The 72089-nt window shown below is 42.6% G+C and overlaps 1 protein-coding gene across 1 annotated transcript; it reads left to right on the top strand.

Moving 5' to 3' along the window:
• The first annotated feature begins 15900 nt into the window (after nucleotides 1-15900).
• LOC311128077 (hamartin-like) lies at nucleotides 15901-43919 on the top strand. Its single transcript, XM_084160036.1, has 22 exons — nucleotides 15901-15930; nucleotides 25133-25392; nucleotides 25584-25687; nucleotides 25878-26030; nucleotides 26228-26372; nucleotides 28506-28660; nucleotides 28815-28888; nucleotides 29038-29216; nucleotides 29556-29674; nucleotides 32198-32363; nucleotides 33888-34003; nucleotides 34131-34230; nucleotides 34382-34483; nucleotides 34668-35295; nucleotides 35971-36014; nucleotides 37002-37168; nucleotides 37529-37711; nucleotides 37837-37947; nucleotides 38150-38272; nucleotides 39437-39624; nucleotides 39828-40001; nucleotides 40163-43919. The coding sequence occupies exons 2-22, from the start codon at nucleotides 25284-25286 to the stop codon at nucleotides 40854-40856; spliced, it is 3834 nt and encodes a 1277-aa protein (XP_084016162.1). The 5' UTR covers nucleotides 15901-15930; nucleotides 25133-25283; the 3' UTR covers nucleotides 40857-43919.
• The last annotated feature ends 28170 nt before the right edge of the window (nucleotides 43920-72089 follow it).

Genomic DNA, 72089 nt, shown 5'->3' with positions numbered 1-72089 from the left:
TAATAGTAAAGACAATAGACAGCTCGTGAGTTTCAAGTTTGGGTATTTATCCTACGATTTTTACCATGCGTGCCAGTTATGATTATTTTTATATGCACATTTTCGTGGAACAGTTTCATTTCAATCATTGGGCCTAACAATTTTGTTTCTCAAAATCATTGTTACGTGGTTAATCATACAAATCTGAAGTAAAATCTAAAAGTAAAAATTTAACTATGGTAAGAGCACTAGCCTCTGCAATATGGACACATTGATACACTGTGATCCATTGGCGGCTAAAGAAATGAGAGCATAGAACTCAGAGATAGCCTATCGGCGAATGCAGCAGTAGGCCGATAACTTCCATCATCAACTAAGTAAAATACATAGGCCTAAAGCCGACAAAATAAAAACAGTAGAAAATATCCTGATGAAAATTCTGGTTCTTTCAATCAGATGCATCTCTCTTCTCCGCCTGTCTGCCTCCCTTTCTATCTGTCTTGACGTGAGCTATTGCTAGTGAAGTTTGTCAATGTCGCGTCAATTCAAATCTGGTATCAGGAACAAAAGAGGTCAACACGACTTCTAAGGTATACTAGTTATTTTAATTAATGCAAAAACCTTCAATGGTAAATATGATGTTTCGTATATACGGGCTCTCTGATATGCCTCGCAGGACATTCCAGAGAACTAACTCATTGCTCTAGAAACAATACCCAAATACTCTGACAGAGGAAGTTTCCCACTTCTCTGCTGGCCAATTAGAGTAAAGACTTGAGCAGTTTAAACTTTCTCAGCCAATACGTTGATGCAGGGGGTTGGTCTCATCTCTTTGGCGCCCTTTGTTACACACTCCAAGCAGGCACAAGATTATCATAACAACCTGTCATAGTGAGAAGAGCCAGCTCCCTTAGACATCATTCCCATGTCAAAGGAAGACTCATAGATCACAATGAACCATTATAGTCTTGTATTTGAAGACACAATCCTTATCTTCTCTTCACATCAATCACAGCCTTGCCAGGTGTCACAGCCTACATTAGCCCAGTCAAGAATGCATTCTTTCTAAGTTAGTCATCCTATCAGTTTAGAAGAATAATAAATCCCTAATAGTCCCCCTTTTCACACCACATAAGGTGTGATTCAAAAATAAGAAAACACAGATCTTCATTCATTATAATACAAAACAAACAAAAAATCACACTTTTATTAATAGGCCATAATGTTACTAAAAATGCAAACCCTCAGTTCATCTACACCCCACTTGCAAATTGTTACCAGTCACCAAGGAACTTCAAACCATCACATAAGAAAAGACAAACATTCACATGGTTAACTTGATTAATAAAGCATAAAACACAGGATTAATAGAACACAAAACATAAGACTATTAAAACATAAAACACAAACAGAGAAGTATATTTTGGCCCCCTTTAGACACCCTCTAGTGTCACTCCACCAAGCCTGGTAGGTCATATCCTCCATTCCTAGGTTGGAGTCCAGGATTGGGCCTTATCTCACCATCTGTGGGAAATCACCTTCTCCATCTCCTTTCTCACCAAACCTCAGACACAGGAAATAAGACAACATCCACAAAGAACAAGTATACCCATAGAAGCTATAACTTCACCCAGAATAGTTACAACAATAGTTTTCCATTTATCAAATATGTTATCAAACCAACCGTTTATGGAGCTATCAATATCAGATCTCTCAGCCAGTTTGTTCGTCAGTGTAGTTACTCCCCTGAAGCTCTTTTGTCACTGACCCGTCCGGTGCTATATTGTTTGAGGATGAAAATACAGCACATAGATCCAAACAGAACACAAACTCCGCCCCTCTCAGCCAAAAGCATATCCAACGCTATTCTATTCTGCTTTGTCATTAAGATAGTTGCCGCTGTCCGCTCATCTAATCCCTTTATTGCATCACAAGTGTGGTTTATAAATCTTTGCTGGTTATAGTAAATATAATTTATCCAATCTAAGTTTTTATTAATTGTTGACCAACAAAAATACTTGATTCAAACTCAACTGTGGTCTGATTCCTAGCTTTGAATTGTTCTGGAACCTCTCGAGGTACTCCTATCCCATCACAGGATCCTTTCATCAAAGGATCCCAGGAGGAGGTCCTACTTTCTATTTGACAACTCACCAGTCTCTGACACATTTGATTGTTTACATATGTAGTTGAGTTCACAATCAGTTATCACCACACAACCATCAGATGTCAGCACAGGCCTGGTTTTGGGTCCTACAATCCTCTGTCTGCAACAAATAGGAGAGATTAGTCATGTTCTCTTTCAGTTGTGATATTCTCTGTGTAGGAGCAGAGCTAAGATGCCCTACTCTGTATCCTATCTTACTAGTCCTAGAGTAACAATTAGAATCCCCTGAGACTTCAAACGTAGGCAACCTAGGTCGGAATGAGTTTGTTATCGGGGATACTGATAGTTCAAGTTACTACAAGACTCTTTCACCACATTCCCAGGTGGTTTGCATGGGGATAAACCTGTTTTTGCGTACTTCAGACATTCAGACAGTACCTACCCTTCTATGGGTCGCACTGCCATTTCTGGTAATTCCCTACCCTCACAACACTACACCTGTCCCCAAACTGTATATGGAGATTTAGATATCCCCCACGCTCTCGATATGAGCAACTACATAGTCCCAGGATGTACACGGCGACACACATATAGTGATGTCCTCCCCTAAAGTCCTTAATCTTCCCCTTTCCCTACGTCTAGCTGTCTCCTATGCCTTCATAGACTGTGCTCCGGTATTATTCTATCATCTTGTTTTAGGTTAACTACTACTTTTGGCTGATCAGAAGGGTTTGAGTGTGTTAGGAATATGGCCCCCACAATCAGACAGCTACCTACCGTCAGGAGACCTGTGAATCCCCACCCTTGCCCTGAGAACATGTCAGACGCCAACCCATTACTTTACCTTCTACCAAACTCACACAGGGATGATCAGACAGGGTAAGGGAATCTTCGTTAAGGAGGCAACCCCCGAACCATAGTGGATGATCGGATCTTTCTCCTAACTCTGTGTTTGTTCATCAGGTGTAACTGGGTTTACCTTTTTGCAGTGTGTGACATGCACCCAGATTGATCTAATAGGACTTGATAGGGCCCTTCCCAACAGGCCTGCTTCCAGTTTTTCTTATTTTTAGGGACTGGATCCACACCCAGTCTCCTGGTGTGATAGAGTGGGTCACCTTCTCCTTTAGTTCACCTGTGGGGCACAAAACCTCTGACATACGGGTGTGGTTAATAAACTATCTTCACACATACATGTTGAGCTCTCAATTTCTATTGTTGTTTTTTCTTTTTATTTAATCCTATCATTTTTATTTAATCCTATCATTATTATTTAATCCTATCATTATTATTTAATCCTATCACTATTATTTAATCCTATCACTATTATTTAATCCTATCACTATTATTTAATCCTATCATTCCCCCTTTTTGACACATGATTTGCCCATGTGTCAATATTACCACCTTTCTAAACCATTTCTTATGTAATTTATCATCCTATTGCCATGCCTTTCATTTTTTAGATTATCTTTTGCTCCTTTATTGCTCCTCCCACTTCCTTTGTCTTTTATGGAAGCTAAATTCAACTTTCATCCAGTTCAGAATCAATTAGTAATCCAATCAATCAATCTCTTATCTTATAAAAACACTTATGTTTAGTTCAAACTCTGTTCTACCCAGGCTCTCCCGGGCTTGACCTGAAGACTAATTGTTGGACATGACAAGTCTATTTCTTAAGTCACCTAAATCTTCTGTCTAGCAACAAAGAATAAAAATCTCTATGTTCATGATTAACCCAGTTATATCTAATAGCCCACCAAAAAACCTCATCATCTTTAAATCACTACCAATGTCATATCCCTCGTTACTCTCTACCATTTGGATAACATCCCTGATGTATGTATGCCTCCTTAGAGTTCCAAATTACTTTACCATGGGCTACCATTGCCTTCCCATAGATAAGATCACTTAATTTACCCGTATGCAGTACATAATGGAGTACGCAAACTTTACAGCACTTTATCATTACCAATAAGCTCATCATTTGTTTTTTGTTTTAACGGTTTTGGCGCTCCAAATATAGCAGTTTTTATGAATGAGTTTAACATTCTCCCCTCCTGTGTTATAGTGTGTCCTAGGTAAATGACCTCGATCTACCAAAGTTTAAGTTTCTTTCTGCTCACTTTGTGTCCCTGTTCTTCCAGGAAGGTTAACAATTTGATTGTATCCCTCTTAGATCCCTCCTGAGTGGGATTAGCCAATAGAATATAATCTACATAAACTAACATTTATTTCCTTCCCTAGGTTCAAACTTTCCCAAATGATTAGTTATAGCCTGGGCAAAGATTGTAAGACTTTCTGAGTAGCCTTGAGGCATCCTAGCCTAAGTCCATTTCCTTCCCTGAAAAGTAAAGCCAAACCACCCCTAACTATCCGGATGAACTTGGATGCTAAAGAAAGCATTAGCTAAATCTATCACTGTAAAATAGGAGTTCTCTGGTTTCAATTGGTTCATCAATGTATGTGGATTTTGTACACATGGAACTCTGGGAATGATATTTATATTAAACTAACTGTAAGTCCATGACCATCCTCCAGTCGGCGCTAGGTGCCTCCTTTCTAACAGGAAATATTGGAGAGTTTCATTGTACCTCATCTCCAGGAATTATCACCTCTCCCTTAAGTAAATGCTCAAATGTAGGTGTTATCCCTTGTATTGCTTCTGGTTTCATAGTATCATTTTTGGTATGGTCTATTATTGAATCGAGGAATCACTTTTACTGGAGCTACCCCCTTTATTAGTCCTACATCTGTTGTCCTTGTGACCATAATTTGAACAGAATTGCTGCTAACTCAGCCTCCTGTTCCTGAGTTAAGAAAATCTCTTCCTGTCATCCGTTAAAACTTATCTCCAGATGGACACTGAGCTGGGTTTTTGCTCTCCCATTCAACTTTATTCTATATCTCCCAGTGGAGTGGCCATACTGATCCCCATTTGGTGTATTCTGCCAGTCAGTAATGTTCTTCCCTTGTTTTATATATTTACCTAGTGATAAACATTCCTCTGAATGTTCTTTCACTAGGACAACATGGGGGCTCCACCTTTCTCTGTACAGCCTCTGGCTCTGTGAACCCATTTTAACCCAATTTGAAAAAACAACAATCACAAATAGCCAGGCCTCACTTAATTTGATAGCTCACTTTTATGACCTAAATTCTGCCTAACTGAGATGAGCTAATCTCTTTCTCCTAGTTATATTCTAAAGATGGTAGTACACACAAAACATGATAGATATTCCCAGTCTTAACCCATCAATAATTGTTTGTATCATTCTAATTCCTCCTAACTAATCCATTAAACCACTCAAAATTCCTCGAGTATACTATGATTATTTAATTGATTACCCTAACTCTGCTACATGTGATCTCATCTCAAATGATCCATTTATCAATTATTTATTCAACCCCCTAGGAAAACCTGTCTTCCCTTCTACTGTTCCTGTCCTCCCTGTAGATGTCATATTTGAGTTTTTAGCCAACACAATCACGGTTACATCAAATGTTCCCTCATTTAATGGTATTTTCTTTCTAATATAACTTCCCTAAATGAGATTAAATCCCCTGCCTTCCTCTACTATCCTTATATCATTACTGGATCAATGATAATAACTGTAATAACTATCAATAATACTTGTAATAACTATTTCACATTATATTGTGTATTCTTTCTGATAATGTTATAATTGTAGCCTATTCCATCACTTTAATTTAAAATATAAGTTTATGTAACAAATCCATAACCCACTACAGGCTGGTGCTATTCCCCAGCACAACAGCCAATGCATATTTGCATCCTAACCAAAATAAATTATCGTTCTAAAATCGTCCAATTATTCTGTACTTTTCCGCTAACCCATTTCAGTTCGCTATTCAATTTATTTAACTGTTCTCTCTGATTATGCCCAAATTAAGAAAACAAATACTTGCTATCGTTGGTCAGCATACGCTTAATGACATCTGAACTATACTGTCTTTCACCCTCCCCTTGCTCCTTCGGGGAGAGCGCATGGTAACCTTATAACATATTTTTCATAGACTTTTCTAGAATACTTCTATTTAAGCTATCTAATTCAACCTTTCACAATCCACATAGTAATCTATGTGTATAAAGCCCCACTGCGAAAGCTTTGTCTACTGTCCCTACCTGTGTTCGAACCAGGGACATCGCCAGTCACTCCACACCATCTGCGATGCTCTCAAAGTAACTACTTCCAGTTCATAGAGCAAGTGACGTCACCAAATGAAAATCGCAGTAGCTTTCACCTCAGCAAAAAACTCTCTCTCTCTTTGATTCCCTATTGAATAAGTTAGTTTTTCTATTTAACCCCTAAACACGCTCGCTACAAATAGTCCATTCAACATTACCAAACCAAATACTCATCGTACCCATTCAATCAACACATCAGCCGTGGAATTTACACTCATAAATGCAGATTGTTACTCCATGCCTTGAAATGATAAATATATTTCCACTAATAGTACCATTAATGATCTCATCTTACCCTCTGACACAAAATGAAGTTCCCTCACTGTACTATGTTAGCTCTACCATGATAATTAGTTCGATTTAACCCTCTATTTGCTTTGTACTATATTATACATTACGTCTAAAACAACATTACTTATGGTCAGTTTATTCCGCCATCATATTATCCAACAACGCCACAATCTTAAACTCATATGGGGCGTCTGGCAGTTTAGTGATCAATAGCGCCGCGCCAACAACCGAGAGGTCGCCGGTTCCAATCCCCGAGCCGACCAGGCGAAAAATCTGCCGATGTGCCCTCGAGCAAGGCACTCAACCCCAATCGCTCCTGTAAGTCGCTCTGGATAAGAGCGTCTGCTAAATGACTCAAATGTAATGTAAAAGAACAACACCTCATAAGGAGTGCCCAGCAGGAGTCCAATTCCTATCAGAAAACATACATACAAACATTCAGACACTCCCAATCTCTCCCAGGGGGAAAAAGTTCTTCTTCACCCTGAGTGAGATTGTTGTTCCCATAAGGGTTTCTTCATTGTGTTGTCAGGATTGGTTCTCGCTGCTCAAATCAGCCCTGACTTCTGTCAGTGATCTAGAAGGAGTGGGGGCTGGTGTGCAATGAGTTAGATGGTGTCAGTGTGCGCCTAATTTACCTCTGACCTGGACTGAGTGTGAAGTAACCTCCTTCACTTCGTACGATCCAGTCCACCTGGGTTCCAGCCACTTTCTCTTGTGGACTTTAACCCTCACCCAGCCTCCCACGTTTACCTTCAGTGTCAGCGTACTTCCCGACAGCTCCCCCTCTTGGGCCTTCTGCGCCTGAGAAGAGAGTGCTGCAGAAAATTCCGTCAATTTCTTCACATAATCAGTCATTTCTATCTGTTGTACATCAAGGGCGGGCATATGACCTCCCTCCCTTGGTGGACCTGGCATTACTCTCCCTGTCATTCGTTGTTCTATGTATTCATTGAATTTGGGTATGTTTATGTTTGGTCCTGCCATCTTGCTTTCTCTATCTTGGATGTATTATCGGTAGTAAATACAGACTTATCTCATGTATGACACCCTCGCATATAAAGAGGCTAATTTATATAATTTGTAATGCAATTATTATCATAAGAATCAGAATTCCAGTCACATATACCAATGCAGTAATCTCTACACACAGCACACACCACGCTTTAGTTATCTCACGCTTGTTCTAGAATCATGCACAACTTCAATATCAGTCTCCCCAGTCCCCGGTTCCTGAAACCCTAGGTCAAATTCACTCAATTCCACAGATTGGTGTTCGGTCTCATAAGTCTCACTATAACTTCCCATCATCCATTACACGTTATAATACATAAAAACACAGACACGTTAAAATATAAACACAGCAAAACAAAACTGCCAATTAGAATACAATACCTTAAAAAATTTAGGTTACCAGAGCGTCCTAAAACATAGTCTCAGTTCAACTGCCACCCTTCACACAACCTTATACTTATGTGAAGTCACAGAAGCAACTGGATCCCTATCAAAGGATTTTCTTTAGACAACTCAATCACTAGGAAAGACTTAATCTCAGCTTAATTGTACCTTTCACACAACCATTTATATGGAACGTTTTAAGTGTGAAATCACAGAGATAACTGGCATCCCCGGGAATTTAATACCTCTGGTCAATTTTCGGTGATTCTCCCCCACCTAATTAGTTAAAGTTGGTGCATGTTTATATTTAAACGATAAACCGAATTATTTCGCTCTAATTGTTTAACCAGTATTTTGCACGGTCAAACATCAAACGTTAGATCAAATAATAAACCAAATAGCCCAAACCAAGCACCTAAAACCAATATTATTCTACGTCAAACATCAAACCTCAAATCAAATACTAAACCGAATTGTTTCGACACAACTATTCAAAAGCAGTATTATGCTTTTTCAAACACCAAACGTTATATTTCAAATATATCAGTTCAAACGTTTTAATTCAGTCACACAATTAATCACTTTAGCTTTATGTTCCCAATTGTTTTTAACGGGTTATATGGTTTAAGCAACCACAAATCCAACAGTTATTCCCAAATTATACCGTTTGGACAGCCACAGACGTCTTAATATACAGGTTTATTATTTTTTAATAACCCCTATTCACTATTTTATTTCGTCTGTGATCATTCGCGCACTCATGCATACAACAACACCCAGTGTCCCCCTGACTCTATCCGTATCTAGCCTTTTGATACGTGTCAGTATCGTAACACTATCTAAAATTTAAGTGGCCATTGTGATCCTAGCCATATCTTCAGTGGATATGTGCCACAACGTTACACTTTAATCAATTAATCCCTGTATCTCACGGTTCCACCATTTGTGGTCCAGAGACTTCAGTATTTTCCTCAGAACCTAGCCATATCTCTTCTGGATATGTGTCTCAGAAACAATACTCAACTAAAATTTTGGCGCTCCTCTGCCCTTAGCCAATAATTCCCTGTATCTCCAGTTCTCACCCCTGGTGATCCTAGCCTGGGGACTTCAGTATTTTCTCAGAACCTAGCCATATCTCTTCTGGATATGTGTCAGAGAAACAATACTCAACTAAAATTTTAGACGCTCCTCTGATCCTAGCCATATCTCTTCTGGATATGTGTCAGTAGCCAACGCCCTTAGCCAATAATTCCCTGTATCTCCAGTTCTCACCCCTGGTGATCCTAGCCTGGAGACTTCAGTATTTTCTCAGAACCTAGCCATATCTCTTCTGGATATGTGTCAGAGAAACAATACTCAACTAAAATTTTTGGCGCTCCTCTGATCCTAGCCATATCTCTTCTGGATATGTGTCAGTAGCCAACGCCCTTAGCCAATAATTCCCTGTGTCATCCAGTTCTCACCCCTGGTGATCCTAGCCTGGAGACTTCAGTACTATTTCCCGATCCTATCCGTACCTAGGCTTCTGGTACGTGCCGGTGAAACAATACTCTACGGTACCAAGGTTTAAACATCACATCTACCAAAGGCTTGCATGTCACAATATTGTGCTTATCTACTCATAATAGTTTCATAATTTAGTTCACTTACATCAGACAGGTGTTTCACAAAATTAATTTGGATAAAGCCAATTTGCAGATCTTTGGTTATTTAACAACAGGTATCTGCTTACCTTTTTAGAAGCCCGGGCAGTTTGTGAAACACACGGTTCGATTAAAGAGTTGACCAAATGGGCCGGACATTTACCCAGCGAAGTCCCTTCTACCAGACCGCGTCGGGGTCACCAATTGTCAATGTCGCGTCAATTCAAATCTGGTATCAGGAACAAAAGAGGTCAACACGACTTCTAAGGTATACTAGTTATTTTAATTAATGCAAAAACCTTCAATGGTAAATATGATGTTTCGTATATACGGGCTCTCTGATATGCCTCGCAGGACATTCCAGAGAACTAACTCATTGCTCTAGAAACAATACCCAAATACTCTGACAGAGGAAGTTTCCCACTTCTCTGCTGGCCAATTAGAGTAAAGACTTGAGCAGTTTAAACTTTCTCAGCCAATACGTTGATGCAGGGGGTTGGTCTCATCTCTTTGGCGCCCTTTGTTACACACTCCAAGCAGGCACAAGATTATCATAACAACCTGTCATAGTGAGAAGAGCCAGCTCCCTTAGACATCATTCCCATGTCAAAGGAAGACTCATAGATCACAATGAACCATTATAGTCTTGTATTTGAAGACACAATCCTTATCTTCTCTTCACATCAATCACAGCCTTGCCAGGTGTCACAGCCTACATTAGCCCAGTCAAGAATGCATTCTTTCTAAGTTAGTCATCCTATCAGTTTAGAAGAATAATAAATCCCTAATAAGTTCAACATTGTATCAAATCATCACCGGGTCCGGCCAGAAGCTGTTGCTAACGAACTAGCAACATTGTATCAACTAGTCTATTCCGGGCTCTCAACGTTTCTGCGCCAGTGAGCTCGGGACAGAAAGCTGTTTTTATGACGTTTCCCATGAGTGGTGTGCGTGGTGAGTTAAGACAATCAGAAATAACACATTGCCAAATGGACACTTTCCTACATATGCATTAAGTAGAGCGATGCACCATATCTTATACTCAAGACACATAATCTTCACACATATTTTAGACGTTTTTCACTGATAGCGGCAACTCAATAAACTAGACCTATTGCCACTACCCAAATTGCGGGCTTCCCAAACACACTTGGGATTTAAAACAATCCACTGCTATTTTTTTTCAATAACCTAATGATCCTCTGTGGCTAAGTCATGCACCCTGGTGAAGTATTTTGAATGCTTTTATTTAGACAGGAGTCATTATATAATTTTGGCGAAACAATTTACTTTAGGGCAATCCAGCATCATAACAGGGTACTGTGCATCCACCAACTTTCCTTTCCAATTCGCAAGAGGCTGAAACGAGAGAGCTGTATATAATGATGACATTTTTTATTTATTTTTTCACCTTTATTTAACCAGGTAAACCAGTTGAGAACAAGTTCTCATTTACAACTGCGACCTGGTGCTCATGTCTCCGCCTTGTCCCAAAGGACAAGCTTAGGTCTGCATATTATTCCAATAGAAATGCATTGGGTTTATACTGGACAGATTTTTGCGAGAGTGAGCCCTCTCGCTTCGCCTCTTCCTCTCTGCTGAAACTATATCACCGGAGAAATCGCCTCTTCCTCTCTGCTGAAACTATATCACCGGATAAAGCATCCGAGGGAGCGAAACAGCGCCCCTCTATATGTAGCCCTTGTATCTGATGCTGTCTGGCCAGAAATAGTATGACATGCCATACTATTTTGGTCCAGACCGCATCAGATACAAGGCCTACACACACTGAGACAGCGGGGTGCTGTTTCGCTCGCTCGGATGATTTAACTGAGATTGATGCGTCTTTCTGTCTGCGCGCGTCTCGATCAAATAAATGATCAATATTTCAATATTTTATTTGGACGGCAAGGAGGTACGGTAGGGCGGGCCAGGCCCCCTAAAGGCCGCCCATAAATCCTGTACTGGAGGCATGTGTTTCCATGTATGATGCATTTTACTACCAAACTGAAACAAAAATAGTGTGAATAAAGTCAATACAATTTGCCTCACTTTTTGAATGAAATTACTGGGTATAAACATATCACATCATCATCATTACACAATCCACTCCTGTCAATCATAAATTACTCCTGTCAAGCGTATTCCGCGTGATACCATAATGTGCAGTGCATGCGCGCACGCAACTTCTACAGGGCGGATGGCTTGACCGATCATATTTTCGCTTGCAGGAAAGGTTGACCGCTGTTGGCTATTGTTGAGGGTAAAACAGATATTTGCAAGGAAACATTTTAGTCTGCTTTATTGCTCTGTGTATAGACTATTGAATTGGTTACAGAGCAGTAGACCTGTAAATCAATCCATAACAGTGAACTCATATTTTGGTCAAATGAAGAGGCTTGATGACTAGTAGCCTACACTTTTGAGTTTAGTTGCAGGATGACTGACACACAATGTCTGAAGAATGTTGGGGAAGGAAGGATTGTGAGATTAGTTCTTCACCAAGATAAATAGGCCTAGATGGCGTCTTACATGCCTTATATTCTGACCTGCTTTATTTAATAACCAGACATACAAACGGATGATGGTTTATGAATAGCACATTTAATGTATGCATGTGTGTTTATGACCTATAGGCTACTGCCGATGTTCACCTGTAAATGAGAGTTTGTGGCCTAGTCGGACACCGACATTCATTGGTTGGCGCGCAAACAATTTGTTTGTTGCGCCGCTAATATTATCTAGCGTTGTAGCAAAAAGTTCATGTTTTGGTAATTAGATCGCTATTTAAAGACTATATCAAGTAATGTTTGTGACCTTATTGTGCCTTTTCTATGCCATGCTCAGGTAGGACGTGTCATGGGAGCGCAAATTATCCTGGGTGGTTGATAGTAAAAGTGGCCAAGTCCCAAGGGGAAGTGTAGGCTACCTCAGTATATTTCTGCTTAATGCAGGGTTCTACTTAATTTAATTATATGGTAATTGTGGATGTGTAACCTTAACGCTTAAACCTGATAATTATTGATTGGTTAATAATGATTGAGTGTTCCAGCTATGCTATTAACCCCGGTCATGCCCTTTCTGATGAGACAGGGGCAACGTTGCCATACTGGGGGTATGTTTCTGGTGAGACGGGTAATGTTGCCATACTGGGGGTATGTTTCAGGTGAGACAGGGGTAACGTTGCCATACTGGGGGTATGTTTCTGATGAGACAGGGATAACGTTGCCATACTGGGGGTATGTTTCAGGTGAGACAGGGATAACGTTGCCATACTGGGGGTATGTTTCAGGTGAGACAGGGGTAACGTTGCCATACTGGGGGTATGTTTCAGGTGAGACAGGGGTAACGTTGCCATACTGGGGGTATGTTTCAGGTGAGACAGGGGTAACGTTGCCATACTGGGGGTATGTTTCAGGTGAGACAGGGGTAACGTTGCCATACTGGGGGTATGTTTCAGGTGAGACAGGGGTAACATTTTACATTTTAGTCATTTAGCAGACGCTCTTATCCAGAGCGACTTACATTATCTTTTTATTTTTCATACTGGCCCCCCGTGGGAATCGAACCCACAACCCTGGCGTTGCAAACGCCATGCTCTACATCCCTGCCAGCCATTCCCTCCCCTACCCTGGACGACGCTGGGCCAATTGTGCGCCGCCCCATGGGTCTCCCGGTCGTGGCCGGCTACGACAGAGCCTGGATTCGAACCAGGATCTCTAGTGGCACAGCTAGCACTGCGATGCAGTGCCTTAGACCACTGCGCCACTCGGGAGACCGTTGCCATACTGGGGGTATGTTTCAGGTGAGACAGGGGTAACGTTGCCATACTGGGGGTATGTTTCAGGTGAGACAGGGGTAACGTTGCCATACTGGGGGTATGTTTCAGGTGAGACGGGTAACGTTGCCATACTGGGGGTATGTTTCTGATGAGACAGGGATAACGTTGCCATACTGGGGGTATGTTTCAGGTGAGACAGGGGTAACGTTGCCATACTGGGGGTATGTTTCAGGTGAGACAGGGGTAACGTTGCCATACTGGGGGTATGTTTCAGGTGAGACGGGTAACGTTGCCATACTGGGGGTATGTTTCAGGTGAGACGGGGGTAACGTTGCCATACTGGGGGTATGTTTCTGATGAGACAGGGGTAACGTTGCCATACTGGGGTTATGTTTCAGGGGAGACAGGGGTAACGTTGCAATACTGGGGGTATGTTTCAGGCATGATTGAAGCCTGTTTGATTTATTGACTGGTCAACTTATTTTTTTAGTGAGTGTACTGTATGTCCTGTCATAGTCCAATTGTTACGTTTGTCGCCTTTAGTTCTTTACTAATAAAAGCCTTCATCTTGGGCATTTCACTGGATCCATTTGTGTGCCTCCACTGAAACCTCCCCGCCAAGTGCACCTCTGTCACAGATCAATGTTTTTATTGACAATATCTTGATCATCTTGGGATATTTTCTGTTCCCAGAAGATGGCAGTGCAAGCATATTGAAAGGTTTGATTATTGGTTTATCATGGGGCATTTTGGGGTAGTAGTAGCCCTATGTGCAAGCCAATAATGTACTATTGGGTTTTGGTATCTCCTGTATTCTTTTTAGCTTGTCTTTTTAAATATACAAATTAATAAACAACATTATGCTGCCATTGTTGGTTCACTAATACATGTATACCCTGCCTACTGTGCACTTTTCATGACAATATTTAGTTAATCAAATGTAATGTCCATAGAAAGCTACTAGAAATAGGCTAGAAAGAAGGGAGGCATGGTTTTATAGGGAGGCAACATCTGATGGAACAGTTAAATAATGCCTCCCCATAAAACCATGTCTCCCCTCTTTCCAGCAAAACATTTTTAGGGGTGAAATAGGGGTCCCTGCGTGAAAAGGGTTGGGATCTCCTGCATTAGATTTATGTTAACAAATCTTTCTTTATCTAAACTGATCTAATTGCTATGGTCAAGGAAATCATATTGATAGTTAAACTGCTTTGAGTGTAAAATAAGTTGAGATGCTTGTATAATGTAATAACACCATCAGCTAACATTTAGAAAAGATTTCTGTGTTGCACATTTCAATTTGTGAACACAAGAATCGGCTATGATTGATTGATTGGATAATATTCCACAAATCTTGAAAAAAAAGAAAGTTTGCCCTGCCTACTATTATGATTATGGTCAGTGCTTTTTCCGGGATCCTTGGCATAGCACCATACCCTAAACCCTAACCTTAAGCATTTAAAATGTCTACTTTTTTATTTATATTATTTTTATTTCACCTTTATTTAACCAGGTAAGCCAGTTGAGAACAAGTTCTCATTTACAACTGCGACCTGGCCAAGATAAAGCATAGTAGTGCGATAAAAACAACAACACAGAGTTACATATGGGGTAAAAAACATAAAGTCAAAACTTCAATGGAAGTCAGAACTAGGAAACTCGTACATTTCCGACTTGCTAACTTGTTGTAATTATACACGTGCGGCGTTCAATCAGATAGCAAGTCTGAAATATCCGAGTTTCCTAGTTCCGATTAGCACGTGAACCCGGCATTACTGAGGGGATTCTTTTAATCTAGCCCGGGCGTGAACCAGGTGCCCCGTTCAAATCCCATGGCGAAATTGACTCAAAACAAAAGTGACGTAATTAAGCAAGTGGAGTAGCCTAATGAGTAGGATTCTGTGTTTTCACATGCAAGTGATTGCTTTTGATAAAAACGCTTTATCTGCCTTCCTAATGAAAACTAGTTTGAAAATTCAAACATATATTTGATGGAAAATAGATGTTTCAGGACGATGCATTAGGCTAATGTTCGATTTGACGGCGCTCCTCCTTCACCGCTTTTGTCCGTTCACGTCACGGGCCATTGAACTGTGCCAAGAAGGATCGGGAACTATTTCAAACTTGGAAGATACAGACAGACACTGCGTCTCAGCATAATCGAATCAGCCCATTCTAACAAAGTTGCCATTCTATTGAGCGCATGCGCTCACTAACTGAGTCACGCGAAAACCGCATTACGCATAAATTCAACCCTCCACCTACGAGAAAAACAATGCCAAGTTTCTCGTGGAGTGAGGACATGGGGAGTGTGGTGCACTGAAATATGATTGATGCAGAATGGAAGTATTTGAATGAGCCTAGCTGTAGCGTTATTTAGGCAAATAGACTAGTCAGTGTCAGATTATGAAGGGCTCGCTAAGGGATTACTTTGCGTGCGAGTCAGCGGAGGCTGATTCAAGAGGGATGGGCTGTGATGTGTTCAAGATGGCGGCGCCCTGTGGAGTGTAGCGACTAACAGGTAAACAGGTCCATTTATTGATGTATTGAAATATAAAATTGTGAATTTCAACCGTAAACATTTCGTTAATGTAAAGCGTGTGCATTGTGCATTTCTGATGCTCTTTCATGACTGTCAAATTTATATTTTTATCCTCGTAGTCGGTAATGACTTTTTTTTTTTTTGGGATGACAGCTACCGTTAGTTAGCTATACAACGTTTATTATATTTCTATGGACACTGACAATAATGGTTTGAGTCATCGCTACTTTCATGACCATGCATCTGTTGAAATAGTTTTCAGCTTGCCAAGAATAATTCCTGTAAAATAATCGGAAAAAACAACCCGAACCCTGCCCATTGTTCCCCTGAGTTGTTTACGACAGTCAGTGGTCATTCCAGATAGCTAGCCTGCTTGCTGGCGACACAGCCAGTTAGCATTTGACTGTCATAATGAGCTTAGTTACATTACATTTACATTAACGTTATTTAGCAGACGCTCTTATCCAGAGCGACTTACAGTTAGTGAATACATATATATATATTTTTTATATATACTGGCCCCCCGTGGGAATCGAACCCACAACCCTGGCGTTGCAAACGCCATGCTCTATCAACTGAGCTACATCCCTGCCGGCCATTCCCTCCCCTACCCTGGACGACGCTGGGCCAATTGTGCGCCGCCCATGAGTCTCCCGGTCGCGGCCGGCTGCGACAGAGCCTGGATTCGAACCAGGATCTCTAGTGGCACAGTTTGCACTGCGATGCAGTGCCTTAGACCACTGCGCCACTCAGGAGACATTGTTAGTTACAGGTGAATGGTGCAACTTGCCATTTTGTATTCAGCTGGAACTTCTGGCAATGTTGCATCTGCTTTCTGCATCACATTTTGAGTAAATATTGAGGCGTAACGTTAGGCGTCATAGCTACTACGCTAGCTAGGTAGTTAGCTACATCTCACTACTTTAGATCTCACAGCAAGATGGCTAGGCTAAAACTAACCCATTCATAGACGCTAGATAACTACCTTTAGCGCCTATTGACGATAGTATCTTCTGGCCGGAGTTTTGTTAAGAGCCCGACGCTCGTTCTGAACGTTAAAACGCATTGAATGCGGTACGGTTTTGGAAACATAAGGAACGTATCTTTCATATCAGCAATACTTTTTTTCCCCGTAACTGTGCTAATTGGCTATCTGCGTCTCCGAACACCTGTGCGTAAACGAGGATGGATGCCACAAACGTGTCACTGAAAAATACTGTGTTAAAACGGTGCACAGCACAGTAGGCTGCTGAGGGGAGGATTGCTCATAATAATGGCTGGAATGGAGTTAATGGAATGGTATCAACCAAATGGAAACCATGTTAATGTATTTGATATCATTCCATTTTTCCAGCCATTACTATGAGTCCGTCCTCCCCAATTAAGGTGTCACCAACCTCCTCTGGCTGTACAGTAAGTGTATATTTTGTATTTGTGAAATTATTTTTGTGATATGAAAGTAGAGGGCTTTATGTTTCTAGAACAGTACCGCAATTGACAATAGATTCACGTTTAGATGGAGTATTTGGCTGTTTTGGCTGCCAAAGCCAATTCACCTCTAAACATAACATGTAGCTAAGGTCCTTGGACAATAAGGAGTAACGTTAGGCTCCTATAGTCCATTATTAGGCTAAAGCAACTGCAATCCTAATGTTACTAAGCATCTTCTATTGTATAACTAGCTAGTAGTGTTGTCACCATGCCAGCATTTTGACTTCGATAGGTTTCGCATCACGATACTTGATACCGTCACAATACTCAATACCAAAACGATACCACAGCAAAAAAAGAAGTCATATTAGCCGAAGTCACAGAATGGCACATGATCCAGACAAACTCAGCTACCTCTCTTTTGAGTTAAATATCATTATATTATAAAAATGTTTACGTCAACATTTTTCAGAGACCACCATGTATGCATTAATGAATCAATGAAACAACCAATTTGACTTTGTTTTTACCAATCTAACTACATAACACCATAATGGTAATCATTAATTTGAATGGTAAATCTCTGTTGATAAACTGGGTAAATCAATATGTAGCCTAGGCCTATTGTCAGTACAGGTGAATGAATATTTAATAGTAGTGTGTGCATGCATTGAGGTATTGAGCTTGTTTTGGCTGATTTCTTGGGGCAGCAGATGACAATCTGTTTCCATTTGGGACTTTTATTGTACTGATCGCAAACATTTGCATAGAAGTAGCTTATTTGATAAAAGTGTCTTCTTTTCATCTCTTTTAACCAGTAATGACGTCATTCACTAGGCAAGAGGGGGGTGGCCCATCTGAGCCCTATTCTCTCTCTCTCTCTCTCACTCACTCACTCACTCACTCACTCACTCACTCACTCACTCACTCACTCACTCACTCACTCACTCACTCACTCACTCACTCACTCACTCACTCACTCACACACACACACACAGTCTTGTACAGCTAACCTTGTGGGGACACACAAACAGTCCCATTCAAAATCCTATTTTCCCTAACCTGTACTCTAACCCTAAAACTAACCCTAGCCCCTAAACCTAATTCTAACGCTAACACTAAACCCCCTAAAAATAGCATTTGACCTTGTGAGGACCAACAAAATGTCCCCAGTAGGTCAAATTTTAATTTGTTTACTATTCTTGTGGGACTTCTGGTCCCCACAATAATAGTTAAACACGTCCACACACACACACACAGGGATAATCTGATTGCATACTCATCGTGTCCTCTCGCCTCCTTCTCAAAACCCATTGGAGGAGAAGGTCAGAGGGGAGGGACCTGAGTAGAATGCAATTGAGATTCTCTCACACAGTTCGCTAAGGCAATATATAATCTTTGGAAGAGACGCGAGAGAGGGACTGCAAATTAATACGGTTTTGGTGGCGTCAGCTTTAAAATCAGCAAATTTTGCATTGTGGTATCACAAACAAAGTACTAGGATAGTGAATTGATTTTAGCTTCAGCTGTAAGCTAGCAAGGAAATGTAGCCTACAAAGCTGGAAGCTACCGGTATCTTCTTGCATTGTAAAGTGACAAATTCTAGTACCAAACTGTTTTTTGTGTTCTAGTATTGAACAAGTACCGACATTTTGGTATACCATGCAACACTACTAGCTAGATGACAATACTATTGCTAATTCATTAATTGCAGTCAACTGTAAATAAAAATGCTTAGCTAGCTACCATAACGTAATCATTATTTATTTTCTTTATATGTGTATTTGGGATCTACAGTGCCTTCAGAAAGTATTCATACCCCTTGCCTTATTCCACATTTTGTTGTTACAGCCTCAATTCAAAATTGAGATATATATTTTACCCATCTGCACACAAAATACCCCATAATGACAAAGTGAAAACTTGTTTGTAGAAATTCTTGCACATTTATTGAAAGGAATACAGAAATATCTATTTTCCATAAGTATTAACACACCTGAGTCAATACTTTGTAGAAGCACCTTTGACAGCGATTACAGCTGTGAGACTTTCCACACCTGGATTGTGCAACATTTGTCCATGTATTATTTTCAAAATACTTCAAGCTCTGTCAAATTGGTGGTTGATCATTGCTAGACAACCATTTTCAGGTCTTGCCATAGAATTTCAAGTAGATTTAGGTCAACTGTAACTCGGCCACTCAGGAACATTAACTGTCTTTTTGGTAAGCAACTCCAGTGTAGGTTTGGCCTTGTGTTTTAGGTTATTGTTCTGCTGAAAGGTGAATTCATCTCCCACTGTCTGGTGGAAAGCAGACGACCAGTTTTTTTTTTTTTTTTTTTGCTTGTGCTTAGCTCCATTACGTTTATTTTTAATCCTGAAAAACTCCCCAGTCCTTAATGATTACAAGCATACCCATAACATGATTCGGCCCCCACTATGCTTGAAAATACGGAAAGTGGTACTCAGTAATGTGTTGTATTGGATTTGCCCCAAACATAACACTTTGTATTCAGGACAAAAAGTGAATTGCTTTGCCACGTTTTTTGCAGTATTACTTTATTGCCTTGTTGCAAACAGGATGCATGTTTTGGAATATTTGTATTCTGTATAGGCTTCCTTCTTTTCACTCTGTCAATTAGGTTAGTATTGTGGAGTAACTACAATGTTGTTGATTCATCCTCAGTTTTCTCCTATCACAGCCATTATTAAACTGTAACTGTTTTAAAGTCACCATTGGCCTCATGGTGAAATTCTTGAGTGGTTTCCTTCCTCTCCGGCAACTGAGTTAGGAAGGACGCCTGTATCTTTGTAGTGACTAGGTGTAGTTATACACCATCCAAAGTGTAATTAGGGATATACCTCAAAGGGATATACAATGCCTGTATTTTTTTATTTTTCTTACCCATCTACCAATCGGTGCCCTTTTTTGCAAGGCATTGGAAAACCTCCCTGGTCTTTGTGGTTGAATCTGTGTTTGAAATTCACTGCCCGACAGAGGGACCTTACAGATAATTGTATGTGTGGGGTACAGAGATGAGGTAGTCATTAAAAAAATAATGTTAAACACTATTATTGCACAGAGTGTGTCCATGCAACTTATTGTGACTTGTTAAGCAAATGTTTACTCCTGAACTTATTTAGGCTTGCCATAACAAAGGGATTGAATACTTATTGACTCAAAACATTTCAGCTTTTCATTTTTAATTAAAAAACATAATTCCACTTTGACATTATGGGGTATTGTGTGTAGGCCAGTGACAACATAATCTCAGTTTAAACCATTTTAAATTCAGGCTGTAACACAACAAAATGTGGAAAAAGTCAAGGGGTGTGAATACTTTTGGAAGGCACGGTAGCTAGCTACTACTCTAAATTAAGTTGATACAAATTTTAGTAGGCTAGATAGGGTCTACCTTTGCGCAAGTAGTCTATTGCACTAGCTAACTCATCATCCTCCTTCTGAGCATCAGGTCCATTGTCTCAGATTGTGGAGAGCACAGAGCACAACTAGGAAATGATGACAGAATTATTATAAAATCCTAGTCCAGTTGAGTCCATAGAACTAGCCTAATGGCTGCTTCAAATGAATTTAGCTAACTATAATGCTTCAAATGGATTTTGTTTCTGAAGTTATTTATGAGTGAGGGTGGCGCTTAAAGGGTAGGAAGCATGAGTTTTTACCCCACCAATTTAAAGACAGTGTGGTCAAAGACTTAGTAACTTAGTTGTGGTCACGATCTGGTTACTTATAAGTACAAACATAGTTATGTTTTTGGGTTATTACATATTTATGAAAGTATTTACGGATATCTTCTAAACTACCCACAATGTACTATTTGTCAACCTCAAATGGAGGATCTACTCTACTCAAAGCTGGGCTCTTTTAATGTTGACTACTATACTGACTCGGTTTTACAAATCTTTCAGTGAGAGTATTTGACCTTTTTGTATTGTTTGTTGGTTTGGCAATGGCACTGTCAGCCAGGAAAATATGCTAAGAATGATTATCACCACAAGGTACTTTTAGTCAAACATACAGGCTTGGATTAGCTTTTTAAGGTCAGGGCCCTCAACAAGGCTCAAAAAATCATTTAAAACCCGAGCCACCCCCTGTACCTGGACTTTGAACTACTCCCCTCTGGGTGCAGGTATAGGGCACCCCCTGACAGGAAAAACAGACAATAATTTGTGCCAGGTGTGATATCCCTCCTAAACAGCTCTGGTTAATGTTCCTATCCACCCAGTAAGGCCAGCAGGCTGGTCTTCTTTCATCGGTATATACTGTATGTAACGATTTTGTATTGTCAATTTATTGTGTATTCTATTTAAACACCACTTTAAATGTGTACATGATACTGCAACAAAATTACCCCACGGTGACAATAAAGTCAGTAAAGTACTCTGTGCTACCGAGTTCAGACGCTTGCTCGGTAGCTAGCTAAAGTTAGCCACGCTAGCATGTAATTGCATTCCAGACCAAGTGTTGATGGTGAGTTACAATCCACCAATCAAGAGGAAGTGTGATGTAAACAAGGAGCAGATGGGGCACGTGCGGCCCTGCAGCATACTCTTCACGAACCTTGTGGTTCTGTTATCTAGTGGGAACCCGTTAGAACGGCAGTCTATGATTGCTTCTTGCTGTGGGCTCAAAACGAAGGAGAAAATCATACCCGCTTGCTTTAATTGTGTAGTACCTAGTCTGTTCTCCTTTTTGTTTTCTCAACTTTTTGTCATGTTCTCTGTGAAGTAGGCTACGGGAGTTTGTAACTATATCCACCTTGGCTTAGTGCTAGCGTGGACATCTGGAATGTATCTATTTTGGATTTCCCTGACTCCCTCAGCCCTGTAGCTAACTCAACCTGCACTCTTTTAAAAGTTTTACCATCGGATAGGCCCCAGCCATCAATCTGTAAGTCTCTGCTCTCTCTTTTCTTTTAATCTGCGGTTATGTTTTGGTTGTGTTCTAGCTGGTCTCCAGTAGTTGGGCTCTAGCTTGCTGACCATAACCGTGGTGGTTGGCTAGGCTTCCTAGATTAATAGCTAGTTGGCTAAATAGTTAACGTTAGCTGGCTGGCCAGCTTGCTGGCTAAGATAACTGCATATACCTAACATTCTTTGATAACTGTTTAGATGGCGTTATGCATTTCCAAAACGTTGGTTTACTTTAATGTAGCTGTAAGCTAGGGGTTGATAGCAACCGTCTGACTCATGCACTGCTAACATAACGTTAGCAGGCTGGGAGGGCTAACGTTAGCAGGCTAGTAGGGCTAATGTTAGCAGGCTAGTTGGCTAGCAACCTTGCAAGTTGATTTGTAACAATAAATTCATAAAATATTTGCTTGTAAGTTGGCAGAAAATTTAATTGAAACCAGTAGTCATGAGTGCAAACAATTTGGTTTAATTAAGTTATATATTTGAAGTTATTTCTGTTGGAGTTTATAGGGAATAGGCTTCTGACATTTTCCAACATGACTTTGGCATTCTTTGGAATTCAGATCAGTTGTAATAACTTGAAAAGTGAGGTGTAACTTTGCATTGGGACTTTTGATGCGTATAATAAATCAAATCCATATTTTACATGTGGTTACATTTGTGCTACCTACCCTTTTTAACGGCTTGTACACATCCAAATGTAATTTCCAGTGTTTACATGAAAGTGCATGGGGCTGCATAAAGGCTAATGGTGTCCTCCTGAGTGTTCCAGAGCTGCCAGGAGCTGCTGCTGCTTGAGGTCACTCTGAGTGTTGTTCCTGTTTGTGCCACTGACTGTGGCCCTGGCCCTGCAAGACGTCAAAACATTGAAAACACTCAAATTCAACTCAACACACCCAGCCCAATACTAAGACAAAGGAGCTAATTGATACCTTGGAGACTAGTGGGGGAGAGCCTCAGAACAGTGATGTCTATAGACTAACAGTTGTGCCTGCCTGTCAACTTTTCTTCTCAGCAGATGCACACACTGAAACACAGTAAAGAATCAAACAGGAGAGGAGCCTAGTTACAGGATGGAGGGTAAGAAATAGGCTTAATGTAATCATGTCATTGGAGTGGGAATATGAGATTATAATAATTCTTGCTGTTTTGTCCAACATATAGAGACCAGGGGTGTGGCCCGATTTGAGAATAAAGCTTCAATGAACGTAGTATGCTCTATTGCACTAACATGCTCTTAGATTTTTAGTTGTTTTCAGCTCCTGTTGGTTGTGTTGTGGCTTACCTTCATTAGACTGTGTAGGCTAGGCTAGATGTTGATGGAAGAGTGGTGGTAAGACCTCTATGGCTGATTCATTACTCCTGAGAAAGCATTAGCAGGGCTGTTGGACGTCCTGGTGATAATGACCTGTCTATTACGATTATTTATGTCCTCTTTTCCTTTGAAAGGTTGAGTCACTGAGAGGAAGAGGTTCTGTGAAAACACTCACAGAATGTTATGACAAACCACTCTGGTAGATGGTGGACGCAGATATCATACAGAGATTATTAAGATTGTGTTTTTGTCTGCTCCAGTGGGCCAAATGTGGTCAGAGCAAATTTCTTCGGATTTGTCACTGTTTCACTGCATTAGAACTATTGTGGTAGATTTCACATGGCTATATCAAAACTACCATTGGTACCTACCGGCTTCCTTATTTATACCCTTGGCATGTAGGAACTGCATTGTAACAAGCCTAATGATGCCAATATGTATGAAGCTAGTCTAAATGCCATTTAGAACATTGCTCATGTTTTGTCTGTACACTGTGACTTTTTAGATTAGGCTATGTGAGGGTCATAATCATGTGGTATTAGGCTACAATTGATGCTTTTCTAGAATCCCAGTGGAGTGACGCTGTTGTTTGTAATAGCCTACATACACTACATGGCCAAGAGGATGTGGAAACCCCTTCAAATGAGTGGATTCGGCTATTTCAGCCACACCTGTTGCTGACAGGTGTAAAAATCGAGTACACAGCCATGCAATCTCCATAGACATACATTGGCAGTAGAATGGCCTTAATGAAGAGCTCAGTGACTTTCAACGTGGCACCGTCATAGGATGCCACCTTTCTAACAAGTCAGTTTGTCAAATTTCTGCCACGCTAGAGCTGCCCCAGTCAACAGTAAATGCTGTTATTGTGAAGTGGAAACATCTAGGAGCAACAGCGGCTCAGCCTCGAAGTGGTAGGCCACACAAGCTCACAGAACGGGACCGCTGAAGCGTGTAGCACGTTATAAATCGTCTGTTCTCGGTTGCAACACTCACTACCGAGTTCTAAACTGCCTCTGGAAGCAACGTCAGCACAAGAACTGTTCATTGGAAGCTTCATAAAATGGGATTCCATGGCTGAGCAGCCGCACACAAGCCTAAGATCACCATGTTTAATGCCAAGTGTCGGCTGGAGTGGTGGTAAGCTCGCCGCCATTGGACACTGGATCAGTAGAAATGCGTTCTCTGGAGTGATAAATCACACTTCACCATCTGGCACCCAACCAGTGCCCGACCTCACTAATGCTCTTTTAGGCTCAATGGAAGCAAGTCCCCGCAGCAATGTCCCAACATCTAATGAAAGCCTTCCCAGAGGAGTGGAGGCTGTTATAGCAGCAAAGGGGGGACCAACTCCATATTAATGCCCATGATTTTGGAATGAGATGTTTGACGAGCAGGTGTCCACATACTTTTGGCTATGTAGTGTATCAATGAAGTTCTCTAACTTGTGCTGAGTAAGGTTTGACCCTGTACTGTCCTTTTGCTTGCCCTGTCCTGTAGTGGTGCCTGGAGACTGTATTGGCCGGAGGCCCAGGGAGCCCTCCAGCCAGGGCAGCAGGACGCTGTGAGAGAGACGACTGGGACACCCCCTGCTCTCCTCAGGCCTTGACAGAGACAGTCTGCCACCACCACCCCCTCCACCGCTGTCACCATGGCCAGAGAGCAGCCCAACGTAGGGGACCTCCTCCCTCTCCTGGAGTCATCTGACATCCGCCAACTGGATGAGATCAAAGGCCTTATCAATGAGCACCTCAGCACTGGTGAGAACTCTGCTTTTTAATAGGGTGTTTTTGGACTCAGTCACTCAGTCTTTTGGACTTGGTCAGTCGTCCTTTAACCTGTACTCTGATGATTGTAATAGAGGGCTCTGGCAAATTCTATTATGCAGCCATATTGTGGGCCATAATGTGGATGTTGGAACTACGTTCATTCTCCCCTCCTCTCTGTGCAGAGCGAGGGTCCATGCTGCTGAATGGACTGGTGGACTACTTCCTGGAGACTAACTCGGCCCAGGCCATGCATATCCTCTCATCAGTCAGAGAGCCACATGATAAGGTGAGAGCTGCCTTACCCCACCATCACCTTTATCTGAAGAGAGTAATGTACCCCCATTTTTCTTCCATTGTTAATTAAATAACTTTAACTCTCTTAATTGATCAAAACAAATCATAAAACATGTATTAAGTAACAATGAATAGTATGAGTGTCTTAAAGCCCAATGTTGTTTCTAATTTGCCCACCACAGCACCTGTTGGACAAGATGAACGAGTGTATGACCAAACAGGCCTGCCGGCTGTCCACCCTCACTCTGCTTGGCCACGTGGTTCGCAAGCAGCCGTCCTGGATCCACAAGATCGCCCGCTACCCGCTGCTGCTCTCGCTGCTCAAATGCCTCAAGGTATTAAAAATAAAAATACTGAAAATATGTTTTATTGTAGGTAGGAGGGAAAGATGGGCCAATAGCCACAGAGGTCTCCTTTAATATATGTTTTTGGTTCTAGGAATACATGGAAGCACAGGCTTATTATATCAAGTGTCCTGGACCTCTTTAATTTGTATCCTCAGGTTAACTGTTTCTCTTTCCTTGGTGTACAGACGGATTCAGACGTTGTGGTCCTCATAACTGGAGTCCTGGTGTTGATCACTCTGCTACCTATGATCCCCCAGGCTGGCAAACAACACCTGTATGAGTTCTTTGACATCTTTGGCCGCCTGGCTTCCTGGAACCTGAAGAACCCAGGTAATCATTGAGAAAAAAGACTGGCTACCACAGCATGAGTTTAAATGTATTTGGCTAAGGTGTATGTAAACTTCCGACTTCAACTGTAGCTTAATACTGCCCCTGGCAGTATTAAGCTACAGTTGAAGTCGGAAGTTTACATACACCTTAGCCAAATACATTTAAACTCAATAGTGAAGACATCAAAACTATGAAATAACACATATGGAATCATGTAGTAACCAAAAACGTGTTAAACAAATCCAAATATATTTTAGATTCTTCAAAGTAGCCACCCTTTGCCTTTATGACAGCTTTGCACACTCTTGGCATTCTCTCAACCAGCTTTGCCAACAGTCTTGATGGAGTTCCCACATATGCTGAGCACTTGTTGGCTGCTATTTCTTCACTCTGCGGTCCAACTTATCCCAAACCATCTCAATTGGGTTGAGTTCGGGTGATTGTGGAGGCCAAGTCATCTGATGCAGCACTCCATCACTCTCCTTCTTGGTCAAATAGCCCTTACACAGCATGGAGGTGTGTTGGGTCATTGTCCTGTTGAAAAATAAATGATAGTCCCACTAAGCGCAAACCAGATGGGATGGCGTATCGCTGCAGAATGCTGTGGTAGCCATGCTGGTTAAGTGTGCCTTGAATTCTAAATAAATCACAGACGGTGTCACCAGCAAAGCACCCCCACACAATCACACCTCCTCCTCCATGCTTCATGGTGGGAACCACACGTGCAGAGATCATCAGCGTCTCACAAAGACACAGCGTTTGGAACCAAACATCTCAAATTTGGACTCATCAGACCAAAGGACAGATTTCCACGGTCTAATGTCCATTGCTCGTGTTTCTTGGCCCAAGCAAGTCTCTTCTTCTTATTGGTGTCCTTTAGTAGTGTTTTCTTTGCAGCAATTCGACCATGAAGGCCTGATTTCACTCAGTCTCCCCTGAACAGTTGATGTTGAGATGTGTCTGTTACTTGAACTCTGTGAAGCATTTATTTGGGCTGCATTTTCTGAGGCTGGTAACTCTAATGAAATTATCCTCTGCAGCAGAGGTAACTCTGGGTCTTGCTTTCCTGTGGCGGTCCTCATGAGAGCCAGTTTCATCATAGCGCTTGATGTTTTTTGCGACTGCACTTGAAGAAACCTTCAAAGTTCTTGAAATGTTCCGTATTGACTGACCTTCATGTCTTCAAGTAATGATGGACTGTCGTTTCTCTTTGCTTATTTGAGCTGTTCTTGCAATAATATGGACTTGGTATTTTACCAAATAGGGCTATCTTCTGTATACCAACCCTACCTTGTCACAACGCAACTGATTTGCTCAAACGCATTAAGAAGGAAAGAAATTCCACAAATTAACTTTTAACAAGGCACACCTGTTAATTGAAATGCATTCAAGGTGACTACCTCATGAAGCTGGTTGAGAGAATGCCAAGAGTGTGCAAAGCTGTCATGAAGGCAAAGGGTGGCTATTTGAGGAATCTCAAATATAAAATATATTTTGATTTGTTTAACACTTTTCTGGTTACTACATGATTCCATATGTGTTATTTCATAGTTTTGATGTCTTCACTGTTATTCTACAATGTAGAAAATAGTAAAAATAAAGAAAACCCCTGAAATTAGTAGTTGTGTCCAGACTTTTGACTGGTACTGTACATGTTTGTGAGAGTCACCTTTACTCAGAGGGGTCATATTAGTCTGCCCAAACTGTTCGGAAGGTACAGACAGAAGTTGGCGGATCGACTGTACCGACTTCAGACGAGTCCCAAGACGTGAGAGTCTCATATTTCCATAAAGGGGTATAATAGTTTGTAGGGCAAACCGTTCGGAGGCTACAGACGATTTTGTGAGAAGACCGATTTTCGGGATGTCTCATGGTCTGACAAACACTGTTCTAGCTCTGTCACCTTTCCCCGCAGATGCGGACGTGTAACTTTGGCGGATGCTTAAACCGAGGGCTTTTTATGTGGATTTTTGTACTATACTAATTAGATTTCCGCGGGGGTGCGGACATTGACCTAAGGGGAATATTTGAAATGGTAGAGAGCTAGGCGTGGTTTTAGATGGACTATTTTTGTTCATGTTGCTGCCCCTGACCTGACATGTTCTCTCCTTCTGTTCCTCTTGCCTACCCCAGGCCACGTCTCCGAGGTGTACCTCATCCACCTGCACGCCAGCGTCTACTCGCTCTTCCACCGCCTCTACGGCATGTACCCCTGCAACTTTGTGTCCTACCTACGCTCCCACTACAGCATGAAGGAGAACGTGGACACCTTTGAGGAAGTGGTGAAGGTGAGAGACCATCGCTGTTTCATGTGATCAATCTTCAATTTATTCTGTTGAGTTATCTTCATGAAGACATTCTACCCATAGAAATATAATAAGAATATGTGTATCTAAATGGTTCCATAATTTTATTTTTTGTTCTTTCCCATTTTTTTTGCAGCCAATGCTAGAACACGTCCGTATACACCCGGAACTAGTTACTGGAACTAAGGACCATGAGCTTGATCCCACCAGGTCAGTCAATCACAGATCTCAAGCTTCACTCTCTTGTTTATATACCATTTTCTGTCAACCAAGTCAAGAGCTTATCTGCTGTATGAACAAATGAGAAATTATTATTACATCGTTTTCTCAGTGGGATTGACCATTCTGTTCCCCTGCAGGTGGAAGAGGTTTGAGATCCATGACATCGTCATAGAATGTGCAAAAGTGTCTCTGGACCCCAAGGAAGCATCATGTGAGGAGGGCTATGCCACCATGCCCGAAAACCTCTACCCCCAGATGCAGCTTTGCCCAAAAGACTCAGCCTCTAGCCCCTTCACAGACTTCCACAGCAGCTTCGGTGAGAGCACCCCCCCCCACACACACACACACACACACACACACACACCTCTCACCTCCCATTGGTGGATAGGAATAACATAACAGTTTGATTGGTGTTCTCACTGAGTATTGTTCATGTTCAAAATTTGTTTACATTTTTTTCACTCAGTCGTTTGAATTCTAACTATCAATCATCTGAAATAATTTGTTTCTAACGTTGTTTGGCTGCCAGAAGCCTTGGTTGGTTTGTGATGAGGTCATAATGGTGTTGTTGATAAGTGGAGAATGAATGGAGATTTATTTAACACATCGATATGAGTGAGTCAGACTGTTCCTCCTTCTCCTCTTCTCCCCACAGGAAGCTCCTCTTTGACCCCCTTCTCTACCCCCCGCCAGCCCCTGCCACCACCCCTGTCCCTGCCCCCTCTGTCAGGGACCCAGTCCTCCTATCGAAGCCCCCAGACCTCCAGACGTCAGGTAACACCCCAACACAGACACACAGCATTTCTGTTGCACAACATTTCGGTGCACTGACCCATAGTAAATGTGTCCAGATTAGTTCCTAGATAGAAAGTGTTTGTTGGAGGCCAGTGTCAGCCGGAGTTGGCAGCCGCTGATATCTGCTGCTGCTTCTTCTCTATGCATTTCTTGTTGTTTTGCAGAGGGTGTTTACACTTGATATATTGGCTGTGTCAGATGTTCTTAGTCAATCGCTTGTCCCTGAACCCACTGGCCCCCCCTTTCTCCCCTGCGGGCCTATGAATCGCCCCCTTGTTTTTGGAGAGGAGGGAGGGAGTGCTTTAGAGAGGGAGAGCTGAGGGAGGAGAGGCTTTGAGTCATCAGAGTGGGCAAGACTGGCGGGCGGTGGTGTCAGGCTTTAGAAAGTAGAAAACATGCCCTCACGCCCCCGTCCTGCCATCCCACTATGGTCTGTCACATGGGCTGGTTGCCCTGGCGATGCTGTCTGTCCCTCTCTATTTGTGAGCGGCCTACGCAGGGGGTCCTGGTGTTGTTCAGCCCTCTGGGTCTGTCTGTCTGGCTGAGGATTTGTCTGTAGGAAACTTAAATCCTGAAAAGAAACACTGTAGCCTAATTTTCAGATACAATTTATAGTATACCAAATCATTATCAACCATTTTAGTATAATTATGTGTGGAATTAATACTTAAGGCCCTGTGCAGTCAAAAACACGATTTTCCTGTGTTTCATATATTTCCACACTATGGTTGGAATAATACTGCGAAATTGTAAAAATGATGATAATGCCCTTTTAGTGTATAAACTGTTTGAAAAGACATCACCAGGCGGTAAGTTAGTTAATAAACCAATAAAAGAGTTTCAAACCGCTCTGCCAATAACAACTAGTTTTCAGTTTACCCCTCCCCACTCAGACCACTCTGACAATCTTGCTTGAGAAAATGCTCTTTGCTAAGAAGCCATTTTTGCTTATTTTTGACAATTTTAATTGAAAACAATCACAGTAAGGTACTTACAGTGCCTTCGGAAAGTATTCAGACCCCTTGATTTTTTTCCACATTTTGTTACGGTACAGCTTTATTCTAAAATTGATTAAATTGTTTTCTCCCCTCATCAATCTACACACAATTACCCAATAATGACAAATAAAAAACAGGTTTTTAGAAATTGTTGCTAATTTTATTAAAAAGAGAGAACTGAAATTACATGTACATAAGTATTCAGACCCTTTACTCAGTACTTTGTTGAAGCACCTTTGGCAGCGATTACAGCATCGAGTCTTCTTAGGTATGACACTACAAGCTTGGCACACCTGTATTTGGTGGTTTCTCCCATTATTTTCTGCAGATCCTCTCAAGCTCTGTCAGGTTGGATGGGGAGCGTTGCTGCACAGCTATTTTCAGGTTTCTCCAGAGATGTTCGATCGGGTTCAAGAGAGTTGTCCCAAAGCCACTCCTGCGTTGTCTTGGCTGTGTGCTTAGGGTCGTTGTCCTGTTGGAAGGTGAACCTTCTCTGCAGTCTGAGGTCCTAAGCGCTCTGGAGCAGGTTTTCATCAAGGATCTCGCTGTTCTTTGCTCCGTTCATCTTTGCCTCGATCCTGATCAGTCTCCCAGTCCCTTGCTCCGTTCATCTTTGCCTCGATCCTGATCAGTCTCCCAGTCCCTGCCGCTGAAAAACATCCCCACAGCATGATGCTGCTACCACCATGCTTCACCGTAGGGATGGTGCCAGGTTTCCTCCAGAAGTGATGCTTGGCATTCAGGCCAAAGAGTTCAATGTTGGTTTCATTAGACCAGAGAATCTTGTTTCTCATGGGCTGAGTGTCTTTAGGTGCCTTTTGGCAAACTCCAAAGGGCTGTTATGTGCCTTTTACTGAGGAGTGGCTTCCATCTGGCCACTCTACCATAAAGGCCTGATTGGTGGAGTGCTGCAGAGATGGTTGTCCTTCTGGAAGGTCCTCCCATCTTCATAGAGGAACTCTGGAGCTCTGTCAGAGTGACCATCGGGTTCTTGGTCACCTCCCTGACAAAGGCCCTTCTTCCCCTATTGATTTTGCTCTGACATGCACTGTCAACTGTGGGACCTAATATAGACAGGTGTGTGCCTTTCCAAATAATGTCCAATCAATTGAATTTACCACAGGTGGACTCCAATCAAGTTGTAGAAACATCTCAAGGATGATCAATGGAAACAGGATGCACCTGAGCTCAATTTCGAGTCTCATAGGAAAGGGTCTGAATACTTATGTAAATAAGGCATTTCTTCTCATTATTATTTTTATTTTTTTGCAATCATTTCTGAAAACCTGTTTTCGCTTTGTCATTATTGGGTATTGCTGAGCATTGTAAAAAAAATAAATCAATTTTAGAATAAGGCTGTAACGTAACAATGTGGCAAAATGTCAAGGGGTCTGAATACTTTCCGAAGGCACTGTAATTGTTACCCAGAAATGATTTGATATTGGGATAAAAATGGCTGCATTGGACCTTTTTAACTGGTAACATTGTGAATGTCTTCCTTCAGAACTATAGCTGTGAACTCAACTCCAGCTGTGGGGGAAAAGAACTGTGGAGCCCTACCTCCTTGTGTGGTATGGCCACACCCCCTTCCTCCAGGGGCATGTCACCCAACCCAGAGCTCTCCCATAGTGCCTCTTACCTCTCAGGCCACCGCGTCCACAGCACATCAGGTGAAAATTGATAATTCATCTATACAACATATGTGTTTGTGTGATTTGATCTATACTGAACAAAAATATAAGCGCAACATGCAATAATTTAAACGATTTTACTGAGTTACAGTACATATAAGGAAACCAGTCAATTGAAAAATGAATTAGGCCCTAATCTATGGATTTTTGACTGGGCAGGGGCACAGCCATGGGTGGGCCTGGGAGGGAATAGGCCCACCCACTGGGGAGCCAGGCCCAGCCAATCAAAATAAGTTTCCCCCCACAAAATGACTTTATTACGGTCAGAAATACTCCTCAGTTTCATCAGCTGTCCGGGTGACTGGTCTCAGACAATCCCGCAGCTGAAGAAGCCAGATGTGGAGGTCCTGGGCTGGCATGGTTACACGTGGTCTGAGGTTGTGAGGCCGGTTGGACGTACTGCCAAATTCTCTAAAACGACGTTGGAGACAGCTTATGGTAGAGAAATGGACATTCAATTCTCTGGCAACAGCTCTGGTGGACATTCCTGCAGTCAGGATGCCAATTGCACGCTCCCTCAAAACTTGAGACATCTGTGGCATTGTGTAGTGTGACAAAACTGCACATTTTAGAGTAGCCTTTTGTCCCCAGCACAACGTGCACCTGTGTAATGATCATGCTGTTTAATCAGCTTCTTGATATGCCACACCTGTCAGGTGGATGGATTATCTTGGCAAAGGAGAAATGCTAACTAACAAGGATGTAAACAAATTTGTGCACAACATTTGAGAGAAATAAGCTTTTTGTGCATATGGAACATTTCTGGGATCTTTTATTTCAGCTCATGAAACATGGGACCAACACTTTACATATTGCGTTTATATTTTTGTTCAATATAGATTTGATAAACAATATTGACTTGTATTATATAACCAACATGCTTTTAGAAACCTTTAAAATATGTGAAGAAGGATTTGTCTTTCTTCAACATCAGATTGTCAATTTATCTGTTTACAGTATCCTTACATAGCTTCATGTGTGTCTGCATCATAGAAATAGAATGGTGTTGGAAAGCCATTGTCTTTACACTATACCACTCATTGGGGGTTTTGTGGTGTAGAAGTGTGTGTCCCGCACTACCTGCGGATGTGGCTTCGGAAAGTCAGATTTGAAACCAGATCTTTACACTGTAAAACTATGGCTGCGTTTACACAGGCAGCCCAATTTTGATCTTTTTTTAACTTATTGGTCTTTTGACAAATCAGATAAGCTCTTTTGCCAATAATTGGGCATAAAAGTCAGAATTGGACTGCCTGTGTAGCATATGTGTCGTGGAACCAGTTTCTCTATGAAACCGGTTTCAAACTGACGTAGTGCAAAAAGGCCTATTACAATATATTATTTGTTTTAATATGGAATTGATAAACGATATTGATTCATATGATATAACAATCATGCTTTAGCAACTGATCCCAACATTTATTGGTCAGGTTTTGTCATGTGATTAATCCTACATGACATTTCCGTTGGTATTTGTTCCTAATTACTGTCTTCTGTAAGCAGGCGGGAAAGGAACACCTGCCTCAAGTACTCCTGCCACCACCTCCCCGCCCCCCACCCTCTCTGATGAGTTCCCCACCATCCCTCTGACCTCCAACACCACCAGTCCATCCCGGAAGGTAGAGTATGACATCCATGCCCACGATGGGCTTTACTGGCCTTTGTAGTGTAGTAAGTAGAGACCTTGGGACTTCCTGGTTAAATAAAGGTTTAATAAAAATTACAATAAAAACTGTTCACTTTCAGCATGGCCGCCCTGTAGAAGCATCCAAACCCAGCCTGGTGAGGCAAGAACCAATCAGAGATCCTGAGAAAGGTGGAGAGTTCATCATCAACAACAACAGAGGTCAGTCATCATAAAAAATGTGGAGTTGGATATTACATTTGTATGCTTTTTACCAAGTCCTTGGTTCTTAACCCTTGTCGATCCATGTTCTCTGGTGGAAGATTGTTTTTATGTAAAACTGTATGTTTATTGGCTGTCTTCTGTTTACTAGATGCAAGTGGTGGTGAGACCGTTTCCATGACACTGACAGAACTTTCAGTCTTTATGAAGGAGCAGGAGCTGGATCTTCAGCTGAGGACAGAGAGGGAAGAGGGTGAGTACACTGACTGAGAATAGGAGTGTGCTGGTCTAAATGAGGCTGACATAACATTTTCATTTGAATGAGAGTGAACCATATACATTTCATAGCAATAGTCTTAATGCACCAATGACTGAAACGCCTGTTCCACTACAAGCCTCCTCATGTCCCCTGTTTTACCTCCCCAAAAACTCACCAGCTGCTATCACAGAGGAGCTCCTGGAGATCACGGAGGACAAGCGGGACTTGGCCGCCCTGAGGGGCTTTGACTCCCCGTTCTACCGCACCACCGAGACCCTGACAGGTACCCAGGAGAAGCCCCTGCCCAACCCCCCAATGGGCGGCCCCACGCTGCCCCGGGACCCCCACCATGCTGTGTCCACCCTAGACAAGGCACTGGAGAATGCCCAGGGGGCTAATGGTGGTGGGGACAATAGTAGGGGCTTGGCCCTGGAGCAGTCCTGGTCTTTCCAACCCATGTGTCCCTTCAGCCCCATCGAACACCCCCTCCACCAGAGTCCCTCTGCCCCAGAGGACGAGGTGGCCAAGTTCGGTGGCCTGTTCTCCCCCAGCCCCTCCATGAAGAACCCCTCCCTGCCCTACGAGGCCCTGTTTGACCTGGCTCTGCCCCGGGCCGCATCCCTCTTCGTGGGGAGGAGGACGTCGGAGGCCCTGGGCAGGGCTGCCCTGGAGAGGCTGTGCCAGCGGCAGGAGGGGCTGGAGGACAGGGAGGAGGAGGGCGAGGGGATGGTGTCGGCTTCCCCCCTGGAGGTGCTGGATCGTCTCGTTCAGCAGGGAAGCGACGCCCACGACAAGGTGCTCAACAGGTGAGGGGCCCAGCTTTTAATATTTGTGTCAGATCACAGCTGTCTGACCAGCTTTATGCTTATCAGTCTCCATCAAAACCATCTGAATATGGGTCGTCTTAGTACCTAGTCCAATAACATGGGTGTCTGTGTGCTGTATGTGTTGAAAGCAAGGGAAAGCCAGAGTGTATGTGATGTGACGCTCACTGTGTATAACTGGGCTTGGTCCTTTCCAGTCCACTGGCCTGGCCCACGGGTAAAGCTCAGTGAGAACAACTACAGGCATTGTCTGACACCCCCCAAACACACACACACACACACACACACACACACACACACACACTGTCCTCGCTCCTAAGCCAATAATACAACAGCAGAAGAGACCGTGTCAGCAGAGTTGGAGCTCTGCACAGAACAATCTGGCTCTGCTCATTTCATCCCCCACCGCCCCCACCTCTTTAGTATCTTCCCCAAAGCTGAATAGCAGGCCATGCCCTGCTTGAGGGATGTAATTGACAGGGACAGAGGCCCCGTACACAGAAAGGTGTGTCTCCAAGCCCAGATGGGTCGAGAAGACTGGGATCTACCGTTCAGATCTTTCTATGGGGGTGACGGAGTCTGATGTACTGTCCCAATGCTGACTCTGTTGAACTGACACTGTTTTTAAACAGTCATGACTCTCTCTCTCTCTTACAGATTACCTTTGCCAAGCAAGTCAGCTGACTGGACACATTTTGGAGGTATACAACCACCACCAGAGCACAGCAGCAACACTGTACTTTCAGCTAGTGCAACACAGCTTTCAGGACATGTAGGCCTCATGATGTGTTTACCCTACAATGACTACAATGTAGTTTTCCTACATCAGGCAGAAACGGAGGCTATTTGACAATGTTCTCCCACTCATAAGTGCCTTTTGGAGGTAGAATAGTAATAAAAGTTACAGATCAGTTGAGCTGATCCTAGCTGCTATGTGAGATCCTCCCTGGGTGCGAACAAGGGGCTCTGTCTTAACCATCTCCAGCTGCTGATCACTGTATAACAGCCTTTTGTCTGGGCCAAACCTCCCTCTCAGCCTGCCAAGTTAGAGCATTGGAATTGAATAAGCTTATATAAGTCATGTATTTTTGATTGTGTGTGAAACCAACTCCACAAAGAGCTTGTGGTTAACTTATGTAAGCTCCCTCATGACTCTGAGAGGCCTCGGTGTAAAGTTCTCATAGATTTTATCTGCCAGTTTTATTTTATCTACACCTACTCAGTTCCCTTTTTTCTGTGTTAGTGTGACTACATGCAGTGAACTAGTCATACCACCTTCATGCATAACTAAAGGATTATGAATAATCAATTTTCAAGATATTACTTAAAGTAGGTGTTATGTACTGTGTATGTGGGCCTGATGAAATTAGAGCTAATGAACCATAGAAACAAAGCTATATCTATGTAATGAACAGTACAATTGTTTGAGCACAGAATAGCATTAGGAGAGGGGCAGAAATAAAATCAATCCATCATAAAACTTCACATCTACCCAGTGAAATAAACCACAACTTCTACAGTGTGGAGTTAACAGTTAATTCCCACAAACAATGTGCTGGAAGTTCCTTGTTGTCATCGCATGAGAGGAACCAAATTAATTCAGTCTTATCCTGATAATTATAATTCTACGACGGGCATCATTTTCCTGGTTGTTGTTAACCTGCTGTGTGCCTGTCCTCCCTCCCCAGGCTCGGCTCCGGTGGACGAGCTGCACGCGTTGCGTAGCCAGCTGCTCCTGCTGCACAGCCAGCTGCTGTACGAACGCTACAAGAGAGAGCAGCATGCCGTCCGCAACCGACGCCTACTGCGACGCATCATCAATGCCACCGCGCTGGAGGAGCAGAACAACGCCATGGTAATAAATGCACCAGCTCCTCCCCTCCCGGATTTGTCCAGTAGCTTCTCAGAACTAGTGCGAATTGTTTGGGAGGTAGTGGTGTTGGAATCGTGACTGTCTTAAGACGGTTATCTTTAAAAGTATCACGAAGAAGTAGATGTTTTGTGGATAAGTATCACAAAACAGGAGCCTGCTCTTGATCCATTTCACTCACCGACTTTGTTGCGTGTAGTGGCTCAGTAGAGTAGGTTTTCCTTTGTTGCATATGGTGAAAAACAAGTTTCACAAATGATATGTTTCATTAAATCATATGCCATTGTAGATTTCTTCAGAAACAGTGAGCGGTCTGTCATCCTCTCTCCCTGTGTCCGCCTGCAGAAGGACCAGTTGAACCTGCAGAGTGTGGACATCGTGTCTCTGAAGGAGAGTCTGCAGGTGGAGCAGCAGCGGTGCAGACAGCTGTGGGACGACAGAGAGACTGTGGTCACAAGACTACACAGCCAGGTCCGCCAGCTACAACAGGGCCGGGACGACTACTACACCAAGAACCAGGAACTGCAGGTAGACACATGACCACATTTACACAGATTGCGCACATATGCGCTCACACACACACACACACACAGAATAATGTATATCAAATCTTCCATACTCTGTATTGTACCCTCTCTGATGTTCCTCTCCAGAGTCAGTTGAATGAGTATCAGAAGAAGATGAATGAGCTGGAGGCAGATCTGCAGAGGTCCAACAACAAGGTGTGCCACACGGGGCACCTACTCAACCAGATGACCACCAAGGTGAGGCACCTCATCTAGATCTACTTGCTCTCCTGCTGTAAAATCAATCAACATGGATGCTCTGCTTGCCACTTGTAGTAAATCAGACGCTGTATGTGGAAAGATAAAAGGACTAAGAACATAGTGTATCCATAAATAAACCAAACAGAGGGCTTTGTGGGGTTGGTCTCCATTCTGATTGGTTGTCCCGTGTGTCCTTCAGCTGAGCACCAGTGAGCGCACCCAGCAGCAGATGAGCTTCCTGAACAAGCAGCTGCTGCTCCTGGGGGAGGCCCACAAGCTGGCTGTACAGCGGCAGAAGCACACAGGCTCAGACAACGCCATGGTAAGGGACCAAGGGCCATTGAGAACAAAATAAGAGGAACTGAGGGGGAAAAGAGGAACAGAATCAGTACTACTGTATGGGTAAAAGCTGAATCAATTAAAAGACCTGTCTTCCATATTGTGTTCCATTGCATTGTGGTAAAAGTTGTCAGGGGCGTATGTATTTGGAGAGGAACAACAACCTATAGATCCCCACAATTGATGTGTCATAATACCCATAAAACCTAGCAGTCAAACAGGGAAATAGTTCCAATCGTTTTTCCACCATTCATTTTTCCCATAGGGGATTTTTGATAACCGTGTAAATCTCTCTCGGACAAGGTGACTTTTATATATATTCGGCTCTATTTACTCTCAGGTTCGAAAATGCTAATTAGCAGCAAGGTAGACCTCATGCAAGACTACAAATCCCTGCAAGCTCCTGCTCGTCATCTCTAGCTGACACCTTTGCTAACAGGTATTGTGTCATTTTAAAACTTGCCCAAGAGAGTTCACAGAATTGTCAATTTTATAGAAATGTTGCCAATTTATTCATTACTACGTTTAGGTAACATTAGATAGTTAATCGAGAGATTCTTACCGATTTGGCAGTCTCGTCCAGATCATCATGGCATTTGTAGTTCTGTGTGATAGCCACATTAGCAGATAATTAGCATTTAATTTTGGGGGGGTAAATGCAGACAAATATATTGACAAAAGTCACCTTGTCCGAGAGCAATTTGCACGGTTATCAAAACGTCACACCAGGGTAAGCCTACATGAAACACAGCCCTGAATTTAAGTGTTTCTAAAATCCCCTATGGGAAAATGTTTATGGTGGAATTTCTTTTTAGTCATTTAGCAGACGCTCTTATCCAGAGCGACTTACAGGAGCAATTAGGGTTAAGTGCCTTGCTCAAGGGCACATCGACAGATTTTTCACCTAGTCGGCTCAGGGATTAGAACCAGCGACCTTTCGGTTACTGGCACAATGCTCTTAACCACTAAGCTACCTGCCGCTCCAACAACGATTGGAACCATTTCCCTGTTTGACCGCTAGGTTTTATGATTCATACTGTGGTACTCTATACATACCAGACGATACCTCTCATGGAGGCCACTGGCCAAATCCTGGCCAGACTAGTTTAACAGTCCCCATGCCACCACCCTCTCTTTCTCCCTGTAGGAGGCCCAGATGGTGCAGGCATCCTGGGGGAAGGAGGTGGAGAGGCTGAGGCAGAGCCTGCTGCAGCAGGGCCAGAAGCTGGAGGCAGCGCAGCAGAGGGTGGGCGAGCTGGAGACACAGCTCACCAAGAAGGAACACCTCATCGTGGAGCAGAAGAAGTTCCTGGAGGACGTCAAGGGCCGGGCTAAGTATGAGCACTCCAGTTTTAGAGGTGTAAAAGGCCTCAAGGCTTATTTACAAGCTCCCTTTGAGGTTCATTGTATTGTTGTTTTGGATCAACGCAGTTGGTTTGTGGGTTTTTATGCACAACTGTATGTGTTAGCACATCAGCTAGCTCTGTTTTTGTCTCTGTAAGTGTGCGATATGAACATGTCCATCTGTCTCTGTGCAGGGGCGAGCTGCAGGCGTCAGACAGCAGGTACCAGGCCCAGAGGAGAGTGACCCAGCTCCTGCAGACGGAGCTGCTGCAGCTCTACAGTAGACTGGAGATGGAGGGTCATGTCTGCTCTACCACAGCCTCAGCAGGGGGCAGCAGTACCGATCCTGGCCCTCCTATAGACTCTAGGTGAGATGGCAGTCAAACTGTTAAAGTTCCATTTGCTTAACTTTATGGAATGCACATGCGGAAAGGTGTGTGTGTGTGTGTATGTGCCATTAGAAGCCAAATGTATATTTGAAAGTAATCCCCTTCCATGTTTTCCTCCCCTGTCTCTATGGTAATGGCAGTATCATGGAGCCAGATGGACCAGTCACATCAGGGACCAATGAGTGCTCAGATGACGGCAGACCACCTCAGTCCCCACGACGCAACGGCATCACTTTATCTCCAGGGCAACCAAAGGCGAACAACCCCCCCAAGTCGCCCCCTGTCAACTCGGTCAACGGCACCCAGGAAGTCCCCAAGCCTCTCCTTGTGGAGCCTTCCCTCTCCTGTCCCCATGCCCCCCCACTGCCCCCCGACGCCACCCCCCTCACTGTTGGCTCCTACCCCAGCGCCAAGAGCTTCCTGGGCATGCGGGCGCGGGAGCTGTTCCGGAACAAGAGCGAGAGCCAGTGTGACGAGGAGCCTCCGCCCCCCCGCCTGGCCGGCCTTTCACAGTGCCTGAAGACTGAGCTGTGTGTGGAGCCCTCATTTCCCCCACTGGGGAATGCTCTGACATGTCCTGTCTCTAACCCTGTCCTTAACCTTACCCTTGTCCCTACCCTTTCCCCTGCCCTTGCGTCTATACTGGGTGCCCCTCTCACTGTGCCCGCCAAGGAGCACCCGCCTGAAACCAAGCAGAGAGCTACCAAGCAGGAGACTACCAGACGGAAGATGGGAGGAGCAAGGGGAGGGGCGGCGGCCAGTTCAGCACGACCCAGACAGCAACCGCAACTAAGGATCATGGACTACAACGAAACGCATCACAAGCACAGTTAAAAGACAATAACTGAGACCGGAGAGGAGAGAGGATGGAGAGTAGGAGAGTAGGACTGAGTGGTCGGCCGGAGCAAGAGCTACAAACAGTAAAAGATAAAGCTCTTTTTAAATTGTGTTATTTATCCCATTCCCTCAAGTGGACAACAGGATTTGAACCACTGATTTGATTTACTCCCCTATCAAATGTAAAGATTGGAAGGAAGGTTTAAATAAGGAGGTAATGTTGCAATATACCAGCAGAGACCACATTATCTTTATCTGCTTTCAGTTATACTTAGACATTTGGGAGTTTTTCGAACAATTTCATATAAATAGACACCCTATTTCCAAATCCGTTATTTGAAGTTATAAAAATACTCTATATAAAAAATGACACAAATTAGACCAATATAAGACACTAAGGTGTAAGAGTCTTGTAGGATGTGTCAGAAAAGGATGTTTCTGAAAGCCTGGTTTTGGTTGACTAATGTCCATCTTGAGCACCTGTACTGATGTTGTGTGAGGAAGGGGGTGGGGTGATCCTCAAGGCTTGGAGGGTAGCTGTGCCAAGTATGGGATTGTTGTCCGTAATTCAAACTCCTCTGCTATTCCTGGGGAGGAACCAGGGAGTTTGACTGTTGCATTGTAAATAAACTATACTGTAGCAAGAGGATTGCTTTTCCATGCTAATTTCATTAGGCCTGCATTCCTGACAGAAATGTCCTTTAGTATATGGGTCGTTCCACCAATTCAGTGTCTTTTGATAAGTGTAACTTGATCAAAAAACGTTTGATTTCACCTAATTTTGTCATAAAGAGCACATGTTAAATAAAATAATGACTATAGTAAGTGCTAAATAAAGTAATAAAGTAAGAGTTGACGATTTCATCTTAAATCAGCCAAAAATCCCCTTGTGACAGAGGAAATGGAAGCTTGTTTTGTGCAGCAGAGTGGCAATTGAATGCAAGCTTCACATTTTAACTTTTTATTGTTAAAACATTTCTAGCCTGTCTATCTATGGGTAACCGGGTTGAAGTGTTATGCTTGACCCACTCAGTTTTCCACCACAAAACACGAGAAAATGACAGAGTAGAACCAGCTGAACTGCTTTTTTTTTTTAAGGAATATTAAAACGAGAGTTCAGTTCACGTAACAGGGTTGACCTTAAAATGCGGGACAGACGTAAATGGATCACTAATCACATGAAATCAATAATAATCTTCAGAAATTACTTTGTCAAAGCAACAAAATAACTAGGGCTTTACAATGATAGTGAACATTTGGAGAAATGTTGGGATTAAGTGGGCTAAAATCTTCCTATAAGTCACAAGGGGTGCACGGAGGGACATGTCAAAATGCTGAATTGTGGCACTTTAGCAAGTCTTTATTCATATAAAATGGGACTTATCGAATTCTCCATGTGGTCTATAATAAAGGACGCTTTTGAAATTCAATATCGGTGCAAAACAATGTCTACTTAAAATATCAAAGGGCACTCTTTGTGGTACGACCCATGTGTTGAAGACAGTGTGTTTGTGCAGAGTTTGTTTGTTTGTATGCAAGTGTATGTTGTTTAAGTGAATTTGCAATAAGAAAAATGGGCAACATTTAGAAATGCTTTTTATGAGTAGTTTTTTTTATTTTTTATTTATTATTTCATGATCACTCCCTTCCCCAAGTAGTCCTAGCCTTGCAAGGTGCTTTGCAACCTGTAAGAATAAGTATTTTGGGGATATATTCCATTTACATTCCTGTTAGTGTTGATGAACATTACTGAAACTTGCAATAACATTTATTATCAAACTGGAATATTGATATGACATCAGCATTTGTTAACAGAGTATAAAAATATAAGATGCTTAAAGTACCTGCAACGTTCTGCAACTAATGTTGCTCATGAGAACCACATATCTTGAGTTTAGGTCATACTCATGCTATGTTCATTCCAACAAATAATTTGCAATACATCTACCTGTATAAAGCAGTGTTTTCTGTTCGAGTTCACTTACAGAAAGTGTACAGAAAGACACTTTGAACGTGCCAAACATTTTAATCGAATACTAAATACAACCATTTCAAAATGACACGTTCACCTCACCAAGTGTTTCTATTCTAGTTGATATGTTATGTATCTGGGCAGGGCTGGGTAGGTTTCTTTCTAAATGTAATCCGTTAGTTACCTGTCCAAAATTGTAATCAGTAACTTTTGGATTACCCAAACTCAGTAATGTAATCTGATTACTTTCCCCTTAAGAGTCATTAGAAGAAGACAAAGAGGATCCATCAAACACATTTGGTGTGTCATCATAGTGGTCTCTGACTTGTGGTCAGATTTGCTCCGGTGGAACAAACTTTAAATTGCGACATTTTTCAATGCTGAATTGAATGTCGGTGAGAAACAGAAAGGTGTCAATGTATTTCACAACATCCTTTCAGAAGTAATTCACAAAGTATTCCTCTAGTTTTAAAAGTATCTGTAATCTGATTACAATATTTTTGCTGGTAACGGATTAGTTAGTTTTTTTGTAATCAGATTACATGTATCTGATTAAATGTAATCAGTTACTCCCCAACCCTGTGTCTGGGTGTCTCTCAAAAGGGCTGAGTTCTGCGTAAAAGGTTTACATGTGTCATGTTTTCTGAGAAAAAAACTAGTCTCTGCCAATTGATTCTTATTGGTCCAACTGACCTATGGCAGTCAGAATTGCCTCTTTCTTTTCAGTAAGAAGTGGTAGAATTTTACTTTGATGTGGACATTGAAAGTTGGGTTCTTCCATGTGTTGAAATGGTCATAAATCCTGTTGTCCACTGGGAACTTCAGCTGTCATTCCCTCTGCCTTGCTATCTAAAGCATGTTCAACAATCCACTTTAATGCCAACAGTACAGTATAGTAAGTAGTAGGAACTACAACAAACCAAGATAGAAGGCACACTCAAGCGTGAACTGAATGGAAAGCTTGAGTTGGGACTCCTTTTGGAGCTGGAGATTTTTGAAAAGAGGCAAACAAAGTTCTTTAAAGCAGTTGCTTGTGTTTAACTGTGAACAATAAAAAATAAAAATCGTCTTCAATGTTTTGCACTACAGATCCTCTGAATGTTGTTTTTCTTTTTCATTAAATGTTCTATAGTCACAACTAAGGGACAGATCACAATTTACTGGGAGGTTTTTTTTTTTGCTTTGGGGGGGATTTTTTATATTTTTTTCGGCACAAGGGAGGGTAGTGCGTTTTCCCCCTGGTTTACATTCGCTCTTTTGCAGGTTTTACTATATAATTTCTTCCATTTTCAAATCTGCTTACATGCACCTCCCCTATATCAAGGTGTTTTGGTACTTCCCTCATGCACTATGCTTTTCCATGTGCTAACTTTTACTATAGCAAAGGTCAATATGGTCTAACGGTCCATCCTGCCCTCTATCCACCATTCATTCATATTGACAATCGTGGTAGTTGAATAGTTTGTCCAGATCTGCAATAGGCTAACTAGCAATCATACCACACATAAAAACATTCAAAGCTGTATAATTATTATTATTTTTAAATATGAATCAACAAGACAAATAGGAATAGCTGAAAGGCAGCGGAGAGGCGGAGTGCATGCTCCCGGCAGGCCCAGTTATTCAGGAAAGCTTAACACATGCTCTGCCTCTTCTCTAATCCCAGCAGCTATTCCTCGCGCACCTTGAACCTAACGCTTCAATATAGCCTAAATATTTAACATTTTACTTTTAATGTATTACCTTTTAATATGTGGCAAAAACACAACCTATCACAAAGTTTGAATCTGATTAGGCTACTTCAAGAGTCTCCAATAGGCATGCACAAAATATAATTCCAGCATCCTCAAAATGGCTTGACATTTACCAGGTTTCAATCCAACCTTTTTATGCGAGTAAAGTAACCTAAATGTCTTGATAGAAAATGTCACCACATCATGGGAAAGCATGCAGTTTATTAGGCTACAGATTTAAGTTATGATGAACTTCACAGGGTGGTGAAAGTGCACAGTAATGAGGTTGATTCTCCATTCAATAAATATCAATGGTCTTATTCTGGTGACATGATGATCGATGCTTGGGTGCCAATTGACATAACAATAATCTTGCGCTTTTGTCCATAATCATTTTGTACATAATCTCATCATGTAGTAGGCTATACCTGCACTACAGTGCATTCGGAAAGTATTCAGACCCCTTGACTTTAGAGCCTACGTTACAGCCTTATTCTAAAATCGATTAAATTGTTTTTCTCCTCATCAATCTACACACAATACCCCATAATGACAAATGAAAAACAGGTTTTTAGAAATGTTTGCACAAAAAAAGTATTCAAATTGACCATAAAGTTTTGCATATACTACACATCGAAACGAGGAATAGTGTTTTTGTAATTTGTTATAGGCTGTTTTTAAGGAGACGTAAATGTGGCTCATTTTTAGGTTGTTTCGGTTATTTCTAATTGTACTATTTCACTGTAGATCCCCCAGCCCAGCTAAACCTGCCTTAGATAGCTCCTTTGTCCCACCCCCCATACATGCGGAGACCGACTCAATTGGTGCCTCCAGTGATGCTATCTCTTTCATTGTTACCCAACGCTTAGGTTTACCTCCACTTTACTCATATCCTTCCATATCCTTGTCTGTACATAATGCCCTGAATCTTTTCTACAATGCCCGGAAATCTGCCCCCTTTATTCTATGTACCCAACGCACTAGAAGACCAGTTCTTAAAGCCTTTAGCCGTATCCTTATTCTAGTCCTCCTCTGTTCCTCTGGTGATGTAGAGGCTAACCCAGGCCCTGCAGCCCTCAGTATCACTCCTACTCCCCAGGCGCTATCATTTGCTGACTTCTGTAATCGCAAAAGTCTTGGTTTCTTGCACGTAAATATCAGAAGTCTACTTCCTAAGTTTGAGTTATTCACTGCGTTAGCACACTCCGCCAACCCTGATGTTCTAGCAGTGTCTGAATCCTGGCTTAGGAAGGCCACCAAAAATTCTGAAATTTCCATCCCCAACTATAACATTTTCTGTCTAGATAGAACTGCCAAAGGGGGTGGAGTTGCAATCTACTGTAGAGAGAGCCTGCAGAGCTCTATCATACTATCCAGGTCTGTGCCCAAACAGTTTGAGCTTCTACTTCTAAAAATCCACCTTTCCAGAAATAAGTCTCTCACTGTTGCCGCTTGCTACAGACCCCCCTCAGCCCCCAGCTGTGCCCTGGATACCATATGTGAATTGATTGCCCCCCATTTATCCTCAGAGTTTGTACTGCTTGGTGACCTAAATTGGGATATGCTTAACACCCCGGCCATCCTACAATCCAAACTAGATGCCCTCAATCTCACACAAATTATCAACGAACCTACCAGGTACAACCCTAAATCCGTAAACATGGGTACCCTCATAGATATCATCCTGACTAACTTACCCTCTAAATACACCTCCGCTGTCTTCAACCAGGATCTCAGCGATCACTGCCTTATTGCCTGCGTCCGTAACGGGTCCGCGGTCAAACGACCACCCCTCATCACTGTCAAACGCTCCCTAAAACACTTTAGCGAGCAGGCCTTCCTAATTGACCTGGCCCAGGTATCCTGGATGGATATAGATCTCATTCCGTCAGTAGAGGATGCCTGGTTGTTCTTTAAAAGTAATTTCCTCTCAATCTTAAATAAACATGCCCCATTCAAAAAATACAGAACTAAGAACAGATATAGCCCCTGGTTCTCCTCAGACTTGACTGCCCTTGACCAGCACAAAAACATCCTGTGGCGTACTGCATTAGCATCAAATAGCCCCCGCGATATGCAACTTTTCAGGGAAGTTAGGAACCAATATACACAAGCAGTCAGGAAAGCAAAGGCTAACTTTTTCAAACAGAAATTTGCATCCTGTAGCACTAACTCCAAAAAGTTTTGGGACACTGTAAAGTCCATGGAGAATAAGAGCACTTCCTCCCAGCTGCCCACTGCACTGAGGCTAGGAAACACTATCACCACCGATAAATCTACAATAATCGAGAATTTCAACAAGCATTTTGCTACGGCTGGCCATGCTTTCCACCTGGCTACCACTACCCCGGCCACCAACTCTGCACCCTCCGCTGCAACTTGCCCATGCCCCCCCCCCCGCTTCTCCTTCACACAAATTCAGACAGCTGATGTTCTGAAAGAGCTGCAAAATCTGGACCCCTACAAATCAGCTGGGCTAGACAATCTGGACCCTTTCTTTCTAAAACTAGCCGCAGAAATTGTCGCAACCCCTATTACTAGCCTGTTCAACCTCTCTTTCGTAACGTCTGAGATCCCCAGAGATTGGAAAGCTGCCGCGGTCATCCCCCTCTTCAAAGGGGGTGACACTCTAGATCCAAACTGTTACAGACCTATATCCATCCTGCCCTGCCTTTCGAAAGTATTTGAAAGCCAAGTTAACAAACAGATCACCAACCATTTCGAATCCCACCGTACCTTCTCCGCTATGCAATCCGGTTTCCGAGCTGGTCATGGGTGCACTTCAGCCACGCTCAAGGTCCTAAACGATATTATAACCGCGATCGATAATAGACAGTACTGTGCAGCCGTCTTCATCGACCTGGCCAAGGCTTTCGACTCTGTCAACCACCGCATTCTTATTGGCAGACTAAATAGCCTTGGTTTCTCAAATGACTGCCTCGCCTGGTTCACCAACTACTTCTCAGATAGAGTTCAATGTGTGAAATCGGAGGGCCTGTTGTCTGGACCTATGGCAGTCTCTATGGGGGTGCCACAGGGTTCAATTCTTGGGCCGACTCTTTTCTCCGTGTATATCAATGATGTCGCTCTTGCTGCTGGTGACTCTCAGATCCACCTCTACGCAGACGACACCATTTTTTATACATCTGGCCCTTCATTGGACACTGTGTTAACAAACCTCCAAACGAGCTTCAATGCCATACAACACTCCTTCAGTAGCCTCCAACTGCTCTTAAACACTAGTAAAACTAAATGCATGCTCTTCAATCGAACGCTGCTGGCACCCGCCCACCCGACTAGAATCACCACTCTCGACGGGTCTGACCTAGAGTATGTGGACAACTACAAATACCTAGGTGTCTGGTTAGACTGTAAACTCTCCTTCCAGACTCACATTAAGAATCTCCAATCCAAAGTTAAATCTAGAATCGGCTTCCTATTTCACAACAAAGCCTCCTTCACTCATGCTGCCAAACATGCCCTCGTAAAACTGACTATCCTACCAATCCTTGACTTCGGCGATGTCATTTACAAAATAGCCTCCAACACTCTACTCAGCAAATTGGATGTAGTCTATCACAGTGCCATCCGTTTTGTCTCCAAAGCCCCATACACTACCCACCACTGTGACCTGTACGCTCTTGTTGGCTGGTCCTCACTACATGTTCGTCGTCAAACCCACTGGCTCCAGGCCATCTATAAATCACTGCTAGGCAAATCCCCGCCTTATCTTAGCTCATTGGTCACCATAGCAGCACCCACCCGTAGTCTGCGCTCCAGCAGGTATATCTCACTGGTCATTCCCAAAGCCAACACCTCCTTTGGCCGCCATTCCTTCCAGTTCTCTGCTGCCAATGACTGGAACGAATTGCAAAAATCTCTGAAGCTGGAGACTCTTATCTCCCTCACTAACTTTAAGCATCAGTTGTCAGAGCACCTTACCGATCACTGCACATGTACACAGCCCATCTGAAATTAGCCCACCCAACTACCTCATCCCTATATTGTTATTTATTTTGCTCTTTTGCACCCCAGTATCTCTATTTGCACATACTCTCTTGCACATCTAGCATTCCAGTGTTAATACTAATTGTAATTATTTGCACTATAGCCTATTTATTGCCTTACCTCCATAACTTGCTACATTTGCACATACTGTATATATATTTTCTGTTGTATTTTATGACCTTATGTTTTTTTTACCCCATATGTAACTCTGTGTTGTTGTTTTTATCGCACTGCTTTGCTTTATCTTGGCCAGGTCGCAGTTGTAAATGAGAACTTGTTCTCAACTGGCTTACCTGGTTAAATAAAGGTGAAATAAAAATATATATTTTTTGGGCCAATATCACTTGTTTATTGATGGCGCTGGTTGCGCCAAATTGGATATGAATGCATATGGATGTCCGGTAAATTTCTCAAATGTCTGGTAAATATAAATCTTCCTCGTCACGTTGTCCGGCACTAAATTTTCCTAAAGGAAACCCTGAAATGTGTTTTTATGCAGAGTTTAGAATATTCGCATTAAAATCTTTCGCAAATTAGATGGAAACCTATAGACACCCTAAAGACTGTGGCAAGTGCGCTAGTCCAGTGTCACTTTGATTAGGCCTGCACATAATGGTTAATCAGCAGCCCCAAACTTCTAAAGAATAAGCTAGAGACTAGGGTTGAATATTTTCCTGGTATTTTACAAATGTTCCATACCGAGAATAGTCACTTTTCTCCCGGGTAACCCGGTATTTCCCGCCCAAACCAGAAGTGTCATTCGAAAGCATATAAAGCACGTTCATGTCTGGATTTGTTTAGAGTTTTCATCGGCATGAAAATTCAAGTCTGATGCTACCTGAGCCTGATGAGCCATGCATTAAATACATTTTATGAGCCCTACATTAAAGACATTTTATGAGCCCAAGCCCAAAAAATCCCAAATGATTGTGCCTTAATCCAATATATAGCCTATGAGGCTACCCAACCTGGTCTCAGAGCATTTCGTATTATTCTGTACCTAAATCCGAGACACTCCATTTAGTATGATATTTTATGTTTTGTATGGTATGTATTAATTTGTGAATGTCCATCACTCATTTTGTATGATATGTTATGAATTACAATTCGTATTATATGTTACGAATTTGCTAAATGTATGATATGTTATGAATTTGCAAAACGTAAAATATGCTACAAGTTTGCAAAAGGTATGATATTTTATGAATTCTAGCTAGGTGGCTAACATTAGCTAGCTCGCTAACATTATCTATGCTAGGGGTTAGGGGTTAAGGTTAGGGTGAAGTTTAGGAGTTAGGTTGAAAGGTTAGGGGAAGGGTTAGCTAAACGGGTTAGGGGAAGGGTTAGCTAACATGCTAAGTAGTTGAAAAGTTGCTAATTAGCTAAAATGCTAAAGTTGCCCGTGATGAGATTTGAACTAGCAACCTTTGGGTTGCTAGACCTTAGCGTTATATGCCTACCCATCCACCCCGACCAACAACCCTACTTTTGTTTTTGCCTTAAGTAACCATCGGTTTTATGTAACTATACCAAACATAACATATCATACTAAATGGAGTGTCTCGGATTTACGTACAGAATAATATGAAATGCTCTGAGACCAGGTTGGGCTACTGCACATTATTTATGACAGTAAAACATAATAGCCCATAGATGTATCTCTGTTAAAAAAGGTGACCCTCGAAAGCCAGATGGAGATGTGTAAATTAGATGTGCATTCAGTCCTTATACTGTAGCATATGCTGTAGCAAATGTAGGGACCACAGTGGAAATACACTATATATACAAAAGTATGTGGACACCCCTTCAAATTAGTGGATTCGGCTTTTTCAGGCACACCTGTTGCTGACAGGTGTATAAAATCGAGCACACAGCCATGCAATCTCCATAGATAAACTTTGGCAGTGAATGGCCTTATTGAAGAGTTCAGTGACTTTCAACATGGCACTGTCATAGGATGCCACCTTTCCAACAAGTCAGTTCGTCACATTTCTGCCCTGCTAGAGCTGCCCCAGTCGACTGTAAGTGCTGTTATTGTGAAGTGGAAACGTCTAGGAGCCACAACGGCTCAGCCGCAAAGTGGTAGTCCACACAAGCTCACAGAACGGGACCGCTGAAGCGCATAGCGCATAAAAATCATCTGTCCTCAGTTGCAACACTCACTACCTAGTTCCCAATGTCAGCACAAGAACTGTTCGTCGGGAGCTTCATGAAATGGGTTTACGTGGCCGAGCAGCCGCACACAAGCGTAAGATCACCATGCGCAATGCAAAGGGTCAGCTGGAGTGGTGTATAGCTCGCCGCCATTGGACTCTGGAGCAGTGGAAACGCGTTCTCTGGAGTGATGAATCACGCTTCACCATCTGGCAGTCCGACGGACTAATCTGGGTTTGGTGGATGCCAGGAGAACGCTACCTGCCCAAATGCAGAGTGCCAGCTGTAAAGTTTGGTGGAGGAGGAATAATGGTCGGGGACTGTTTTTCATAGTTCGGGCTAGGCCCCTTAGTTCCAGTTAAGGGAAATCTTAATGCTACAGCATACAATTACATTCTAGACGATTCGGTGCTTCCAACTTTGTGGCAACAGTTTAGGGAAGGCCCTTCCCTGATTCAGCATGACAATGCCCCGGTACACAAAGCGAGGGCCATAAAGAAATGGTTTGTCGAGATCGGTGTGGAAGAACGTGACTGGCCTGCACAGAGCCCTGACCTCAACCCCATCAAACGTCTTTGGGATTAATTGGAACGCCGACTGTGAGCCCGACCTCACTAATGCTCTTGTGGCTGAAATGGAAGCAAGTCCCCGCAGCAATGTTCTAACATCTAGTGGAAGGCCTTCTCAGAAGAGTGGAGGCTGTTATAGCAGCAAAGGGGGGACCAACTCCATATTAATGCCCATGATTTTGGAATGAGATGTTTGACGAGCAGGTGTCCACATACCTTTGGTCATGTAGTGTAAATTCCCGACTTTATTGTGTAATCCCAGTCACTTTTAACATTATTTCTGTATATGTATTTTTTTTAATGACAAATAAAATCTATCAATCCAAACTGTGTAGAGGCAATTTGATGAGTGGAAAGAGATCTGTTACAAAACACCAAAAAGTTTAATGACATTCAGAGATTGTCAAGCCAAGCCTTCGATACTGGGTAAGTGTACAAGGTAGGGAGAGATGTGTTTTGTGTTTGTCAAGATTGACATACAGTGGGGAAAAAAAGTATTTAGTCAGCCACCAATTGTGCAAGTTCTCCCACTTAAAAAGATGAGAGAGGCCTGTAATTTTCATCATAGGTACACGTCAACTATGACAGACAAATTGAGAGAAAAAAATCCAGAAAATCACATTGTAGGATTTTTAATGAATTTATTTGCAAATTATAGTGGAAAATAAGTATTTGGTCACCTACAAACAAGCAAGATTTCTGGCTCTCACAGACCTGTAACTTCTTCTTTAAGAGGCTCCTCTGTCCTCCACTCGTTACATGTATTAATGGCACCTGATTGAACTTGTTATCAGTATAAAAGACACCTGTCCACAACCTCAAACAGTCACACTCCAAACTCCACTATGGCCAAGACCAAAGAGCTGTCAAAGGACACCAGAAACAAAATTGTAGACCTGCACCAGGCTGGGAAGACTGAATCTGCAATAGGTAAGCAGCTTGGTTTGAAGAAATCAACTGTGGGAGCAATTATTAGGAAATGGAAGACATACAAGACCACTGATAATCTCCCTCGATCTGGGGCTCCACGCAAGATCTCACCCCGTGGGGTCAAAATGATCACAAGAACGGTGAGCAAAAATCCCAGAACCACATGGGGGGACCTAGTGAATGACCTGCAGAGAGCTGGGACCAAAGTAACAAAGCCTACCATCAGTAACACACTACGCCGCCAGGGACTCAAATCCTGCAGTGCAAGACGTGTCCCCCTGCTTAAGGCAGTACATGTCCAGGCCCGTCTGAAGTTTGCTAGAGTGCATTTGGATGATCCAGAAGAGGATTGGGAGAATGTCATATGGTCAGATGAAACCAAAATATAACTTGTTGGTAAAAACTCAACTCGTCGTGTTTGGAGGACAAAGAATGCTGAGTTGCATCCAAAGAACACCATACCTACTGTGAAGCATGGGGGTGGAAACATCATGCTTTGGGGCTGTTTTTCTGCAAAGGGACCAGGATGACTGATCCGTGTAAAGGAAAGAATGAATGGGGCCATGTATCGTGAGATTTTGAGTGAAAATCTCCTTCCATCAGCAAGGGCATTGAAGATGAAACGTGGCTGGGTCTTTCAGCATGACAATGATCCCAAACACACCGCCCGGGCAACGAAGGAGTGGCTTCGTAAGAAGCATTTCAAGGTCCTGGAGTGGCCTAGCCAGTCTCCAGATCTCAACCCCATAGAAAATCTTTGGAGGGAGTTGAAAGTCTGTGTTGCCCAGCGACAGCCCCAAAACATCACTGCTCTAGAGGAGATCTGCATGGAGGAATGGGCCAAAATACCAGCAATAGTGTGTGAAAACCTTGTGAAGACTTACAGAAAACGTTTGACCTGTGTCATTGCCAACAAAGGGTATATAACAAAGTATTGAGAAACTTTTGTTATTGACCAAAGACTTATTTTCCACCATAATTTGCAAATAAATTCATAAAAAATCCTACAATGTGATTTTCTGGATATTTTTTTCTCAATTTGTCTGTCATAGTTGACGTGTACCTATGATGAAAATTACAGGCCTCTCTCATCTTTTTAAGTGGGAGAACTTGCACAATTGGTGGCTGACAAAATACTTTTTTCCCCCACTGTAGTCTATTTATTTTGGTGTAGAAAACGCAAACCGTGTCAGTATGTTTTGTTAATTGGTTGTGTGATACATTGGCATAGAAACATGTTGGTGGATTTTTTTTGGCATATATTTTATGCTAGGTTTCCCCCTATCTGATAATTGTTTGCAACCGGCTCTAAGGGAGAGCAGGCTCTAAGGCAGGGAGAGTGAGCTCCTCTGTGGTGGTCGGCGAACCCTCAACCTTCTGGCCCGTAGCCGTACGTGGCATCAACTGTGCCACAAAAGCAAAGTAGATATCCATGTTTATAAACACAGTGTCGTTATTGTTATTTGTGGTCGTTACATTATTTTGAGTTAATTCTATGAGTGGGAGGGTGTTCAATTTATTTTACAGTACAAGGGGAGGGTCATGTGAAAATACAGTGGCTTGCGAAAGTATTCACCCCCCTTGGCATTTTTCCTATTTTGTTGCCTTACAACCTGGAATTAAAATGGAATTTTTTTGTGAAACAAACAAGAAATAAACAATTGGATTGAGGTCTGGGCTTTGACTAGGCCATTCCAAGACATTTAAATGTTTCCCCTTAAACCACTCAAGTGTTGCTTTAGCAGTATGCTTAGGGTCATTGTCCTGCTGGAAGGTGAACCTCCGTCCCATTCTCAAATCTCTGGAAGACTGAAACCGGTTTCCCTCAAGAATTTCCCTGTATTTAGCGCCATCCATCATTCCTTCAATTCTGACCAGTTTCCCAGTCCCTGCCGATGAAAAACATCCCCGCAGCATGATGCTGCCACTACCATGCTTCACTGTGGGGATGGTGTTCTCGGGGTGATGAGAGGTGTTGGGTTTGCGCCAGACATAGCGTTTCCTTGATGGCCAAATAGCTCAATTTTTGTCTCATCTTTTTGTACCTTCTTCCATATGTTTGGGGAGTCTCCCACATGCCTTTGGCAAACACCAAACATATTTTTTTCTTTAAGCAATGGCTTTTCCGTAAAGCCCAGCTCTGTGGAGTGTACGGATTAAAGTGGTCCTATGGACAGATACTCCAATCTCCACTGTGGAGATTTGCAACTCCTTCAGGGTTATCTTTGATCTCTTTGTTGCCTCTCTGATTAATGCCCTCCTTGCCTGGTCTGTGAGTTTTGGTGGGCGGCCCTCTCTTGGCAAGTTTATTGTGGTGCCATATTCTTTCCATTTTTTAATAATAGATTTAATGGTGCTCCGTGGGATGTTCAAAGTTTCTGATATTTTTTTATAACCCAACCCTGATCTGTACTTCTCCACAACTTTGTCCCTGACCTGTTTGGAGAGCTCCTTGGTCTTCATGGTGCCGCTTGCTTGGTGGTGCCCCTTGCTTAGTGGTGTTGCAGACTCTGGGGCCTTTCAGAACAGGTGTGTGTATATATACTGAGATCATGTGACAGATCATGTGACACTTGGATTTCACACAGCTGGACTTTATTTAACTAATTATGTGACTTCCGAAGGTAATTGGTTGCACCAGATCTTATTTAGGGGCTGCATAGCAAAGGGGGTGAATACATATGCACGCACCACTTTTCTGTTATTAATTTTTTTCATTTCACTTCCCCAATTTGGACTATTTTGTGTATATCCATTTCATGAAATCCAAATAAAAAAACATTTAAATTACAGGTTGTAATGCAACAAAATAGGAAAAACACCAAGGGGGATGAATACTTTTGCAAGGCACTGTATTTGTTATGTTTTCTTTAATGACACCTTGAGTTGGACCAGCCCCCCACCCCCAGTAAACATAGATCTGTCCCTAACTTCAACCAAGGGTAAAAATGACCACTAAACATCGTTCTCTATCTCATTCCCCACTAGAGAGCACTGTTGTTCCAAACACTTAGCCTTTTCCTGCAGTGGTTCAATCAACAGGTAAACCAGTCTGGTAGATGTGGTGTATAGTTGATGATTGGAGACAACAAGTCCTTAGACAATTATTGCCAAGTTCAAAATACTGGCAGTGGTAGCTACAGGATATATTTAAAATGTTCAATTATGTTATTTAGCTGTTGCATTATTACTGGTCTAATATATGATGATGGTTAGTGGTACAAAAAGACAGCATAGAATGTAATAGCCATGTATCAAACTAGCTCAATGGTATAACACTTCAACCTTGTTCTAAATAGTTTAATGGCTGCCTATTTTCAGCCTATTTCCTGCACACCAAATTGTTCTAAATTCCTCTCCTTCCTATTACCTGAAACTGTTTTTATTTTGTACATTTCTAGCCCATATATTAACAAATTGGGCAAAGAGATTAACTGAATAAAGAATAGTGACAGTTGTTTTATGCAGATATTCAGTGTGTGTGTGGGTGTGTGTTTCATCGACAAAGCTCAGTTTTATGGGTTAATTCTACGGTCCTATGTGTATATCATTTCGGGAAAGGAATCATTGTGGGTATAACTGAGCAAGTACGATTCGTTTATCAAACGTGTGCCTATGTATTTCATGAGTAAAAAAAATATATATATATGATTAATTTACCAGTACTCCGCGGGGTCAGGCAAATTGATGCAGCATAATTGGTCACAGAGGGAATCCTTGGCAATTTGTGATTTCAGACTGTACTCAAGAAATTAGATGTCAGTGCAAATGTGAAATTGCTCCTCAATGTTCTCAAAGATTCCATGAAAATTTAAATATAAATCTTAAGTATTTCCAGCAAAGGGATTCTTCTTTTTTTGACAACTTGAAATGAGCCCTGTACAAATGATCTGAATGAGGAAAAGTGTTGCAGAGAAAAACACAGCAGGCTATGCAAAGTAAGGATTGGGCTCCAAGGAGAATGTCTATCTCTTGGCAACAGTAAAGTCCTGTGGATTCATTCCATTTGAGAGAATTATGTGGAAATTATTATTATTTCGTAATTTTCAGAAATATACATTTTAGTCATTTAGCAGACGCTCTTATCCAGAGCGACTTACAGTTAGTGAATGTATACATGTATTTTTTTATACTGGCCCCCGGTGGGAAACGAACCCACATCGCTGCTGGCCAAACCGTCCCCCTACCTTGGACGACGCTGGACCAATTGTGCGCCGCCCATGGGACTGGACTCGAACCAGGATCTCTAGTAGCACAGCTAGCACTGCGATGCAGTGCATTAGACCACTGCGCCACTCGAAATGCAGGGTATTAATGTGACTTTGCTACATTTCTGATAACACATAGTTGATTTTCAAACCTTAATTACACACAAAATTACACAGGTGCTTGAGCAACAGAAAACATTGATGTATAACATTGCAGGCAGTGAATCTATAAATACAGGAGGACATCTTTCTCTTTTTACAGCAACTATCTCATGCATTAACTGGTGAATCTATTAGATTCACGTGGCCAGTAAAGTTTGTAACTTAGCAATACTTAAATTCCTCCTTTTCCTAATGATATCATAATGGCATATTTAATGACCAGGAAAGATTCTTTGAAGCAGTCCAGAAGAAGGCTTTCCTCAAGTAAGACTGTTTGAAAACTATATAGGCACTTGACAAAGTTCTATCCTATTATAGTAATGAGTTTGAGATGGTTCATTTCTTCAATTGCACTGACATCAAACTCAAAGTTTTATTAGTTTGAGCTTTTCCCTTAAATTATTGCAATAATCTACATTCATAGAAATATAATTTAAAGACAGAAAATACAGTGCAGCTGTAAGTATCATGAAAAGAGTTTGATCAGAATTTCTAGGGAAATATTGAAGATAAGGAATTTATGCAGGATCAAGTTAAAATCATGAATGTTTTAAGTCTCCCTCCAAAAGTCTAGTTATATTTAAATGTTTGTGTTTATTCCACATGGACACACACTGGAAGAAAAATGCTAAACAAGAACATTTTTGGTAAGCATACCACATTCTGACACTGTGGAAAACGGCTTCATTTGTCCTCATTAAAAGCTTAAAAGTCCATGAATAAATAATCATTAAAGAGGAGATTTTTTCGTTTTTTTTAAAATGCGAGGCCTAATGGAAAACACACTAAAATAGACTAAATAAATATGCACTATAAAGTATTTTTTTATAACACATGCCTTTCCTCCACTATCACATTTAGACAGCTCACTCTATATCACATTCCACATCAGACTCTACATTGGTTGCTGTTTTTGGAGGGAAAAATTGGACCTCTGAGAGGAGAGTTAATGCAATTAAATTAGGGTGGTGAGGCTCTCCCGCTTTCTCTCTCTCTCTTTTGAATCAGTAAGCAAAGCAGATTCAAAACTTAAAAAAGGAGAGAAGAAAAGAGAAGAGAGAAGGGAGAGAAGAGGAGCATGCACAGGCCAATCCCTATGGTTTAATTATTTTAATTATCTTCCTCTTTCAGCTTTCCTAAAAAAGAGGCCATTAAAGGATGCCCGTTTGGGTTAATGTGATTAAAAAAACAAGATGGAGGGAAAGATGAAAGGCTGCAGATGTCAGAGCTAATCAGGGGAGTTAAAACTGCTATTTGTGAACTGGGACGGTTGTTAAAGTGGGTAGAAAGTGTTTTTTTCCCCTCACTTCAAAACACCTCTTTCCTCATTCTCTGTTAAAACTTCCCTCAAACAGAGAAGCTCTCTTCACTCTCCCTGCAGCACACTGCCAGTGTATTGACTGACACAGTGCTTGATATTCTGCTGTGCTCTACAACACTAAGTATTGGCAGGAGGGACATGGGAAGATTGCTGAAAGATTTTGAAAGGATGTGTTTTTCACATAATGATACTGAGTTTTCATTAAAAAAGCAATTATATGGGCAAGTGAGTATTATTAGCTTAGCAATTAGCATCACTGAAATATATTACATTTATGACAACAGCATTATCAAATGGAGTGTACGCCTCTTAATTCAAGTTCTCTCCAACTAATGAGTAAGTACGTTTTCTAGGCCGTAATGTTGCCTCTGTAGCCAACTTACATGTATGGTTCAAGCCCACTACCAAGTTTTTGTAGACATACTGTTCATCTAGTAATCAGAACATAAACACCTAGTCAAATTAACTATTTGCTGTTATGCTGCATAATATCAGTTCTTACTAAAGATATTCTGTTTTGAGAGCTTGACATTTGTTCAGGCCAGAGTGAACACAAAACCAGCACAGGTGTTGAGCCACAGCACGGAGAGGAGAAAAAAACCCAAAGATCTACTTTCAAACTAAATCAAGCAGAAGGAATGTCCTGTGTGTGTAGAGAGATGGACGGGAGCCCATGTAATATTAAAACGCCATGTCTGGCAATGCCAACAGTGCCACTCCTTTCCGCGGCTCCCGCCCTCCCTGCTTCCCGGCCATCGGCTCTTCCCTCAAGGTGACACTTCAAAGCAGGCACACAGACGTGGCAGGCCTTGCTGCCGGCATGGAGCCAGCCCCCACCCTTTGCCTCACTCCCTCCTGCTCCCCTCTATCCCCCCCTCTCCTCAAAGACGCAGTGCGTACCCCCGCTGGGCCAGGTCAGCGCCAAGATCCACACCGATTGCCACTCGGGAGCCGCTGTCAAAAACGACCCACAACCTTAATTAATAACAGTCCATTCCTATTGCATACACTTGGAATCTAACTGCATCTTATGGGGAATTCTGGAGCCTTTCAACAGAAGGCAGGCAAGGAAAAGGGGGATGGTTGGTGGGATGAATCCAAACCATTAGAATTTTGATGATTGGATTCTATAGAGTATGCATTATTCTCAGTGTTTCCATGGCCTACAGTATTTTACATGTTTGTGCCTTTAGTTGTTCTCTTTGGGGTGTCCTCTGGATGATTGGAACATATTGGGTAGCAGCATCTGAGATTGAACAAAAGAGTAAGGACTGCCCTCCTAGGCTTCTCTTTCTGACACAAGGAACCTCAGATTGTCATTGCATGCACCTTCGCACACACACACACGTGCACGCACACACGCACACACACACACACACTCACACTCACCACATTCTGCATCAGCTGGGCTTGGGCCTATAATCACCTCTCAAACCTGGAGGGAGAATTTTACGGAGCACACCATGATCGATATTTGACGATCCGTCCTCCCACATCAACCCCAAATAAAAGGAGAGAGCAGGAGACAGGGCAGTGGAGGGAGGTCGCGGGGAGGTCTGCCGCAGCCTGTTTGATGTTTGTGGAAGTGCTCATCAGTGTGTAGAGTGGGCCTCACCTCTGCTGTGAAGGAAACAGCAGGTCACTCCTGTCTCACCCCGCGCAGCACACGGCTGATTGTCTCACTGTTGGGGCGTGTGGATTGGTTTTTCCACGACGAGAAGACATGCATCCTTACAGCAAGCTGGGCTCCAGTTTTAATAGGCCCTGGGCTCCAGCACCTTGCAGGTCGCTTTGGTTCTTGCTCAGCTCAGACCTGCAGGTTGATGAGGGGGAGAGCTCGTACAGTTTGGGCTGCCTCCCTCCTTGTTGCCTGGAATCTGTATTTTCATTCACTGCATGTGGCTCAGCTATCTAGAAATTCTTATTTCATTCTGTCTTTTTTAGGCTCCATTGCAAGGCTCAATGGAAATGTTGCTCATGTGAATCAATAGCCACGGTTAATAGTGTTATGACCTATACAGGCTACCTTTTCACATGATAACCAAAAGGTTGGCCATGAGAACATTTACGGTAGTTAGGGCAGGATGTTGGACATATAGACACCTTATGTTTAATTAGGTTGTAATAAGCGTGGCAATATCAGCTCAGCTAATGTAGAACCTCCACCTGATAAGGACTCTGTGTCCCACTTCCACAGCCATTCAGCCTATCAGGCTGCATTCTCAGCTCGTCCCCTAGCAAGTGCACTGCAGACAAACTGGGGAGACTGTAGTAGGCCCAAATCCCTGCAATTAGTACACTTACTGCACAGCTAGGGCTGGCATGACAGAGACAGATGCACCCCTGCCCTGCAGTGTCTTTTATACTAGGTCCATTTTAGCCAGCATTAACACTAAGGAAACTATTGACTTAATTCGCTTTTTGCGTTGTCTGTTTTGAATGTGTGCTGTGTTATAAGAAATAGTGTACAGTATTTACAGTATAATTTCACACATGTTCTCTTTCATTATCCCATGCTAGGCAGCCTAACAAATTAGCCATGGAGTTTTAATAAACAGAGCTTTGCCCACAGACATCCATCTACCATTGGCATCCATGTTGAACAAGAGACCTAAAGCACGGCCATTGATTCATTGGGCTCAGCCCATATCGGATGGAAAGAGGGAAGGCCATAGATTTATGATCAGGCGCGGTAACAAAGGGAGGAAGAGAGCATGCATATGTTAATCCTCTGGCTGAACGATGATCAAAGGCTGGAACAAGCCTGGCCCTGCTGATCGCCTCGGGGCAAACGATACTCCTCTTCTGCAGCTGGGCGGGAGTGGAGGCAGACGAGGAGTAAACAGAATCAATATATGACTTTTGGGGCCGCAGCACGGGTGAAGGTCAAAGGGGGAGGACGGTGGAAGGCATGTGGAGAGGGCTGGAGACCCAGGGTAATTTGACAGCCAATTTAAGGGAAGTTGTGTGTTTAAGTGAAGCTGCACTGGGCTCATATAAGAGTTTAAGCTTTACTGATCAGTTCATTAAGAAAGAATATACATTATACATTATCTGTTTCCAGAGCAAAACGTGTGAAAGGACTACAATCCGATTGCAGTTCATGTGCAGTTCAATGGGTTTTGATCGCTACACATCTTAGTTATTGGATGGAAGACTATCAGCTCATTTGGATTTCAAAGACAATTGGATTTCATTGAATATCACACACACACACACTGTATTGGGCCCATTTATTCATTGTCTATTTTCTGTTGCATTCTTCTGTGGACTGACCTTAAGTATTCCCTCCAGACTACTACCTCTGGTCTCTTCACTGGCAGACTGCTCAGGGAATAAGGGCTGTCCCAGTCGGGAGGTTTTGTAGTCCACCCCCCAAATGTTGTACCTGAAACCACAGTAAAGGCATGATGGATAGGTGTTCTGTCAGTAGCACTCATTTGTCATCAAGAATCATCATCATCTGTCTGGTGTCTAACTGTCTCTGTTTAAAGAATTAGCTGTCATTAAATTCTACCCCTGTTGCTTTTCGTGGTTACATAATGAATTCAGGGCGTCTTTCTCCCAGAGTTAAATAATTACAACAATAAAGACGATTTATCCCTAAGCTTGGCATCTTTGGACTTTTCTACTTTTGAAAATGATTGCTTTGTTTTTACTCATTTTGTTTAATCTGGTAATGATGCTATCGTCTCAGGATATGAACCTGATAGTAGTTATCAGTTTATTTAATTTTAAAGTGTTTATCTACATAACATCATGGAGCTCCCACAGAATGATTATCTGATGTCTCTTTGTACCTGTCAATCACAACAGGCTGCATCTGCCCTGTTCTCACCCTATCAGAGCAGAGGTCTGTCTGTCGGACCCCACCTCTCCTCCCTTTCTTATCACACACTGAGGGAGAGACACACTGAGGGAGAGATTGACACACGACTTGATTGTCAAGCTTTTTGTAATTATCACATTAAATCAACCTTACAGTACTTACGGAATCGAAGAGATGTTCAGCTCCAATAATTGATTGATTAACCCTCCCGTTGTCCTAGGGTCAAAATGACCCGCCACTGTGTTGAACCAACTTTATTTAATTTTTATATTTTTGGGATCATTTGTGAGAAGGAGGCAGTGAGACTTTAAAGAAAGTATCACTGCCTCCTTCTCACAAATGATCCAAAAAATATAAAAAATTAAATAAAGTTGGTTTAACACAGTGGCGGGTCATTTTGACCCTAGGACAACGGGAGGGTTAAGTAAAGGCTTCAAACTTCAGACAGACATGAGGAGTGAGGAGAATTTACAATAGCCTATATTGCTTAAATGTAACTGACTAGTCCTGCTTCCTGACAAACAGCCTAGTCATTAGCTAATCCCCAAAACGTTGTCAGAGACTTGCTATTTATTGTGGCGCTGCTTGCCGCTAGCCCCTACAGCTGGCCTCTGGTTATTTCATGTACATTTTTCCAAATGAAATGAATGGGACTAATTACAACTGATAAAAAATGCATGGGGTGATGGTGGTGGACTGACTTGCTTTGCGCTTGCTACCTCCGTGGTGCGAAAGTTATCTCTCATTACCCACACTGTGATAATGTGCTGTAGCTACTGCATACTGTATGTTGCTGTATCTAACAAAGGATGCTGTCCACAATACACATACATTTGCACTTGTGCACCATTTGTGCTGGTTTGTTATTGAGGAGAAAGAAAGTAAGTGACTAATTCTCTCTCTCTCTCTCTGGGGTTTGATGCTTGTCTTGATAGTTAAGAATCACTGCGAAGTATGAATGTTTTATTCATGGTTCATGGTGAAATGCAATATGTATATAAATGTGTACGCATATAGCCTCCTACTGTATGTCAATCTTTCCTAATTACACCACCTCTGAAACAATGTTTTTGACAGACAACCATGACTTTACTAATGAGCATTGTGCTCTGTCCTCTTGTTGATATGTTACCTCACCTGTGCAAATGCTAGACCTCTGTCCTCCTCCTATCCCTCTCCTCGGTGTCAGAAGAACAAACCCTTATTTATTCTGTAATGGAAAACAGCTGTTTGGAGTCAGGGCTCCATTGTGTGGCAAAATAAATGGTAATGGTAATGAGGACAACACAACGGCTGTCTCTGCGTGCACCGCGGGGTACCACAACTCCACCAGACAAATACCGAAAACAAAACGAATGGAAACCGGCTAGGAGGATGAAGGATGGTGTTGTGGCATAGTTGAACGTGCTATGTAATTTAATCTAGCTCTCTGCTGCAGTAGGAGTCTGTGGAGGAGCGATGGAGGGATGGAGGGAAGAGGAGGGAAGGGGGATATTTGGCTGGTCTCTCTGGCTCGGACCTTTGGGGAAAGGTCAGTCAAGCAGGTTTGCCCTTCATGCCCATTAAGCAGCTTGACCATGGCTTCCCAACTTTCAGGATTAGATACAGTAGCCTACTTTCCACTGTAAACAAGTGAGCTCAGAGCCTAAGCACTCCCATCATGAGCCCAGAAATGGTAGCCACAAATCTAAACTGAATCACGTAGCATGATTTAGTTTGGATTTGGGCTACAAAAGTGGTGGACATTTTGGGAACTCGTTCAGTAGAAGAAACAAAACCTCACTCCAGACCAGTTGTGTGGATATTTTTGAGCAGCGTTGGGTAGGTTACTTTCTAAATATAATCCATTACAGTTACTAGTTACCTGTCCAAAATTGTAATAAGTAACGTACATTTTGGATTACCCAAACTCAGTAACGTAATCTGATTACTTTCCCCTTAAGAGTCATTAGAAGAAGACAAAAAAGATCCATCAATCGCATTTGGTTTTTTATCATAGTGGTCTCTGACTCATGGTCAGACTCGCTCTGGTGGAGTAAACTTAGATTTGCCCCTTTTTTCAATGCTGAGTTTAATGTCATTGAGAAAACAGAAAGGTGTTATAATGTATTTTTTTTCCACAAACATCCTTTCTGAATTTAAAAGTAATCCAAGAAGTAATCATCTAGTTTTTCAAAAGTATCCGTAATCAGATTATGCTGGTAACATTACTGATTACAGTTACAGTTTTTTGTAATCAGATTGCATGTCAGTTACTCCCCAACCCTGCTGTTGAGAATAATACCCCTACGAGGGGCCAGCTCCCGCTCATCCCAGTGAGAGCTTTTCTCTGTTCTGGCCCCCAAATAGTGGAACAAGCTTCCCCCTAATGTCAGGACAGCTGAGTCCCTGCAAATCTTCTGAAAACATCTGCAAATCTACCTCTTCAAAAAGTATCTTGAATAATCATGCATATGAACTCAAGATAGTGCATTTTTATTGTTACAGAGCAGACATCATCATCCCACGTGTATGCAAACGTAAGCATGGGGACTAGCCCACCTTGAGGTTCTTGAAAGAGCAGCCAAGGAAGTGAGAGAAGGGAAGAAGTCCATTCGAGCAGCAGCAAGGGATGAAACATTTGACCGAATTACACTGAAGAGGTACGTTGACATCCCAAAAAATGAACATGTACATGTGCGAAAGAAAGGCTATGAAAGAGTTGCAGAGGCAAAAAAGCTCTCAGGGGCGGCCTGGCATTTCTAACACACTGGCCCACTTTTTTCCTTGAGGCCACCACACAGGCCAATTTCTTTCCTCGAGGCCCCCCATTTTTTCCCCTTGAGGCCCCAATTATTAACCATACTATGATCATTTTGTGCAAAACCCCCAAATTAGACAGGCCCACTGGGCTAAAAATGGACCAGCCCATCTAGCATTTGCCCGAAATGCCAGATGGCCAGTCCGTCCCTGCAAGGTCTTGCCTGATGACATGGAGTCTGAGCTTGCTATCAACAATCTAGCAGACCAGTTTCATGAGCTTAGTAGCTTCAAATGCAGTGAGCTTGCTTGAGAATTGGCCAGCCTAGCCTCAAAAGACTAGACGTACCACAACAAACGTAAATCTTTGATGATATGTTACGTTTGGTATGGTTACATGAGACAGAAAGGAGGGATGTTGGTCGGGAAGGATGGGTGGGTATATAACGAGAACGTCTAGGAATCCAAAGGTTGCGTGTTTGAATCACATCACGGAAAACTTTAGCATTTTAGCTAATTAGCAACTTTGCAACTACTTACAAATTTTTTGCTACTTTGAAACTACTTAGCAGGTTAGCTAACCCTTCCCCTAACCCTAACCTTAATCCCTAACTCTAACTCCTAACCCTAACCTTAACCCCTAACCCTAACCCCTAGCCTAGCTAACATTAGCCACCTACCACCTAGGTAACGTTAGCCACAACAAAGTTGAATTCGTAACATATCATACGTATTTCAAATTCGTAACATATTGTTGGGGAGACCCGGGGTTGGTTGTCTCACGGGTTGGTTGTCACAGTACTTATTACTCAAAATCCTGCATCATAATCTAGCATCATACAGTGAGGGAAAAAGGTATTTGATCCCCTGCTGATTTTGTACGTTTGCCCACTGACAAAGAAATGATCAGTCTATAATTTTAATGGTAGGTTTATTTGAACAGTGAGAGACAGAATAACAACAAAATAATCCAGAAAAACGCATGTCAAAAATTTTATAAATTGATTTGCATTTTAATGAGGGAAATAAGTATTTGACCCCCTCTCAATCAGAGAGATTTCTGGCTCTCAGGTGTCTTTTATACAGGTAACGAGCTGAGATTAGGAGCACACATTTTTAAAGGGAGTGCTCCTAATCTCAGTTTGTTACCTGTATAAAAGACACCTGTCCACAGAAGCAATCAATCAATCAGATTCCAAACTCTCCACCATGGCCAAGACCAAAGAGCTCTCCAAGGATGTCAGGGTCAAGATTGTAGACCTACACAAGGCTGGAATGGGCTACAAGACCATCACCAAGCAGCTTGGTGAGAAGGTGACAACAGTTGGTGCGATTATTCGCAAATGGAAGAAACACAAAAGAACTGTCAATCTCCCTCGGCCTGGGGCTCCATGCAAGATCTCACCTCGTGGAGTTGAAATGATCATGAGAACGGTGAGGAATCAGCCCAGAACTACACGGGAGGATCTTGTCAATGATCTCAAGGCAGCTGGGACCATAGTCACCAAGAAAACAATTGGTAACACACTATGCCGTGAAGGACTGAAATCCTGCTCAAGAAAGCACATATACAGGGCCATCTGAAGTTTGCCAATGAACATCTGAATGATTCAGAGGAGAACTGCGTGAAAGTGTTGTGGTCAGATGAGACCAAAATCGAGCTCTTTGGCATCAACTCAACTCGCCGTGTTTGGAGGAGGAAGAATGCTGCCTATGACCCCAAGAACACCATCTCCACCGTCAAACATGGAGGTGGAAACATTATGCTTTGGGGTGTTTTTCTGCTAAGGGGACAGGACAACTTCACCGCATCAAAGGGACGATGGACGGGGCCATGTATCGTCAAATCTTGGGTGAGAACCTCCTTCCCTCGGCCAGGGCATTGAAAATGGGTCGTGGATGGGTATTCCAGCATGACAATGACCCAAAACACACGGCCAAGGCAACAAAGGAGTGGCTCAAGAAGAAGCACATTAAGGTCCTGGAGTGGCCTAGCCAGTCTCCAGACCTTAATCCCATAGAAAATCTGTGGAGGGAGCTGAAGGTTCGAGTTGCCAAACGTCAGCCTCGAAATCTTAATGACTTGGAGAAGATCTGCAAAGAGGAGAGGAACAAAATCCCTCCTGAGATGTGTGCAAACCTGGTGGCCAACTACAAGAAACGTCTGACTTCTGTGATTGCCAACAAGGGTTTTGCCACCAAGTACTAAGTCATGTTTTGCAGAAGGGTCAAATACTTATTTCCCTCATTAAAATGCGAATCAATTTATAACATTTTTGACATGCGCTTTTCTAGATTTGTTGTTGTTATTCTGTCTCTCACTGTTCAAATAAACCTACCATTAAAATTATAGACTGATAATGTCTTTGTCAGTGGGCAAACGTACAAAATCAGCAGGGGATCAAATACTTTTTTTCCCTCACTGTAATTAGCATTAGGGGGTGGTTGGGGATGGTTGTCACATTGATATTGGGGTTGCTGTTCACAATCTGACAACCCTCCCCATTGTAACAATGTACCCAGTAAGCTAAATGACGTTGAAAAGATGCCTAGAATATTTATTTTCTGGACATTGAAAAGACGTCCATGTTTCACAGGTTTGGACAGCACAGGACAGCACAGCACAGTACAGTGCAGTACAGTGTAATTTAGTAGATTACAGTACAGTAGAGCAAAGTAGAGTACAATACAGTTGAGTTTAATTCAGTAGAGTACAGTATATTCGAGTACAGTAATGTAGAGCAAAGTAGAGTACAGGATAGTTGAGTTGAGTTTAATTCAGTAGAATACAGTAGGATACAATAGAGTACATTATACTGTACTCTATACTATTGTGCTGTACTCTGTACTGTACTGTACTGAGATATACTCTGCTTTACTTTACTGTACTTTACTATACTGTACTCTGCTGTGCTCTACAGTGTACTGTGCTGTCTAAACTTTTAAAACATAGACGTCTATGATTGTTTCAGATTTGGTCCAGTCCGGACCCGCTTGTTAAAACTGTGAGTCATGCGACTCCAACTGAGAGTAAGCAACATTCACGCACGCACGCACGCACACACACACACACACACACACACACACACACACACACACGCACACGTACACATACACAGACACACACCTGTTCCTCTTTGAAAAAGCTTTCCTTGTTTAAAAATAAAAAATGTTAACACAAATGTTTACAGCTTTACTTTTTTCACTTCATCAAAATATGTAATTTTCATCCAAATGTCAGATGGTTACTGTTGTTTGTTTTATTAAGCATTGATATAACGATTTGAGTGGAGTAAGAACTACAATGTCCAAGCAAATATTCAACTACTATATGTTGAATAAAAAAACAAAAATGTTTTATTTGATTATGTAAGATAGCAATACTGTTCAATAAATAAAGGCTTTACTTTTTCTAAAACTTTGTAAATTGGTTCAGTTGTTGCTGAAAAACAAATGGAAGACACTGTGACAACCAACCCCATACTGTGTGATAATGTGTAACATTCATTCCCGTGATGGGGCTGGTTGTCACAAGTGGACAGAGTGTTTAATGGCTTTTAACTCCATGTTGGAAGAAGATATGAGGATAAAAAGGGTCCCCATTTCCCCAATCCAAGACCTTATTTTTCTCCTAATATTGAAAATAGTTTTCTAAGATATACTAATGCTGACAAACACATTAATTAGTCAAAAGTGTGACAGTCAACCCCGGTCTCCCCTACAAATTGCAATTCGTAATTTGTAACAAGCATATGAAACGTAACACATCATACTAAATTGAGGAAGACGGATTTACATTTACTATGCTACGATTATCCATGAGTCCAGGTTGAATTGGCACATCGAAAGGTGGCTTCACTTACCCTGTCCCTATGCTCAATTTAGTCCATACCTGGGGTAAGTTGTGCCAAGAGACCACTTTTTTTGGACAAGCTATGTTTTCAAAACTGTTATGTTTACATTCTTTTTTCTTTTCTTTTTAGGGATACACAACATCCTAAAATATATGTAGATATCTTTGTTAGGAAGAATACTATATTTCCTTGACGTAGTGATACTGAATGTAAAAAATGGCTCAACATACCCTTCTATGACTGTGATATGTGGTTGTCCCACCTACAGTGCCTTGCAAAGGTATTCATCCCCCTTGGCGTTTTTCCTATTTTGTTGCATTACAACCTGTCATTTAAATTGATTTTTATTTGGATTTCATGTAATAGACATACACAAAATAGTCCAAATTGGTGAAGTGAAATTTAAAAAATAACTTATTTCAAAAGATTCTAAATAATAAATAACGGAAAAGTGGTGCGTGCATATGTATTCACCCCCTTTGCTATGAAGCCCCTAAATAAGATCTGGTGCAACCAATTACCTTCAGAAGTCACATAATTTGTTAAATAAAGTCCACCTGTGTGCAATCTAAGTGTCACATGATCTGTCACATGATCTCAGTATATATACACCTGTTCTGAAAGGCCCCAGAGTCTGCAACACCGTTAAGCAAGGGGCACCATCAAGCAAGCGGCACCATGAAGACCAAGGAGCTCTCCAACAGGTCAGGGACAAAGTTGTGGAGAAGTACAGATCAGGGTTGGGTTATGAAAAAATATCCGAAACTTTGAACACCCCACGGAGCACCATTAAATCCATTATTAAAAAATTGAAAGAATATGGCTGTCACGCCCTGACTCTGAGGACTCTTACTTGTTGAGTCAGGGTGTGATTTTCCTTGTTGTGTTTGTTCATTGTTGTAGAATCTAGTATGTCTAGATCTATGTTGGCCGGTGTGGTTCTCAATCAGAGGCAGCTGTCGCTCGTTGTCTCTGATTGGGGACCATACTTAGGCAGCCTATTGGCACTAGTGGGTGGTGGGATCTTGTTCCGTGTGAGGTTTGTTGTGGTTACCATAGGACGTCACGTATCGTTAATTTGTTATTTTGTCGTGGTGTTTATTCAATATATAAATAAACATGAATGCATATCACGCTGCGCCTTGGTCCTTCTCGTTCGTCAACGATCGTGACAATGGCACCACAACAAACCTGCCAAGAGAGGGCCACCCACCAAAACTCACGGACCAGGCAAGGAGGGCATTAATCAGAGAGGCAACAAAGAGACCAAAGATAACCCTGAAGAAGCTGAAAAGCTTCACAGCGGAGATTGGAGTATCTGTCCATAGGACCACTTTAAGCCGTACACTCCACAGAGCTGGGCTTTACGGAAGAGTGGCCAGAGAAAAGGCATTGCTTAAAGAAAAAAAAAAGAAAACACGTTTGGTGTTCGCCAAAAGGCATGTGGGAGACTCCCCAAACATATGGAAGAAGGTACTCTGGTCAGATGAGACTAAAATTGAGCTTTTTGGCCATCAAGGAAAACGCTATGTCTGGCGCAAACTCAACACCTCTCATCACCCCGAGAACACCATCCCCACAGTGAAGCATGGTGGTGGCAGCATCATGCTGTGGGGATGTTTTTCATCGGCAGGGACTGGGAAACTGGTCAGAATTGAAGGAATGATGGATGGCGCTAAATACAGGGAAATTCTTGAGGGAAACCTGTTTCAGTCTTCCAGAGATTTCAGACTGGGACGGAGGTTCACCTTCCAACAGGACAATGACCCTAAGCATACTGCTAAAGCAACACTCAAGTGGTTTAAGGGGAAACATTTAAATGTCTTGGAATGGCCTAGTCAAAGCCCAGACCTCAATCCAATTGACAAACAAGATTCTCTGGTCTGATGAAACCAAGATTGAACTCTTTGGCCTGAATGCCAAGCATCACATCTGGAGGAAACCTGGCACCATCCCTACAGTGAAGCATGGTGGTGGCAGCATCATGCTGTGGGGATATTTTTCAGCGGCAGGGACTGGGAGACTAGTCAGGATCGAGGGAATGATGAACGGAGCAAAATACAGAGAGATCCTTGATGAAAACCTGCTCCAGAGTGCTCAGGACTTCAGACTGGGGCGAAGGTTCACCTTCCAACAGGACAACGACCCTAAGCACACAGCCAAGACAACGCAGGAGTGGCTTCGGGACAAGTCTCTGAATGTCCTTGAGTGGCCCAGCCAGAGCCCGGACTTGAACCTGATCGAACATTTCTGGAAAGACCTGAAAATAGCTGTGCAGCAACGCTCCTCATCCAACCTGACAGAGCTTGAGAGGATCTGCAGAGAAGAATGGGAGAAACTCCCCAAATATAGTTGTGCCAAGCTTGTAGTGTCATACCCAAGAAGACTCAAGGCTGTAATTGCTGCCAAAGGTGCTTCAACAAAGTACTGAGTAAAGGGTCTGAATACTTATGTACATTTAATATATACGTTTTTTATTTTTAATACATTTGCAAAATTTTCAAAAACCTTTTTATGGGGTATTGTGTGTAGATTGATGAGGGGAAAAAACTATTGAATCAATTTTAGAATTAGGCTGTAATGTAACAAAATGTGGAAAAAGTCAAGAGGTCTGAATACTTTCCGAATGCACTGTACCTTAAGATGAATGTACTAACTGTAAGTCGCTCTGGATAAGAGCGTCTGCTAAATGATTCAAATGCAATGTAAAAATGAGAAGGGACCATTTCAGAAGGGAGTGTTGATGAATTTGCCTGCATTTACTGTAAGTGACTTTTTAATGTTGTAGGCCCATGCTGTGTCTTTTGTAAAGATGCAACATACTTCACCTGGGGTTAATGCTAGTGGAACCGTTGACGTCAACAGCTACTTTTAACAGAGCTCTTTGATGACTCATTGACAGCGGGAAAATGCCAGATCATAGTAATCTCACCTCAGCTCTGGGGCTGCCAGCCAGGACAGACAGCGATGACGAAACAGTCCTGGTGTTAATGGATGTGAGAGCCACTCTGACCCTCTTCAAAGAGGAGTATCTTTGTCTCCATTAAAGGGTGGCCTTTCTGTGTGCTGGTGGATCAGTGTTGGTTCTGTGCCACAGGGAATGCTGAGACAAAGGCCCTGCATAAGTCTATCTCTGCTCCGCCACCTCTGTGTCCCCAGTCTCCCCACAGCCCAGCTCTGCGACAGGATCCCCACCACCTCTGTGTCCCCACTGCGCAGCTCCGCGACAGGACCCCTACCCTCAGGGAGCGCCCACGGAGGACAAGGCTTTTGTAATAGAAAAAACACACAGATAATGATTAGCTTATTAGTGCCGGGGTGACTAATTACCTAATTGTACTGTCAAAGAGGGCAAAGGGATGGGGTGTGTGTGACAGGACTGGGGGGTCTCTCTCTCACCCCCCCCCCCCCCCCCCACCCCCCTACCGCCCCCCACCCCCTTTCTCTCTCTCTCTAGAATTGGCTGGTGGTGGGTGGGTAGTGACACAGTCTCTCTCTCGCTCTCTCTCGCTCCCTGCGGCCTTCCCCCAACCTGCTGTTCAGGTCCCTGTGACATCTGCTCTGCACTCGGCGTGTCTCCCCCCCACCCCCCCCCCCCCTCGGAGGCCTGTGTCCCACACACACCTCCCTGTGCAGATGTTGCAGTCCCTGGGTCCTGCCCGCATGGCGCGGAGAACGTCAGGCCTGTTTGATGTGTGATGAAACGGAATGGAGCGAGCCGCTCAGGGGCTCAGGGAGCTGTGGGGGGGTG

This window comes from Coregonus lavaretus, assembly GCF_964263955.1.
Source record: "Coregonus lavaretus genome assembly, chromosome: 4".
In the NCBI taxonomy this organism is placed as follows: Eukaryota; Metazoa; Chordata; class Actinopteri; order Salmoniformes; family Salmonidae; genus Coregonus; species Coregonus lavaretus.
This window is presented reverse-complemented; position numbering and strand designations above follow the sequence as displayed.

What these genes read in the sequence shown, in the direction of transcription:
- LOC311128077 (XM_084160036.1), top strand. Translation starts at nt 25,284, where the DNA reads ATGGCCAGAGAGCAGCCCAACGTAGGGGACCTCCTCCCTCTCCTGGAG. An exon ending in GAGGACAGAGAGGGAAGAGG is followed by an intron (nt 34,484 to 34,667) that starts GTGAGTACACTG and finishes AAAACTCACCAG; the next exon opens with CTGCTATCACAGAGGAGCTC. An exon ending in CCAAGAACCAGGAACTGCAG is followed by an intron (nt 37,712 to 37,836) that starts GTAGACACATGA and finishes GTTCCTCTCCAG; the next exon opens with AGTCAGTTGAATGAGTATCA.